Source organism: Micromys minutus, assembly GCF_963924665.1.
Source record: "Micromys minutus genome assembly, chromosome: 29".
Lineage (NCBI taxonomy): Eukaryota > Metazoa > Chordata > Mammalia > Rodentia > Muridae > Micromys > Micromys minutus.
The window spans coordinates 2,695,084-2,765,732 of NC_137964.1; the positions used below are offsets into that span (position 1 = coordinate 2,695,084).

The window sequence follows — 70,649 nt, forward strand, 5'->3', positions numbered from 1 at the left end:
CTCCTGCCTCCACTTCTCAGGTGCTAGGATTGCAGTGATGTGCCACTGTGCCTGGTTTATTAGGTACTGGGGATGGAGCCCAAGGTCTCATGCATGCTTTGTGGGTACTCTGAGCTGAGATCCCAGGCAGAGTGGTACATGAACTGACTTCAGACTACTCCTAAGATGAGGTAATGTCATCCCCTACCTGTTTCCATTGTACTGCAGGAGCTCAACATTCTGGTAAGTGACAGAGGAAATGTCCTGATGGTTCACATCAGCCTTGAGCAGAGATGGACTAGGGGCCCTTTACTCGTAGGCTCAGGATGGACAGGGCCACCCCCGCCAGCCCCAGGCTGCAACAGTTTCTACCCTGCCCATTGTGAAGAATTCTCAAGGTGTCCATGGGTGACAAGTGACACAAGACATCTCACTTCCTATCACCTAGAGGACATTTTCTTCTAATTCACCAAGCTACTAAAAAGCTTGCACCTTCTCCCTGCTAACACTCCAGTTTCTAAGCACTGACACCCCAGGCTCCTGGGGAGAGCTGCTTCCCTGGAGAGCGAGTCCCTGAGGTGACTCCTATAGGCAGGTCTCCAAGACCCCACTGAAGACAGAAAGACATCTGGGTGCAGGGCTCTCAAAACTCAGCCTTCCTGGGCTGGGAATGTAGCCCAGTTGGTAGAGGGCTTGCCTAGCATGCACGAAGCCCTGGATTCCATCCGCAGGTTGGCACAAAACGGTATGCTAAGGCAAATATGAGCATGCTGGTGCATGCCTATAATTCCAACTGAGAAGACAGGGCAGGCGTTTAAGCTCACTTAGGTACACAGTGCACTTGAGACCAGCCTGGACTTCCTTGGCAAGTAAAACACACAGCCTTTTAGGGCCAGAGAGACTCCTTGGTGCGTAAGAACACTTGCTGCTGTTCTAGAAGACTACAGTTGCCGGCTTCCATATCTGGGAGCTTACAAGCTGCCCATTACTCCAGCTCCAGGGGAACCCAACACTCTTGCAGACTTCTCAAGTATGTATGCATGTGCATATACAAACACATTTTTAAAAAGCTTGCAAGGGTCTCTCTAAGCCAGCATCAGGAGCCCTTAGACCTCCAAGAGACAAACCCAGGCCTCAAGAGGCGAAAGTCAGGAGGATTTCTGTGAGTTCAGAGCTAGCCTGGACTACATACTGAGATTCTGTCTTAAAATTAAAGACAGCTGACTAAATGGCTCAGTCAGTAACTGAGTTCAGTTCCTAGAACTGGGGTCAGGGAGAGCATGGTATACATGCTGAGGAGGAGAAACACGGGCAAATAAGCAGTCAGGCTGGTTTGTGTGAGGAGTTCCAACCAGCGAGAGACTGTGTCTTTACCGGGGGAGGGCAGTGCCTGAGGAATGACACCCAAGATTTTCTCTGGCCTCTACACACATCACACCTTTATCAACATGCACTCACCTGCACAAGTGCATGGAAACACGCATATGGGCCTTACATCACATGTCCACCACACAGAAGCCCTATAAGGAGTGTCTACCCCTACACACAGAAACTCAAATTCTTCCAGCCAGACTAGCCTGTCCCTTCGTGTGGGTCTTCCCAGTACATCTCTGCAGCCCACACAAGAGGCCGCTTCTGAGGACAGATAACTTCTCCCTTCTCTAGAGCCAGGATCCTAGAGACCCCACATCAGTCACACCATCCCTCGCTAATGTCTAGCAGAAAGGCTTTGGTTCAAAGGGAAACCCCAACCATACCCTCAAGTATGGAATCCAAAGCCTGAAGCCTGCAGGACTAGGGAGTTAGTTCAGGACCAGCCTGGGCAGAGCACACTGTAGTGCCTCACACCTGTAAGCTCAGCACTCTAGAGGCAGAGGCAGGAGGATTGCTGCAAGTTCAAGGCCAGCTTGCTTTATGTACAGAAGAGAACCAAGAGCCTTTCTCAAAATAAATAAGTTTGTGTGTGTTTGCCATGCGTGAGAATATTTTTATTTTGAGGCAAACTCTTAAGTTATCAAGGCTGGCTTTGAGCTGGAGATCCTGCTGTCTTATTGGTAGACTGGGATGACTGGCGGCCCCATCAGCCTAGCCTGGCTCTGGACCACCCCTCCTGTTGGGACCGCCCCTCCTGTTGGGACCACCCCTCCTGTTGGGGCCACCCCTCCTGTTGGGACCACCCTTCTTGTTGGGACCGCCCTTTCTGTTGGGACCGCCCCTCCTGTTGGGACCGCCCCTCCTGTTGGAACCACCCCTCCTGTTGGAACCACCCCTCCTGTTGGGACCACCCTTCTTGTTGGGACCGCCCTTTCTGTTGGGACCGCCCCTCCTGTTGGAACCACCCCTCCTGTTGGGACCGCCCCTCCTGTTGGGACCGCTCCTCCTGTTGGGGCCACTCCTCCTGTTGGAACCACCCCTCCTGTTGGGACCACCCTTCTTGTTGGGACCGCCCTTTCTGTTGGGACCGCCCCTCCTGTTGGGACCGCCCCTCCTGTTGGGACCACCCCTCCTGTTGGAACAGCCCCTTCTTGTTGGGACCGCCCTTTCTGTTGGGACCGCCCCTCCTGTTGGGACCACCCCTCCTGTTGGAACAGCCCCTTCTTGTTGGGACCGCCCTTTCTGTTGGGACCGCCCCTCCTGTTGGGACCACCCCTCCTGTTGGAACAGCCCCTTCTTGTTGGGACCGCCCTTTCTGTTGGGACCGCCCCTCCTGTTGGGGCCACCCCTCCTGTTGGAACCACCCCTCCTGTTGGGACCACCCTTCTTGTTGGGACCGCCCTTTCTGTTGGGACCGCCCCTCCTGTTGGGACCGCCCCTCCTGTTGGGACCACCCTTCTTGTTGGGACCGCCCTTTCTGTTGGGACCGCCCCTCCTGTTGGGACCGCCCCTCCTGTTGGAACAGCCCCTTCTGCTTCCAAAGCAAAAGGTTTCTAAAGCATATGGTCCATTTGGAACTGAGAGAGGTTTTGGCAGATGGAAAAGAGTTACGAAGAGAGAACCCTGGAAAATGGATGTTTCATAGAAGCCAGAGGATAAAGCACCCCCTGGCCCAAGGTGTGAGTGACCTCATTCATCAAAGAATACAAAGAGAACCCGGCCTGGTGGTGCAGGCGTGCAATTGTAGCTACTTGTGAAGCAGGAGAATCACAAGCCCACAGCCTGCCTTGAGTTAGTTTTAGGTCAGCCTGAGCAGCTTAATGAGACTATATCGGAACAGAAAGAAAGGGCTCAGAGGCAGATCACTTGCTTTCCACCCCCCCAATGAGGAGATGGGATGCTCAGAGGTAGCTCCCCCCAATGAGGCTCAGAGGTAGCCCCTTCTTTCAGCAAGCCTCACAAAACAAAACAAACCCAAATTAAGACTTCAAATAAATACTATTTGTCTTTCATAACAGAAGGGGTGAATTTTTCTCTATACAGCCCAGATTGGTGATGTCATCCGAGACCACCCCTACCCTACCCCCACACCCGTCTTAGTATGTCCCCAGGAGCACTGAGGGAGTAAATCAGCTGACCTCTGCCCTCTTCCTAAAAGCCGCGCGTGTGTCTCTAGCACATGATGCTTCGGTGGGATATGACACCTGTCTGCTGTGTCCAGCAAAGTCGCAGAGGAACTCAGGCCTAGAAAGGCCTCCACAGACTGAGCCATACCGGCTTCTGTCCCTCTTCCTCTCTCTCCAGCAGAACCGCCACTGCAGAGATGCCAGTCACCAACCAAGGCTGGCCTGAGGACTTCGGCTTCCAGCTGGGCGGCTCTGGCCCCTGCTTTGTCATAGCGGTGACTGAAGGAAGCAGCGCGCACGCCGGGGGATTGCGGCCTGGGGATCAGATCCTGGAAGTGGAGGGCCTGGCTGTGGGTGGTCTAAGCCGTGAGCAGCTCGTGTGCTTGGCACGGCGCTGCCCTCGAGTGCCACCCAGTCTGGGTGTGCTCCCTGGCCCCGAGGGGGGCCCCACAGCCTTGACAGCCTGGCTAACTCCGCGATTTGGCCGCAGCCTCCCGCTGGGCCGCGAACTGTTGCGTTTGGCTGGTGGTCCCAGACCAGATGCTGTGCACAGAGAGCGCAGGCGCAAGGCCCAGGAGTTCAACTGCCAGGTAAAGCGTCCCGGAGGAGGAAGGGGCTGGGCACAACCCTGGGACCAGCTTAGCAAAGTTTTTGATGTTCGTTTGTCTGAATGTTTTGTCGTTTGGTTGATTGTTTGGTTTTGGTTTTTCAAGACAGGGTCTCTCTGTGTAGCCCTGTCTGTCCTGGAACTCACTCTGTAGACCAGGCTGACCTCGAACTCAGAGATCTGCCTGCCTCTGCCTCCAAGTGCTGGGCGAGCAAAATTCTTAAGGAAGATTTACAAAGCAAGTTCCTAGCCAGCATGGGCTACATGGTGAGACCCTGCCTCCAAAATAGATGATTCATAGGTGATTGATTCATTGACTGACAGTAAACAGATGATATATAAAGCAATAGATGCTTGACAAATGCTATCTATACAGATAAGTAGATAGACAGCAGGCAGATAAATGGACAGACAACCAGATAATAGGCAGATCAATAGGTAAATAAAAACAGGCAATAAATGATTGATAGACAGGTAGATAGATCAATAGATGAAACATAGGTATATAGATGACAGATGGATAAATAGACAGATTGACACATGATAGGTGGGTAGACAGACAGGCAGACAGACAGACGGGTGCCCCTCATCTGGCCTAGGCTCCAGCAGATCAAAGGATGAACTTGTGTGTGACCAGAGAATTCTCTGGGACCTCTACATCACCTGGATGCTAAGCCTGGAAACTTGGTTTCTACTTCTTGATGAGGATATTTGAATTCCTGAATTTGTCCTCCATAGAAGGGAACCCTGGCCCTGGGTAGGTGGGTGTGTGGGGGAGGAAGACCATTAGAATTTTGGGGAGGTCTCAGAAGCTAAACTAAAAAGGTTTACTATCCAACCACACAAGGTTCTCTATAGTGGTCCAAACAGTCTTCCAAAATGGCTGATGACCATGTAAGATTCCCACCCCCCATCTCAATATGAAACTTCAGAGTTGAAAGGGGCAGTGGGGGAGGGCAGAGGGGGAGATTGCTCTAGAGTCCTTTGGTCTCCACTTGCATGCTGTGACATGCATTTGCCTCTTCTTAACATTAATTGGGGGGCAGAGATCAAGGAGGAGGAGGAAGGGGAAAGGAAGGAAGAAATTGAACAAGTCATGTTTGCTGCCATCCCAGGTGATTTTGATGGGATGAAGCTTGTGCCATCTAACTCCTGAAGAATTAAAAAGCAGCCACTTAGATCCCCCAGTAAGGCAGAGCGGGCATACATGCTTGCCCAGGAAGCAGAACTGGTAAGGATGGACTCAGCCAGGCAGTCAGGGATGCTCTAGTGAAATCTTTTTTTAGCCAAGCTGGGGGAGGGGTATGTGAAGTGGTGGGCTCCAGTTGGGACTTACCAAGCACTCCCCCAAAGTGGGTAGGTTCCAATAAGAGATGACCTCTGTGGACCCCCACTAGTTTATAATAACCAGTCCCCACCCCGAAGGCTCCACCTGTACTGCACCTGCCCCAGTTTTTGCTCAAGTCGCTGATATTTAATAGAAAATCCATTAGCGTCCCGTGATGGAGCCGAGTGCTTGGATGTAGGTTGGGAACTTGTGGGTAATAACTGACACCAGAACCATCCTGTGGCCTGGGCCCCAGGAGGGGGAGCTATTTTTTCCTCTTTCTTACATAAAACATCCTTGCAGATAGCCACACACTCTTTTGAAATGAGGCTGTTGCTGCTGGCTTTGATTCCAAAGCTGCAACCCCTGCAGTGTCGAAAGTGTGTGTGTGGAGGGGGGTGGAGCGGTGGCTGGTGTTACCGACTGTCCTAACTGCTTTGAAGGCAACAGGGTGAGCAGGGGACCTTAGGAAATGCAGTATAAATATGCGAGGAGTACCTGCTGTGTGATGTGTGTCAGGTCCCAAACTTGAAGCTGGACTGCGGTCAGAGAAGCCTCAGGAGCTGATGGGCATATATATACACCGTGACATACCTCCAAGTGTCACTGTGTTAGGACTGAAACACGCAGGGAGTGGTCTCCATATCACCTGCTAATGCTAGCTCATCTTCTCCACTCTCACTCTCTAGAAAGCCCGCTCCAGGCACTGGCGGGACCACCTAGAAAGCAATGGGGACATTTACTATAGCTCAGTGTATAAGAGGCACACACCAAACAATCCTGGCAAGCAGACTAAAGGAGAGAACTGGCTTCACAAGGTTGTCCCCTGACCTCCATGCTTGGGTCATAGCATGCACTCGCATGCACAATAACAGTAAAAGTTTAAAAGACCTATTATTTTTTATGTGCATTGTATATTGGTTGAGTACGTGCACCTTGTTTGTGCAGTATCCCTGGAAGCCAGAAGAGGCCATGGGACTCTTCTGGAGTTGGTGTAGCAGGAGCTGAGGAGCTGTCCAAAATGTGCTCTGGGAACCCAACCCAGGTCCTCTGGAAGGAAAGAACTCTTAGCCATGAAGCTGTCTCTTTAGCACTATGTATTTTTTTCCTTTTAAGAAAGCAGGGGGCTGGAGAGATGGCTCAGTGGCTAAGATCACCGACTGCTCTTCCAGAGGTCCTGAGTTCAAATCCCAGCAACCACATGGTGACTCACAACCATCTGAAATGGGATCTGATGCCCTCTTCTGGTGTGTCTAAGGACAGCTACAGTGTAACCACATACATTAAATAAATCTTTAAAAAGAAAAGAAAAAGAATGCTGGTTGAACCCATAGCAGATCACTGAATGAAAGAACAGGCTGCAGTTAGCTGCAGTGATATGTGCCTGTTAGCCAAGCACTTGGAAAGTGGAGGCAGGAGGATACTAAGTGTGAGTTTGAGACCAGATGGGACTACATAGCATGAACCTGTCGAGAAAAAGCAAGCAAGCTAGCTAGCAAGAAAGAAAGAAGAAAGAAAGAAGAAGGAAGAGAAAATTAACTCAGTCTGGTGGCTCAGACCTGTTATCTCAGCTACTCCAAAGGCTGAGGCAGAAGGATGACAGAGGCAGGAGGATGACAAGTTGAAGGCCTGCCTGGGCTGCAGTGGAGATTCAAGCTCAGCCTGGAGAGCTGAGACCATATTAAAATAAAAAGGGGACACATGAGAGTGGAGAGCCACTGAAGAAAACACCCAGTGGTGTCCTCTGGCTCCTGGTTGCACACACATGCACACAAACATGAACACATGTAAACGCCACACACACTCGGAAGAATGGGGATGTAGCTTAGCCTAGCATGAGGAGACCCTGGATTCCATCCTCAGAACAGGAACAAAAACGTGTGTGTGTGTGTGTGTGTGTGTGTGTGTGTGTGTGTGTGAGAGAGAGAGAGAGAGAGAGAGAGGTAGAGGTAGAGAGAGAGAGCTTTAGGAATATTAACAAGCTACTTTCCAGGAACACTGAGTTCATTTGCACGCCCAGTGTCAATGCCCCCCACAGCCCTCTGAATAGATGTTCCATTATTAACTTTGGCTAGTTATGTGCGTGAAGAGAAAGAACATGCTGATAAAGTTGGGACACAGAGAGTTAAAGTCATGGCAGGGCACACCTTCTAGAGTGCAGCTATGGAGTCAGAGTGCACTCTGTGGGAATCCTTAGCAAACAGTACTGTGCAGCGGAACACCAACATGGCATTATAATAATAGTAAGTAGCAATTAGTGAGTGCCGGGCACGTTTCTAAGCACTTCCAAGTCCTTTGATTTGTTGGCATAGCTGTTCCTGGGCTGGTGAGATGGCTCCGCGGGTAAGGCATTCACTGAGAGCCCTGACGACCTGAGTTCAATCCCTAGAACCCACACGAGAGAAGAGAAGAGACTCCTGCAAATGGTTCTCTGACCTCCACAAATGCAAACATGCAAATGAATGTTTAAAAAAGAGCATCGGCTGTCCCTGGGTACAGATCATGATCTGGTAGCACTTGGGTGAATGTCTCTTCCACAAATGGTTTCCCTATAGGTTCTTTCTCCACCAGCTTTTGGGACCTAAGCTCTTTGGATACAAAAATGCAGATGGTAAAATAGTTAATAGAGACAGATCTCGCTGAGGCAGCGGTGGCGCACGCCTTTAATCCTAGTGCTTGGAAGGCAGAGGCAGATAGATCTCTGACAGTTCAAGGTCAGCCTGGTCTACAAATTGAGTTCCAGGACAGTCAGTACTGTTACACAGAGAAAACCTGTCTCAAACAAACAAACAACAACAACAACAAAAAGAAAAAAAAGTCTCTGCCTCAAGGTCGGGTGGGGAAATGTTTCTGCTGTCAGCCGTCCTGTGGAACTGTAAGCTGAGAACTCCGTGGTTTTACCTGGGACCCTCTCTTTGCAGGTAGATGACATCTTGGGGGATCAGCCAACAGCCAAGGAGCAGCTGTTCGCTGCACTGAAGCAGTTTGCTGCCGAGCAGCGGGTGGACGAGCTGGTGTGGACCCTCACTCTCGTCCTGCCCAGTGAGGCCCAGGGGCCAGTCCTGGACAACCTCAGGTACTTCTGTGATGGCAGGATGGGAAAGCCCAGTGGGACACGGGATCCAGTCTTGAGCTGTGGAACAAAGGCAAGCCTGTCACTGCGGTTGTGTTTGATAGAAGGGACAGCTTAATGCTGGCCTGTGAAGGACCACTTCTTGAGATAAAGCCAAGATGGCAGGAGTCAGTCAGAACACCAAGATCTTCTCAGCTCCATACTGTGATGAGCTTGGTGCACAATATGAATGTCAACTGTGGGTCTTGACACAATCCTACAGACAATGCCTGCTCTCTGCTTCTTGGTACCCCATGCTTTTTTTTTTTTTTAATTTCTTTCTTTTTTTGATAGGGTCTTACATCTTCCAGGCTGGCCTTGAACACAAGATTCTCCTGCTCTAGCCTCCTAATGATACAATTACATGTGTGAACCACACCATCACTGACCTCTTTTTATTTTTAGTGTGTGTGTGTGTGTGTGTGTGTGTGTGTGTGTGTGTGCGCGCGCAGGGTATTAACTGTATAGCTCTGGATGGCCTGGGCCTTGCTATATAACCCACGCTGGTCTCCAAGTCACGAAGATCAACCTGACTCAGCCTCCTGAGTTCTGGAATTAAAGTTATCTGACACCATACCCAGCCATCCCCACCTTATCTTTTTGAGACAAGGTCTGTCACTGAACTTGGAGCTTGGCTGCCCAGGGAGCCCTAGGTTTCCACCTTTCTGCCCCTCCCCCATCACAATAGTGGAGTTACAGAGAGCCACTGCATGTGGCTTTGGTGGTAGTGGGGGGGGGGGGTGCTGTGGGTGGAACAAAGGTCTTTGTGTTTTGCTGGGCAAGCACTCTAACCACTGAGCCATCTTACCTGTCCCTACACTAAGGCTCTTTGATATCAGTTTGATGATGGTGGCGGTGGTGGTGATCATAATTGTGATGATGGTGACAGTGTGCCAAGGACTTCATTAGATCCTTGAAGGACACTATGTCACCAAATTAATTCCATTCAGATAGTTAAGTTGAGGTACTGGGGGGCTCACAGAGCAAATTAATGGCTGCCACAGGCTTTTGGGCCCAGTTAGCTGTGCACTAACACCTCTTTAGCTTTCCCTCCAAGCATATTTGAGGAAATTCCTGTTGGGTCGTGGCTTGGAGAGACTCCAGGTGAGCCAGGAATACCGCCATCCCTGGCCTCGCCATCCCTGGCCTCGCCATCCCTGGCCTCGCCATCCCTGGCCTCCCTCATCGAGGGCCTCCTGTGCACACAGCTCGGATCAGACAACCTCTGGGATTTTTCAGAGTCGGCTTGTGGGTCTTGCTTGGCTTTCTCTCCAGGCTCTTGCCCGAACCCTCCCCCTTTCCGGGCTCAGTCTGCCCCCTCCCCTCGCTGCCATTCACCCCGCGGTCTGCCCCTCCCTCTGGGCCTGGCCAATGTCAGGGACTGGGCTGGCCAACACACCCCCGCCCCCACCAGCCCGGGCTCAGCATCTCGACTCTGCAGCGAAACGCATAGGAGGCCACCGAAAGAGGCCACCATGAGCTGCCTGGGGTGAGTGAGGGGACTGACTCTGGCTGAGGAGAAGAAAAAAGCTTTGGATAGAAAAAAAAAAAGTTATTTCTAGAGCGGAATTTGTCGCGGAGCTGATGCAGGGGGCTGAGGACTTCCTGGGGAGGTGACAGATAGGCAGAGCTCTATTCTGCCCAGTTCCATGAGGGCTGGGCTTGTGGGAGGACGCGGCTGCCCCCAGGGAAGTTGGTGCGTTTGTCTCCAGGCCAGACTCAGCGGGAGAATCGCTCAGATTTCCCGGTTTCACCTCGGTGCTGCGGGGCTTCTGTCTCCGCCCGCTACCTCTCTTGGGACATCGGCGGCGTCTGCCTCTCTGCTTTTGGTCCCCAAGCGCTGGACAGCCCCCTGTCAGCTGAGGATCAGGACGGGAGGAGGCAGTCTAGATTTAGATCCTGGAAAAAGCGGGAACCCCTGGACACTCCCGGATGCCCCCGTGGCCCACTGCTTCCCTGGGGCGCTGCTGGGAGGATGAATGGGAAGCCTGTGTCGCCAGCGGGTGTCAAATGCGACAGGAAAATTGGGGAGGTTGTTGGAGGAGGGGGCGGCGCCCAGCTGGGCTCCCAAGGGAGGGTAACATGGCAGCGGGGACTTCAGGCAACGCCTCCCCACCACTACCATCCCTTGAACGTCTCTGAATTTCCAACACCTCCCTTCCTCCCCGGAGCTGACCAGCTGTCAGCGTCCCCACAGTGTACTTGGGCTCTGGGGATGCCGAGGATTTGGGTGCAGAGTTTCGAAAGGAGAAGTCTTCGAAGGGACAAGAAAGTATCACAGAGGCAGCAAGCTAATTCTGAGATCCGAGTCCAAGTTCAGGGGCAAGCCATTGCTAACCCAGAGTCAGGGCAGGGACTCAGCAGGTGTCAGCTCTAGACCTCAGAAAGTTGGGCCTCAGAGGGGTCCAGAAGTGTGTTCTGGGGGCTGGAAAGTCAGTCACCCCAGAGAGTTCAGGGCCAAGTGTCTGGTCACAGTAGGCAAGAGCAGGGGCATCCTGGCCTGCCAATGAATAGACAAAAGGTGGTAGATGATGATGACGATGACGTGTGTGCGCGCGTGCGTGTGTATGTAAAGCCTTCTTTAGAACCACGCCTGAAATCTCACCTATTTGGGAGGTTTCACAGTTCAAAGCTTGCCTGAATAGTTTATCAAGGCCCTGGCTATAAATAATAAATAAATAATCTCCCCATGACGGTTAGAATCCACTCAGAGCACCGAAGTGTGGCCTGAGATAGGGGTAGAGTTGGGAGTGGCCGCAATGGCCCAGTCAGAAGAGAGAGGGGGAGCTGCAGCCCGAGACTGTGAGGCCTCTCCCACAGTAGCCATGTGGTTATTTAATATGGTCAAATGTTTCATAAATGTAAGTAGGTGATCACACACCAGGAGCCTCAGCACTTGGGAGGCCGAGGCAAGAAGACTGCAAGTTTATGGCCAGTCTGGGTCACATAGTGAGGCCCTGGGTTCGATTCTCAGCACTGCACAAAACCACAGATGGTGGTATATGCCTGTAATCTCAGCATTAGGAAGGTGGAGGTAGAAGGCCCAGAAGTTCAAGGTCATCCTAGGCAACAGCAAATTTAAGTCCAGCCTGGGCTACATGTAACACTGTATGACACACACACACACACACACACACACACACACACACACACAGTTTATCTGGCTTTCCCTTGTCACACTTTAAGTTCTTAATATACATAAACAGGGAGTGGCTATTGTCTGGGACAATGCAGCCCTTGAATTTGTGGCCACAGCGCACAGACGCACCACGCTCTTTTACAAGAGCATTTCCTGTTGCCACTTGGAACCTAATTTGTGTCTGTCCCCCAAGGACTCTCAGTCTGATTAGGTGGTTAAAATGGCTTTCTAATTAGGACAGGACAGGCAGTTTGGAAAGTGTGATGTGTCCATGAGGGAAGAGAAAGTGCAGTGGGGGTTGGGGGAACGTCATTTCGGGGGAGGAAAGGCTGAGGTGGGGTTTGGAAGTCCCAGGTCTTCAGTAACATACAGCCTGAGCAAGTAAACCGATCTTTGCAGACTACCTGAGGAAGAGGGCTGCTTTGTCCTATGTGTTCCCAACAGGGTTCCTGGTGGAAAACCCTGCAGGTGAGCTCACAGGAAGAAGGACTCCTTCTATAAGGTCCACTCCACAACACCATGATGTAGCTCTTGGAGCCAAAAGTAGGGCTGCACACTTTAGTAAGCTCAACACTCAGGCACTGGAGTTGCTAGTTTGAGTCTACCTATGGGGTTCAGGGCCAGCCTGAGCTACATAAGGAGAACTTATTACAACGAAACAAACAAAAACAAGAGATAGTCCTGTGGCAGAGTTCTTTCCTGGGTGTGGTCACACCTGAGTGTGACCCCCTGTACCACCCACAAAAACTTTTTATACAGCATAATAGGACAGGAGAGGCAGCTTAATGGGCAATGTGCTGGCTCTGGAAGCATGAAAGTCTGATTACGGCTCCCCAGCACCCGTGTAACAGCCAGGCTCAGAGTACAGTGACCCTCATGTTGGAGAGATGGAGACGGAATTCCTGGGGTTCACAGGTCATTCTGTCTGGTCTAGTCTGTTCACTCCAGGTTCAGGAAGAGAGCTTGTCTGAGAGAGAATATAAGGTGGACAGAAACTGAAGAAGACATCTGTTGACCTCTAACCTCCACATACATACTCAGGCAAGGGTAACACACACACTCACACACTATATGTATATATATATTATAGTAATATAGTATAAAGTACATATAAAGATTATAATATAATAATTATAGTAATACAATATAGTATATAATTATAATATAATATACATATATATTAGACAGATATACTAGGCATAATGGCACATGCCTTTAATCCCAGTATTTGTCAAGCAGAGGCAGGCAGATCTCTGTGAGTTTAAGGCTAGCCTGATCTACATAATGAATTCCAGGCCAGCCAGAGAGCTACAAGATGAGAACCTTCCTCAAATAAGTAAAATAAAAATAAAAATAGCCAGGAATGATGGGTCTTTTAATCCCAGTACTCGGAAGGCAGATGCAGGTGGCTCTCTGTGATTCTGAGACCAGCATACACCTTGTGTCCAGAAATAAAAATATTTACATATGAGGGCTGAAGCAAGGTCTCAGTGGCTCCAGTGCTTTTGGAGGTTGGTGAGGACCAGACTTCAGATTCCCAGCTCTGTTGGTTGTTAATGGACCATCTGTAAACTTGGCCTTAAAGATGGGGGGGCTCAGAGCAAGCTGGCTAGCAGCACCCACATGCAACACGCATAAGGCACATGTGCACACCTTAAAAAAACCAAAAACCTATGTGTAATACAGCCATGGTGTGTGTGTGTGTGTGTGTGTGTGTGTGTGTGTGTGTGTGTGTGCTGATGATGTGGAAGTGCCCAGAATGTGATCAGGTAGTGTTTCTCTCCCATATGGAGGGTCTCTTTTTCTCCAATATTACTTTGGGGTCCTACCCTTTTCTCTGTGTGGGAGCTACCCTGTGCACAGGGACTCCTTAGAAGCAGGATCCTTGGCCTCTACCCACTAGATGCCAACACCACATCCCTCTCCCAGCTGTCATTTTGTGGTAGCCAAAAAAGACGTCTTGAGATTGTGCCAAATGTGCTCAGGGGGAGAGGTGGGCCCAATGCTGCCTCTGTTTGAGAATGATTGTTCTCGAACCATCTTCGATAATGTTCTTTCACCAAGGCAGGCACGGTAGACAAGTCTACAAATCGCCTGTTCCCTGGCGTCTACCCTGTGCTGTCTTGAGTCACCTGGCCAAATGCCCCCACCACCTCCCCCACCCCATGCAGGGACTTCTCTGTGCCTGAGGCGGCCTGGCCCTGAGGCAGAATGTCCTCATCCAGTGCTTTCCGCCTCTCTGTTGTCAGCACAGGGGACGGTTTCTTGTAGCCTTTGGGTGTGGCTGGTTCTAGGGCACAGATGCCGGCAAGCAAGACCACGGACACCTCTGTCACGATGGGTCAGTCGAGGCTCTGCTGTCAGCCGTTTTGAGGATGAGAATTACACTCCCAGGCAAGGGGAAGAAGGAGGATGGGGAAGGAGGAGGGGAAGGCAAAGGGAGAGGGAAAGAGAATCCAAGGTCAGCCTGGATTAGAGTGAGTTCAAGACCGGCCTGGAGAAAGGCACGGGGTTGAATTTCTTCAGGAGAGCTCTTGAATAGCGTGTAAAACTTTTGTTCAAGCCCAGCACTGAAAAATAAACACACACACACACACACCCTTGCCTCTCCTCACATCCTGCACCTTTTGGGGTTGGGGGCTGGCTCTAGCATCACTCCTCCCTTGGCTACCAAGACCTCAAAACCTCTGGGGAACTTCCATCTCCCCTAGAATCCATAAACCCTGGCATAGCCATCCACTGCTCTGAAGTGCGTTCTGTGGCCCTGGCCGCAGTATTCTAAGGTCTCTCTCCTCTCTAGCTTCCCCCTGGATATGTAGGGAGGGTATTTTCAGCACTGGCCAGCTCCCGAGAAGTTCTGAGCAAGGGCCTTCCCAAGCACTGCAGAAGGGAGTTCTTCAAAAAGGTTTTGGCTGTAGGAGTGTTGCAGCCATTGTAAGGGGACCAGGGCGCTGGGCCAGAGATCCCAGACAAGACTTCTGGACAGGGAATACGGTGGAGAGCCAAAGGAAGGAGCTTGATAGCCTCGAATCACGCGGATCTCCACTCCTCCGGATGCTCCAGCTAATTGAAGGGTCCCCCGGCAGGGAGAGAAGAGGCGGGGTGGGGCGGAGCAACCAAGAATGGGCGGGCATGGGGCCCACGGTGCAGGACTGGCCGGGAGGGGCCGCGCAGGCTCGCCCAGCAAAGGCGCGTGGAATAGCGGGCGCCCTCTCTGCCATCGCGGGCTCCGTCACCCGCTGCCCGGTGCGCACCTGCCTCGCGGATCCAGATGGGGAAGGACCAGGGCTTCTCTCGGCACTTTAGGTAGCTTCCCCATCGCGTTCTGCGCTCCTGGGAACCTCCCGCCCCGCATCCGGCCAGCTTGAGGTGGGGGGGATGGGGGCTGGGATATCAGGAGGGGGTTCCCTGTCCTGGGTGGGCAACCTATTGAAAATGGGCGGAGTCCAGAAACTGGGGACAGTGGGAATAAACTGGTGGGTATGTGGAAGGTGAGGTTTTGTGATGTTGGGTACCCAGGACCCGCTCACAGCCAGAGTCCTGGGATGAAGTGAAAGGCTAGGATTAAAAGTCAACCTTCCTGCATTGGCTCACAGGATAGGACAAGGGACCAAGAACGGGGGTGTCGCATGCCCTGAGTGAGAATCTAGCGCATCGCATCCAGTTTTGAATTTGGAAGGCAGGACCTTACCACTGTCGGGAACTGCAGGTTGCTGCCTCTGAAGCTCCCATTCCTGTCTCTACATTTCCTGGCTGGAGATCAAGGGCTAAGAGAAGAGAGCTGGGCTGGAGTAGGTACACACAGACAAGGGCTGGTCCTAGGAGAGGTTCCAGCAGCAGCAGTGACCCAATGAAAGGCTTAGACTTGTGACTCCTAAGAAGAATCCTTGGAACTCAGGAAAACCTGTTGGGCCTTAGTAAGGGTACAAGAGCCTTGGAGACCTAATGCTGGTCTGTCACAGTCAAAAAAGCAATGATATGTCCCTATAATGAATTCACCCCTCCTGCATCTGACTGTGCCAACTTTAATTAACAGACAGCAGTGCCAGACTGGGGTGGCTGGGCCAGACCGTGACGGAGCCGCAGGGAAGACTCATGCCAGCCAGGAAGGGTGTCTGCCTCATCAGGCAGCCTTGGCCTCTGGCCCAAGTTCCAGGATGCCAAGCAGAGAACTAGCCACCAGACTTTCTACCTCCCCAGTTTGTGACTCAGTCTGGTGCCCACATAGCAAGCAGGACGTTGATTTCTTGCTGTTGGATGTTAAACTGTACTGGGCACCTGACCCCTGTCCAGGTTAGAACTCGCATCTGATGCCTTGCAGAGCCTGGGCCTGAAATGGGGGTATAAGGTAGGCAGTCTCTATCCTTTGCCTGGACGTGAGGCAGGAGGATAAGGAGAGGCCCAAGACCATGCAGGCAGATGGGAGAGTCAGTCTCAGGAGACTCTGGTCACCAGGAGTATCCAATCTGAAGCAGAACTCCCTGGGTTCGGGGCTAGCATGAGCCCTCCTGAAGGACCTACATTCCTTCTGTCTCACAAGGCAGTTCATTCTACCTGGCTGGCTTCATTAACTTTATCCACGGGGCTGGGATAGCTACAGATCCAGTTCAGGGGAGGATGTATTCCAGCTGCATACCAAGCCTTCTCTCGCTCCGACTCCCCACCATGCCCTTTCATTGGCTACTGATATAAAGAACGGGAAAGAGAGCCTTGTGGGCACAGCCAGGAAGTTCTTTCTAGTGTTATGACCCACGAGTTCTGCTCTCAGAAGCCAGTTGTGCCCCCTGGAAAGTTACAGATTTCTCTGTGCCTTAGAATCTTCTGCAGTGGGTTGGAAAGTTCACAGGGGTGTTAACTGAAGCTGTTATGCAGAGATGGAGTTGTATCACACATACACACACATAGACACACACAGACATACATACACACACACAGACACACACACACACACACACACACACACACACACTTTCTTCTTAAGTGCCAGTTTTTGTTTTTTCTATCACTGTGGCCCTATAGCCCGACTTCATATTCTGGCTTTGGAGAGCTCCTAGACTCAGAGGCTTCAAGGACTCATCCCAGGGTGTGGACACTGCATAGAGCTAAGTCTCCTTCCACCACCTGTACAGGCTGACACCTTGGAGAACACCGCAGGATCTCCATAGCTGAGCCCAGTCTCTAGCAGGGACAAGTGAGCAGAGGTTTACTAAACACATACAGGGGACTGGAAACACACGCACACGCTTAAAAATGATAAAAACCACTCCTTTAAAAATATTAAAAGGGAAAAATAAGAATGTCTCAGTCGTAAACTTGGAGATGGTAATTGTCCTCACTTTTGCAATGGAGCGGTTGTGGACAGGGCTGGCAGAGAAAAAAGGGAGGAGAACCGGAAGTATGAGAACTCTCGGAGGGGAGTCAGACACCTCGTGGATGGCTGTTGTAGTTTTCTCTAGCAATCACCTGGAAATGAGAAGGGAGAGAGAAGGGAAGCGTTATCTGGGGCTTGACCAGGTAGATGCAAGAACATAAGAGGACGGAAACAAAGAACGGACAGATAGAAGACAGACAGAAGCCGGAACACCTCTATAGACTGGGTTGGGAGCAGGAAGGCCCTGCAAAGGTTAGGATAACAGGAAACAGTCCATACAGAATCGCAAGGTAGGATAAGCAGGATGCCACGCCCCTGGTGTAGTCTAGGATATTCGATTCTCTCCTTCCACCGTGTGGGTTCCGGGGAATCGAACTCAGTCTTCAGGCTTGACAGCAAGCGTTTCTACCTACTGAGCAATCATGGGACCAGGTGTAGGACAGCTGGGAATGCAAGTCTATTCACTGAAGGGGAGAATGAAAATGTCCCTGGTCACCCCTGGGAATACGCAGAAGATCCACTAGGAGGTGTCTTTGGAATGCAGCCAGGGACCGCGCCTGACTAGGTGGTCGGTCCTCGCCTTGCAGGATCTTCATCCCCAAGAAACACCGGGCGCGCTTCGATGAAGTGGTGTCGCAGGGTCTGCTGGGCAAGCTGTGCCGTGCTCGGAGGGCGCAGGGCGCGCAGCGTTTGCGCCGGAGCCGCAGCGAGGAGCGTCCGGAGCGCCTCTTAGTGTCCACGCGAGCTAGCGCCGCGCCGCGCCGTCCGGATGAGCCGCCCCCTCGGAAGGCAACCTCGCTGCTGGGTGGCCGCACTGGCCCTGGGGGTCCTCGCAGGTACGCGGCTTGCAGGTGACAGCGATGGGGGTGGGGATCTGCTGTTGCCCAAGCTTGGGTCGGAGTCCTGAGCAGTGGATATTTGTGAAGACAAGGACATGAGATATGTCCATCCCTTGAGCCCTAGTCCTCTGTTCTCAGGGTGAGACAGATCCAGTTCCATCTTTCCTCCCACAGGACTGTTCGAGTCTATAAAGGTAACAAGAGTTTCGGCTTCACTCTGCGCGGCCATGGACCTGTCTGGATCGAATCTGTCCTGCCTGGTGAGGGATGGACAGGTTCTCCTGGGTCCCTAAGATTGGGAGTGAGGTGACAAACCCTGATGAAGCCCTCTCTGGTAATGCTATGCATACCTGCCAGTCACAACGTATCCATTGTTAAGAAGCAGAGAGTAAGGGCTCAGGAGATTGCCCTATAGTTAGAGAGACTGTTGAGTAGTCATAAGGGGGCCGAATTTTGGATCCCTAGAACACATAAAATGCCAGGTAGGAGTGACAACCTCTGGTAAGTCTAGCCTTGCAGGAGGAACTGGGACTCCCAGAGCAAGCTGGGTGAACTCCGGGTTTCACTGAGAGACCCTGCCTCAGTGAACGAGGTGGAAGATCGATAGAGGGTGGTCTCAGTCTCTGGCCTCTACATACCAACCACTACACACGTGCACACGGACACACACACACACACGTGAGAATATACATACACACACGCATGCCACATGTACACACATGAAAATGAAAGAAAAACAAGCAGAGTGGTGAGGGCCAGTCCCTAGCTCGCCTTCACTCTACTACGCAATCCAGCCTCCATTCAGCTTCCCGCTCAGGGAGTGTCTCTGCCCACGGTTAAAGTGGGTCTCCCCACATCATTTGACGTGATGAAGACATTTCCCCACATAATTTAGATAGTCCCACGCGGTTGTGCCTGGAGGCCTGTCTCCTAAGTGATTCTAGATTCTGTCCAGTTGACATTAATCATCACAGTGACTTTGGATAATGTCAGAGGGCTCTTGGGCTGCTGTCCCTTCTGACTGTGTGGGTCCTGGCCCGGAGCTCATGAGAGCAGGAGGAGAGACTCTGGCTCCCTAGAGGAGACGCTCAGGGTGTGGGTTGTAGATCAGCTGGTTTGCATGTGAAATGCATGTTTACAACTTGAGTCCTTTCCTGAGCTTCTTTTATTTTTTTAAATATTTTTAGCACTCACAAGGTTGTATAATCATTGCGGTCGTGTTCTTTTTTTTTTTAAGATTTGTTTATTTTATGTATTTGAGAACACTGTCAACTGACTTCAGACACAGCAGAAAGGGAATCAGATACCCTGATGGTTGTGAGCCACAATGTGGTTGCTGGGAGTTGAACTCGGGACCTCTGGAAGAGCAGTCAGTGCTCTAACCACTGAGCCATCTCTCTTTTAAAATTGCACTTACTTATTTTGAGGAGGAAGGATAGGACCACACATGTGCTTTCTGGTGCATGCGAGCGTGCGTGTGTGTGTGTGTGTGTGTGTGTGTGTGTGTAAAGGTAAGAGGACAACTTGCAGGAGTGTGTTCTCTCTTCCACGTCGGGCTCAGGGATCAGACTCGGTCAGACTTGGCAGCAAGCTTTCATACTCACTAAAGCATTTAGATGGCGCTGAGCGTTTGATTCTCACCTGTAAACCTACAGAATGGTTACCTGGCTTGCACGGCGGGGTTCAGTAGGGGAGATTCTCATCCAAGTCCACTACATGGTGGTTGACTGACTACATAGCCCCCCTCTCTCTCCTCCAGGCAGCCCGGCTGAAAATGCTTCCCTCAAGTCAGGTGACCGGATCCTCTTCCTCAACGGATTGGACATGAGGTCAGGAGCCCCTAAGGTGTCTTGTGATCTTGGTGATGAGCCATCCCCCAAGACTTTTGCCTCTTGGCACACTACCAGTGGCCCCACTGCCCTTCTGACCTGTGCCCTATGACCTCTGTGTCTATCCCTCTTCCACTGAAAGCCATTTTCCCCTGTCATACTGGGGAATCAAACACAAGGTATTGTAGTAGGCAAACACAATCTCCGTGCTACATCTTCAGTGTTTTATTTTATTTAAGACAGTGCCTCGCTCTGCCTTGAGTTCATGACAATCCACCTGCCTCCACTGAGTGCTGGGTTGCGGTGTTAGTTATAATGCCTGGCCCCCAGCCCCACCTAAACTTTTTGTTTTGAGACAGGGCCTTGATTAGTCACCCAGGCAACTTGGACTTGCTATGTAGTTCAGACTGGCTTTAAATTCTGCACATCCTCCTGCCTCCGCATCCCGAGTGCTGGGATTATGGTTGTGGGACTCCAATTGAACCCATCCCTGCACTTCACCAGTACCTCTGGTCCATTCTTCCCACCAGAAAATATTACAGCCACATGTTGGTGACGCATAACAGAAAGGACTGATTATGTTTTGCTCTGGAAGGGAGCCCTGCCTAGGGAGACATAGGAATAGCTCCTTCTATGCCCAGGAATGCCAATCCAAGGCAACTGCAGGCAAATCTGCCCAAAGCCTGGGGCTTCTACCTTATAAGATCTTAACTTATATGAAAGTTGGGGTCACAGTGGACTTGCTGGGTGACCATGATGGATGGAGCTCACTTGGCAGGCCCTCCTGGGCCATCTCCTTTGCAGGAACTGCTCCCACGACAAGGTGGTGTCCATGTTGCAGGGCAGTGGCGCTATGCCCACGCTGGTGGTAGAGGAAGGACCGGTCCCTTTCGCCAGTGGTGAGACTGTCAAGCCAGAGTTCCCTGGACTGTTTTGGTCGCTTCCCAGGGACGCCACCAGGGGGTGCGATAGAGCCCAACCCGCAGCGTTCAAAAGCTGTTCAATGCATTATTGCTCGCCCCAGCTCACAAGGCTGCTGACCCCAGCTGTTTGGGAAACTGCAGCTACTTTGGTGACTCCGGGTCACCCGTGCCTTCCCCTGCCCGTGGTCCCTCGCAGATTCAGATTCTTTGGATTCCCCGACCCGGACGTCAGCTCTCACCTCGCTGCAGTGGGTGGCGGACATCCTGCCTTCCAGTATCCGAGTCCAGGGGAGGACCTTCAGTCAGCAGCTGGACCACCTCCTCACTCCTCCCGAGCGCTATGGAGTCTGCCGGGCTCTCGAGAGCTTCTTCCAGCACAGGTGCCCCTGTCTGTGCCCCACCCAAGTTTCAGCTAAAGACCGCAATCCTGTTCTCCCCGTGGAGAGAAGGAAGACAGTAGCTAGTAGAAGGGGGACGCAATTGACGTGCCCTAAAACAAACCTCAACTTTTACATTTATTCCTGTTTGAGACCCAGTCTTCCTATGTAGTACTGGCTGTGCTGGAACTCAGAGAGATCAGCCTGCCTCTGCCTTCTCAGTGCTGAGATTAAAGGCCAGAGCCACCGTGTCCAGCTAAATCTGGACTCTGACACCTTGGGCAAATATACATGTATTTGAACAGCATTGAACAAATTGAGGCAGCAGGGAAAGTTTATGGGATATCAAGAAACCTCAGTGGGTTCTTGGAATCTTAAAAACCAATCAAGTAATCAATCACAGCTACAGTTATCATGACTTGTGGCAATCCTTCCTCCTTTCCATTCATGTAAGTTTGGTTTAAATGATCTCGATACAATATAATTCACACGCTTTACACTTCAGTCATATATTTATTTTTAGCTTAAAATACTGTGTGTGGGGGCATTTTGCCTACACATAAGTGAGCCACATGTATGCAGTGCCCATGTAGGCCACTAAAGAGCGTCACATCCTCTGGAACTAGAGTTTGTGAGCTGCCAGGCAGGTGCTGGGAACTGAACCTGGGTCCTTTGCAGGCGTAGCACAAATGCTCTTAATCACTGAGCCTTCTCTCTGGCCACAGTTCATGCACCGACTTGTACAATTCAGAGGTCTTAGGTTTGAGTATACTTACAAATACATGCAATTATATATATTTGCAAATATATCTTCACCATAGTGAACTTTGTAACTTTATCCCATGTAAAAGGGACACCAACAATAATAACATGTCCCTCCCCTCTATCCCCTGATCTTTCTTTAAAAACACGTTTTTGTTTGTTGCATATGGGAGTATGCATGCCACAGTACCCACAGGAGCCAGTGAGTTTGTCTGCTGAGCCAGCTCACCAGCTTCTACCATCCCCTGATCTTAAACAGGTCACGTACAGCCGTATTCTGTACTTTCTGCATTTACTTGTGTGCGGATGTATCTCATGGGCCTGATTGTGGAGGTCAGAGGTCAAACTTTGAGTGTGGGTTCTTGCCTTCCCACCTTGTTTGAAACAGGGTGTCTGTGTCAGCCTCCCATCGTCCAGGGATGTGGTGGGATTAGAGATTCTTGAACCGTGGTGTCAGGCTTCTATGGGGGTTCTCGGGATCTGAACTCATTTCTTCACACGTCCATGACAAGCATTTGCCCCACTGTGGTACCTCCCCAGCCCAGTACATGTTATGTTTATCTCTGGCTTACAGTCCGGGAAAGGAAAAGGGGTTAAGTAACTTGAGAGAGCTCAATTGGTTGATACGTGGCAAGGCTGGGGTTTGACTATTACATTTTCTGGGTGGTAGTGTAGGATTACCAGAACGCAGAGCCTCAGGAATGTTAGGTACATGTTCTGCCAGTGAGCTAACATCCCCAGCCCAGACTGCGACTTGAATCAGAGCAGACTGTCTCTGGAGAATGCTTTCCCGCCCTCTTTGCTCTGTCTTTCAAGGGTGGGGGTCAGGGTGTGGGCTGAATTCTGGGGGGGGGGTTGGAACCACCACCTCATCCCCACCCCTGAGTGATGCGCTCCCCGCCCCTGTACCCCTCCCTGCAGGAACATCGACACCCTCATCGTGGATGTCTACCCTGTTCTGGACACACCTGCCAAGCAGGTGCTCTGGCAGTTCCTCTACCAGCTGTTGACCTACGAGGAGCAGGAACTGTGTCAGGAGAAGATTGCATGCTTCCTTGGCTACACCGCCATGACAGGTAAGCGGGCCCTGGGAGTGCCTGGCAGATGCCCTGCCTGCCAGGTGAACAAGCAGACACCTGTTCTTGTCTCCCAGAGGCCTGGCAGCCACTCCTGGCCGCTCACATATGCATGCCTACTGTCAGGTGCCTGATAACACATGGGAGCCTGGCTGCGAAGCCAGCCCCCCACCCAGTTCAATTCATCTCTTCTTTCTCAAACACGCTCTCACACAGCCAAGCTGACCTCAAACTCTTGTGTAGCTCAGTCTGGCCTTAACTCCTGATTCCTACCTCCATCTCCCAAGTGCGGGGATTATGGGTGTGTCCCACCACCGCCTGATTTTCTTTTTCCATTGATGGGGATGGAGTCCAGGGCCTTGCTCATACTAAGCAAGTGCACACCCACTGAGCTATAGCTCCCTCCTTGATTGGAGAATTCACAGCCAGGTAGGTATAGTGGCTCAGACCTGTGACTTGGCTCAGCACTTGGGGAGGCCGAGTCAGGAAGACTGTAAGTTTGGGGCCAGCCCTAGACTCACTGTGTAGCCCATGAGACTGTGTCTCTGGATGGAAACAAGGAGCTGCAGATGGCTTGATAGAGAAAGCATTTGTTGAGCAAGCGGGAAGTCTAGAGTCCAGATTCCCGGTACCCATGTAAGCGCCAAGTGAGTGAGGCAGCCCACCCATCATACAGGTGGATGGGAACAGAGGACCCGAGGCATGTAGTTATTGCTACTCAGTTTTAAGCTCTGGGCGCACCGTGCTACCAGCCCTGCCCAGGTTCCCTCCGATCTGCAGATGAAGCGCGTGTGCACACGAACACACACACACATACACACATACACACACATACACACACACACAGGCTTATTTTTCTTTTTTCTGTTTCTTTTTCTTTTTTTAATACAAGAGCACAAATCTACTTTTATTTCTTTACTCTCCATTAGTTTAAATCCGGGATGGGTACAGCATCACACGGATTCTGTGTCCAATGGCCTTTGCAGGAAGGTTGCTTCGGAATTTGGCACGAACCATACCACTGTTTCCATGGGCCCGAGTTACTTTTCCCCAGATCACTCTGGTTTTGTTTGCCTCCAGGAGTCACTGTATTGTGTTTTGCTTTGTACACATAAGCACATCTCCTGCCTAAGTAGAACTCGGTTTCATCTCGGTATAAACGCCTTCAATTTTAAGAAGAGCCGTGTGCTCTCTTTGGTTCCGGAGACCTCGCTTGTAGCTTTGCACCACAGCCTTCCGGACATACTTGCAATCTTTAGAAGTCCTGTTCCCAGCAGGCCTCCACAGGCGCCAAGATGGCGGAAAGAGCACAGGCTTATTTTTCAACCTGCCTTATTGGCTCAATTGCTGGGCTCCTCTAACCAGCTCAGCAACCTAAATCTGCCCCCAGCTTTAGTTGCTTAGTTACCTTCTTGTTCAGCAACCCAAACCTGCCCTCTGCTTAGTTTCCACTCTAATCTCCATCTGGGGAAGTGGCCTATGGTCGCTCTGCCCGAGATCTCATACAGCTGGTCATCTTTTCTCCCTCTGAAGCGTGGCGGCGCAATCTCCCTTCCTCTTCCTGCGTCTCTTAACCTGCCTTAGGGGACTCCAAAGTCCTGCCTCTTTTCTTCTGCCCAGCAATTGGCTCATGGCATCTTTATTGATCAATCAAGAACCAATTGGGGAAAAGGTTCATCAGAACTACCCACTACTGGGACCCCCCCCCCCCAAGCAAACTGATTAGCTAGATTAACAAACTGGATGACAAACTCTAGGTTCAAGTGAGAGACCCTGCCTTAACATATAAGGTGGAGAGTGACTGAAGATCAATCTCTGACCCCCACATGCGTGCACATGTGTGTGGAGACACACACATGCAAATATTCATAATACACACATGTACAAACAACTTTTAATTCATCCGTCCTATTCCCTGTTTACAAATTAACCAGTAATGTCACCTGGGTCATGGACCCATGGTCAGATCATCCTGGCTGGTAGGCTCCAGTGCACAAGCAAACATGTGAGAGTCTGCTGGGCCACATGCAAACTCCTTTGTCCACTGCCCCCTACCCTGTTGGAGTATGTCCCTTGTGTGCCTAAAAACCCCTGCACTTGGGTTTGGAGAGAAGACTAATAGTTTAAGTACTTGCTGTGCAAGTGTGAGGACCGACCCAAGTTCGAGTCCCCAGAACCCATGTAAGTATTGATGAGCACTGTGTCCTACCGGCTACAGACCCTGCAGCTGATCTGGCAGCCTCTGCAGATCTTCATGCTTTTAACGTACCTACTCCCTACAGCTCGCAGGCTGAGGTGGGATGAAGACTTTTAGCCTGAAGCTCAAGGTCCCCAAGAGGGTAGGATGTGCCCAGAACCTTTTCAGTTTGCCCTGAGTTCTTCTGGGTGTCAGTCAGCAGCACAGAATAAGCACAGGGTGTGGCGATCCTCGAAGCGTGGTATCCTACAAAAAGCTATGTTGGGACAGATCGGCCTCCACTATGTTTCCGTCCTTCAGCTGATTTTCTTGCACCGGGTACATGGTTTCTGCTTGAGCACCACCCTAAAGGGATGGGAATGCACTGCAATTCAGTGGTGGAGATCCTGCCTAGAATCCCCAGTGAGGGGCTGGGGTGTGGCTCAGTGTTAGAGCCCCTGCCTAGAATCCCCCAGTGAGGGGCTGGGGCATGCGTGGCTCAGGGGGAGAGTAATTGACAAGCATGCACAAACTACTGGGTTTTTATCTTCAGTGCTACCTAGGAAAAACTGTAGTGTTATCCAGGAAGACCCCATGGCTCAGAGGCAACATTTGGTGGTGATGAGTTTTTCCCTCTCTTCCCTTGCTTGTGAAGGCTGACAGGACAAGGGCCTTGTGACAATTCTTGCCTGTCCCACCACAGAACCTGAATCCTCACTGGACCTGGAGCCAGAGTCCACACCAGAGCCCACACCGGAGCCACAACCACGTAGTTCCCTGAGGGCCTCTTCCATGTGCCGTCGCAGCCTGCGCTCCCAGGGCCTGGAGGCCAGCCTCAGCTGTGGTAATGCCTCACACATGGAAAGGCTGGAACTGCTGTCCCCTCCTGTAAATGGTCTTAGTGAAACAATGAGTGTATTAGCCAGGGTTCTCTAGAGGGACAGAGGCTATGGACTGAATGTCAGCTCCAAAGAGGATGTATTAGATTGGCTTCCATAAGGGTTGCACAGTCCCAACAGTGGCCATCGGCATGCTGGAGAGGCTGGACATCCAGTAGCTCAGCCCTTGAGCTAGAGGTATCTGTAGTCCCACCTTAGTGCTGAAGGCCTGGAGGATTCCAAAGAGCTGCTGACCCCGTCTACTTTGGGAGCCTGAGGAATCTGGGTTCTGATGGCTATGGCAGCAGCAGCAGCAGCAGCAGCAGCAGCAGCAATAAAGCAGATCCACTTGCCAGCAAGGAGGGAAGGCAGGCAGGCAAAGCACTGTTTTTCCATCATTTCCTTATATCTGAGCTGCAGCAGGAAGGTCTTGCCCACCCTGGAGTAGATGAGTCTCCCCTTCTCAGTTACTCCTTCCTGGCAGTGTGTTCACAGACCTAGCTAGAAACGTGACTCAGCTGATTCCAGATCCAGCCGTGCTGACAACCAAGACTAATCATCACATTGGGGAGATCAGAAGTTAGCAAGGCTGAGTGGAGGCTGTGCAGGCCTTGACTGAGCCACGGAGCTCAGATATAATGAGATTTCCATGGCACCTTCCTGGCAGGTCCTGGTGACTGCCCTGAGATGCCCTTACCTCTGATCCCAGGCGAGCGTCAGGCTGGCGATGGCACATCCCTCCCGGAAACTCCAAACCCCAAAATGGTGAGGCCTTTCTTTCTGCCTTCCAGATGTCAGTGATCGTGGATGTGGGTGGCCGGTGCACGGAGACCCCTGACCTAAGTTTCCCAGATACAATTTCAGGCTGGGGCAAACTGTCCGTTTGTGGTCTCTAAGGTCCTATTGAGACCACAGGGGAGCAATAGAAGGCTGGACTCTTCTCCGTTGCCCCCTAGATGTCAGCGGTCTACGCAGAGCTTGAGTCTCGACTGAACAGCAGCTTCAAAGGGAAGATCGGGACTGCGTCCAAATCCCGGGCCTCTCCACCAGTCCCCAGCCTGGTAGGCACATCAGGTATGGCCTCAGCCAACCTCTGGTCCTGAGGGGGATACTAACTTCTGCTCTTCTAGCTGCCTGTCCGTGTGTCATCCCTACTCCCAGCCATACCCCGAAAAGGTGTGCAGCTGAGTCACAGGGAAGCCCCGAGACCTCCATGCGTATACAGTAGGTCATCAAGGTTGGCTCGACCTGGCCCCTCTTTTGTCCTTTGTGGTCTTCACTCCAGCTGGTGATCTGGAAAAGCAGAGTGTCCCCCAAACTAGTCCTCAAGTTAGAACGTGGCTCTTGGATACGCTATAAAGTGAACATTGCTTTGTGAATGGTATAAGTAGGAAGACTGTGTCTCTGCAGTCTAAGCAAGACCAGCCGTGCCTGTAACACAGTCCTGTCCCCTCCTCGGCTACTCAGGGAGCTGAGGCAGGAGGACCATAGTTCTAAGCCGGTTGGGCTACAGAATGAGTTCAGGGCTAGTCTGGGTAACTTCTCAAGATCCCAACTGGCACACATGAGGCCCTGGGTTCTACCCCCGGCGCCAGGTAAAATGGGTGTGGTGGGACATGCCTGTGATCTAGCATTCAGGACATGGAAGCCGGAGGATTAGAAGTTCAAAGTTATCTTCAACCTCCTAGGGAGTTCACGGCCAGCCTGGGCTACATGAGACTGTTTCAAAAAAAAAAAAACTTTTTAAGTGGGAAAGAAGGGGGTCTGGAGTTACAGATATAACTAAATGGTACTTGTCTGGAATGTGCAAGGCTTTGGTTTCCACTGCTGGGGGGGGGGACGGGAAGCATGGGGGTGGGGGTGGGGAGTGGAGAGCAGGACCAACTGATGGGACACACTGGTCCTCCTGAGCACCTGAATCCTGGTGGGCAGGGCTGGATTCTCACGACCCTTTCCTAAAGCCTACGGGAGGATCCCTCATGGGTCTTGATGTGACCTTTGAGGTATGATCTCAGATGAGCTAAGGTATGGCATGAAATGCAACCAAGAGATACTTTTGTTTCACCCGCTGTGGTCTCTCAGGAAAGAGCCTGGGAGGCAATAGCACAGAGACCGAAAGACTTAGGACAGACAGCCCGACCCACTGTTCCACGCCCTGCTGGGCGGTAGCTGACAGACTTCCTCTCCTTCCATCTACAACCAAGGGCCCAGGACCCTGTCTGGAGTCTCATGGCCCGGTGACCGGCTCCTGCCTTCCCCCTGCTATGATCCGCTGTGCTCTGGGGGTCTGGCCTCTCCCAGCAGCTCCGAGTCCCATCCCTACGCCAGCTTGGACAGCAGCAGAGCGCCCTCCCCACAGCCAGGCCTTGGATCCATCCATCCTGACAGCCCCCCAAGCCCAGACCCCATCCGGCCGCCCAGTCGCAGGAAGCTCTTCGCCTTCTCACGCCCCGTGCGGAGCCGAGACACGGATCGCTTCCTGGATGTGCTGAGCGAGCAGCTGGGCCCCCGGGTCACCATTGTGGATGACTTCCTGACACCGGAGAATGACTATGAGGAGGTGGGCATGCGAGTGGGCATAGATAGGAGTGGAGGGCTATAGAGCTGCGGGGTCCCCCAGAAAGCCTGCGGGAGGCCTGTTTCACTGCAGACTGCCTCAAACTGCTTCACAACCTGTGTCAGTCTGTGCTGGTCTGTGACAGGAACATTCCACGTGCATTTCACGTCTGGAGCCATCCCAAGTTAATCTCTGTTTACACTTATCCTACCCTTGCCCGAGGCTATCGTACATATTTTATCTCCGGTTACCCCATTCTTCATCCTAGGATACCCAGCTCACAGCCATGGGCCAAACAATCACTTCTGTACCTTTACCTGAGGTATCCCGTCTTTTCCCTAAGGCTACCCCCATATACGTACTGTGTCTCAGGCCAGCCCAATCTTTGTCCCCGTGCACCTCGGGCTACCTCTCTGACAACCTCAGGCTAAGGTACGGAACTGCCATCCGGGCCCCTGGCTTCTCTTGCTTCCCCGGTTTCACGGACTTGCCCCCAGCGCCAGACGGCTGGGTTCCAGCCTCACTTCCCACTTGCTCTCCCCTGGGCAGATGAGCTTCCATGATGACCAGGGCAGCTTTGTGACCAACGAGAGGAGCAGCGCTAGCGAGTGTGTCAGCAGCAGCGAGGAGGGCAGTTCTCTGACCTACTCCTCCATCTCAGACCACATCCCCCCACCCCCGCTCAGCCCCCCGCCACCACCGCCTCTGCCTTTCCACGACCCCAAACCCAGCTCCCGCACCTCCGATGGTCCCCGAGGCACCTCTCAGTCACTGACCAAACCCCTCGCCCAGATCAGCCATCCAGTCCCACCCCCACCCCCACCCCCTCTACCTCCACCGGTGCCCTGTGCACCCCCCATGCTATCCCGAGGTGCGGGACACCGCCGCAGCGAGACCAGCCACATGAGTGTCAAGCGCTTGCGTTGGGAACAGGTGGAGAACTCAGAAGGCACCATCTGGGGTCAGGTAGGTGACCTGGGGACCGGTGACTCTCAACTGAGTGAATGGTCTAGACAGTGACATAGAAGGCAAGATCCATCTTCCTGACCTCGGGTTCTTCCTCCTCCTTTTCTCCTCCTCTTCTTTAGTTTTTTTTAAAAAATTACATTTATTAAATTAGGGGGCAATGGATGAAAAGAGTGGGGGCATATGGCCCATGGAGGTGCGGCAAGGCCTGGGAGCAAGGGAGATCCCTCTGGGGGGCCCATGTTGAGAATCCCTTCCCCCTGAGGGACCAGCCACATGATGGTATAGTGCAGAATAGAGTTTATTTAGGTCATGGGAGAGTTAAGAGGATGGTAGAGGGAGAGAGAGAGGGAGGAAGGGACAGAGAGAGAGAGAGAGAGAGAGAGAGAGAGAGAGAGAGAGAGAGAGAGGAATAGAGGCGGGGGAAGGCAAGGTGAAGAGGAGGGGTAAGGGGGGAGAGCAAGGCTGCAAGAGCGCAAGAAGCAAGAGAGAGAGGAGGGGGCAAGCAGCCCCCTTTATAGTGTCAGGTCACTGGGGCAGAGCATACCTGGCTACTGCCAGGTAATTGAGGGGTGGGGTTTACAGAATCCCAACATTCCCCCGTTTTGGTTTAATTAAAAAAGAAAAATTAGAGGTGATGGTGGACCAGGAATAGGGTCGTTGTGATCTCTTGATAGCTTCACACTTGTTTGGGGCGATGTTTCTAGAGAGTCCAGAAAAGTGGGGGTAGGGATGTTTGTCCAGTCTTAGAGTTGGCTGTTTCCTTGTTGTCCAGGGTCTGTGGAACCATCTGAGGATAGGTCAGAAGGAACAGGTCCAGTAAAAGCGTCTGTGTCTTCGAGAGAAGGCTGAAGCATCTGTAGGTTGCTTCTCTGGACTGTTCTAGATGTAATAAGCGCCTGGACTTGACAAGATGCTGAAACACACATATGTATACATTGTAGGTAGAGATTAAGTACATTTGGAAGAAAGAAAAATTTTGCAGGAGCTGTCCTGGTGCTGCCATTCCTCCCCTTTTCTTATTGTAAAGAGGAGAAAAGGGGGAGGGGGAGGCCGATGGTGAAAGGGCAATAGGGGTGGAGAGAGTCTCATTGGCTACTTCCTGCTGTCTTGGGGCGTCGTTGGGGGTGCAGATGGCTTTCACCATTGGGGTTCACTCGGCAAATGTTCACATCAGGCTCCTCTGTGGAAAGTGGCTGGTAATCCTGTAACAGGAACTAATTAATAGTTTAGTTAGAAAGTTTCTGTGTCTATCATTGAAGTAGACAGAAGATTGATAAGGTTTGGAGCAAATTTTTACAGGATATGTCCCAGTTGTCTTAAAACAGTTTGCCATGCCATGAAGAGGGATAGAGGGAAGGTGTGGAGTCATGGCAACTGACAAAGAGTGAGGTAAGGTTGTTAGGCAACATCACTGGGGAGGCTGTAAGTGGCAAATGTGAGTTTGTTCTAGGGGGTACACATAACCAGCAGTCTTTAAAATGGCCGGGTTGGGTGACATTAATTGAGACTTTTTATTCTGAATGTTGATAGTACTTACTGGGGACCCTGGTTGGTTTTTACAGTAAAGTTTACCAACAACTTCTGTCTCCCACCTGGGATCTCATGGACCTTGTATGTGGAAAAAGAGCTGTAGGTGTCTCGAGAATCACCTTAAAAGGGTCCTGGTAGGGTCTAGTAATTGGATGACAACAGGAGAATGATGTTTAGCAACAGACTCGAGGGTCTACCTGAGAAGCTGGTAAAGGAAACATGTTTGTGTTAGTTAGTTGACTGACTAGAAGAAGCAGAGGGGTTGCTAGCGAGCTTGGGTTCAGGCAAATGGGGGGAGCAAAGGAAATAGAGGCTCCCAACTTAGCTGGAAGATCTCTTTCCCAATAAGGGGACAGGACATGTTGGCACTACCAAAAAGGAGTGACTGAGAAGTACACCCCTAAAAATGTAAGTGGTAGGGTCTGGTGAGGAAGAAAAGGTTGTTCTCCTACCGGACAACAGGAAAATGGGAGAGAGACGTGGGTCCCCAAAACTCCATCAGGACCGAGTAAGTGGCCCCAGTGTCCAAGAGGAAGGAAATGGGCTGCTCACATACCATAATAGCTACCCGTGGCTCCCTGTTCATGATGACAGTGGTCAGGTCAAGGGAGCCTGGGCCTCTTCAGTTGTCCATAGCCAAGCCTAGAAGGCTGGAGGGTTATTTGGGCATGATGTCCCTCTGTCCTGAGTGACACAGGGCAATCGACTGCCCAATGTTCCTCTCGATGGCATCTGGGACATGGCCCCGTTGGCTTGCAGGGGCTAGGGCAAGCTTTTGCCCAGTGACCTTGCTGACCACATCTATAGCAGGGGGCTTGTGGTTCCTTGGCCCTAGGAGAGACCAGGAGTCTGTAACAGTAGCTAGGGCTGGTTGGACAGCCTTAGCCAGCAAATGGTATTTGTTTGTGAGCCTTTCATCTCTCCCATGGTACACTTTAAAGGCCAGCGTCTAGACTTCTGCCTATGGAGTTAGGGGTCCCCTCTCTAGCTTTTAAGCTAGTCTCTTATGTCAGGAAAAAGAAATAGGTCATTAGCAGTTGTTTACCTTCCAGATTTTCAGGATCTAAGTTAGTGTACTGTAACAGGGCCTTTGTGAGGCGCTCTAGAAATTGGGATGGGTTTTCCTGTTTGTCCTAAAAAACCTCTTGCAGCTTTTCAAAATTTACCAGCTTTAAGCACAGTGGGGTGTTCTGGAAATACCACCCTGCCCTCCTGCAAAACCCATTGCTTTTGAGCTGGACTATTTCTCTTAGATTTTTTTTTTTTAACTTGTGACAATCCTCCTGCCTCAACACCCTCCAAAGTGCTGGGATTGTAGGAATGAGCTGCTATACCAAGTTCAACTGCTCCTTTAAATATGACAGGGGTGGTGGTGGTAAGCTAGCTCATGCCCATAATTCCAGCACTTAGGAGGCTGAGGCAAGAGGATTACTGTGAGTTCAACTTTGAGGCTAGCCTGGGCTATATAGAGAGATTCTACTTTAAAAAGAAAGGCCCATGCCTCTCCTCAGAGGCTGGGACTAGGGGTGTAATTCAGCAGTACAGAGCTGGCTTCTGATGCTCTAGGCCCTGGATCCCACTCCCAGCACATATATCAAGCATCATACTGCATATCTGTGATCCCAACACTTGGGAGGTAAAGGCAGGAGGGTCAGGAGTCCAAGGCCATTCCTGTCTATACAGTGAGTTTGAGGCCACTGCATGTCTCAAAGAGAAGGGAACCTTCTTATCTTGGGTTCCTGGAGACCATATTCCTACCATCTGAGATAAGTCCACAAGCTTGCTCTCCAGGGCCATCTCCCTGGTCACCAAGGCTGAACACACCTGGCTATCCTTCCTGCCAGGTATCCTTGCCCAGCAGCCTCATTCTGAGACTATTTCTCAATTTGCCTCTCTTCCTTCAGCAACTGCCCCAACCTCTTCCCCAGTCCAAGCGCCTCATGGCCATTGAAGGTGGTCATCGCCTGCACGAAGCACCCCAGCCCCTAGTCTATCCCAGCTCTAGCTTCCCTGGAATTAGCTCATCCTGCCTAAGGCAGTTCTGGGCTGAGACCATTTCCCGCAGAGAACTTCAAGCTGGCTGTGGTGGTGCACACCAGTCACCCAGCAGTCAGCAGGCAGAGGAAAGCGGATCATGAGTTCAAGGCCTGCCTGGGTTGCCTAGCAAGTCCTTATCTGAAAATGGGGGTAGAAGGGTGCTGGGGGATTGCTCAGTGGATAGTGCCTGTCATGCAAGGGTCAGGACCTGAGTTTGGACCCCAGCACTCTGTGAAATGGACATGCTAGTGTACATCTGTATCCTAGGTGACAGACCCCTGAAGCTCACTGGCCAACTAACTTAACCAATTGGTAGAGCTCTAGGTTTAATGAAGTGATAATCTCAAAATTATAGAGCAGATGGACATAAAGAGATAGCTCAGTAGATACGACAATTTACTGGTCAAACATGAGGACCTGAGTTCAAATCCACCGCACATGCATACACACACACACACACACACACACACACACACACACACACACACACAAAAGGAGACCTCTTGGATGTCACTATCGTCTTTCTTCTTTATAGAGTTCCAAGAATGGCTGCCTTACTGACCAGAAGGGGAGTCAGTTTCTTAGCTTGTAACTTGGATCGTGCAACATTTCTTTTTTTTTTTTTTAAATTATGTGTGTATGTGTGTATGACTGCAGGTGCCCTCGGAGGCCAGTAAGGGCATCAGATACCCGGGAGCTGGAATTACCAGCAGTTGTGAACTGTCGGATGTGGATGCTGGGAACCACACTCAGGTGCTCTACAAGAGCAGCAAGTGTTCTTAACTGCTGAGCTATTGCCCCAGCCCTGGTTTATAAAGTTTCTTCCTTCCCCCCTTTCTATTTTTGTTTTTTGAGACAAGGTCTTACTGTGTGCCAGGCTGGCCTGGAACTCACAGGGACCTCTGCCTCCTGAGTTCTGGGATTAAAGGGGTGTGCACACATCCAACTTCTATCTAGCGCTTCCTGCCTGCACCCTCCTCTGGCTCTTGCCTTCCTCTTGGACCTCCTGGGACCCATCTCTTTGGGGGTCCTCAGGATGGATCTCAGAGGACAGAGGCAGGCTAGTTGACTGGGCTCACGACCCACTGCTTGCAGCTTGGGGAAGACTCTGACTATGACAAGCTGAGTGACATGGTGAAATACCTGGACCTGGAGCTCCACTTCGGCACCCAAAAACCTCCAAGTGAGTGGCCAAGCCATGCAGCCTGCTTCCCGTTCCCAGAGCATACACTCTCCAAACTTTCAAGCCCTTTGCGTGCATAATGAATTCCTTAGCCATCCTGCAAGCTAGATCTCAGAACCAGTTTTACTTCTTAATGAGGAAGCCCAGAAAGGCTAGGTAGCTTGCACCAAGGATGAGCATCCTTTTCAGTCTCCCTCCTCCCTCGTCCTTTCTAGGTGTTTCCTTGTAGTGGTTGAGTATGACTCCAAGTAGTTAGTAGTCTGTTATTGTAAGCAGCACAAACTCAGGGAGTGGTTGGTTTTCAGTGTTCAGCCTGAGGGATGCAGGCAGGGGAGAGGGCCTGTGAGGAGACCCCGTGTGGGGTCAGACAAATGCTGAATGCCTTAGGCTGGACCTGCGAGTCCACAACTGAAAGTCTGAGGAATGAAGGGGAGTTTGAATGCCTGGAGCTGATGTAGTTAAGGTGATGCATGCCAAGAGGAAAAGTTCCTTGACCACTAGTTGTGGCCACATCTCTCCCTTGGCCCTGACACAGCAGCCCTAGTCTAGCCTCTCATTCCCTATTAAACTGTACAGTTTTTGATTCCAGAACCAGTGCCCGGCCCTGAGCCCTTCAGGAAGAAGGAAGTGGTGGAGATCTTGTCCCACAAGAAGGCCTACAATACCTGTGAGAAGCTTTAGGGGCCCGGCCCTCAGGGCCACAAAAGCTGAGACCGGCAAAGGGGTGGGGAGATCGAAATTAAGACTTGGGGACTGGGACCCGTTCTGCTGTTAAAAGAAGGCCGACTCTCAGGGTAGCAGGATCCCCAATCTGTACTCAAGTGTACTTCTAGGCACCCCTTATTGGCCACGCCCACCATAATGGGTTTCTTGGTCCTGGCCCTGCCTCCAGTCACATCAACTTCATCCCTTAGTTCCACGCCCCGCCCACAGGCCTCACCCACCTACCAGGTATCTGTTTTGGGGGGGATCTCGCCCCTCTCCTGTCCATCTCTAAGACCCCAAGTCTTTAGCCACGCCCTTCTCGCTAGGTACTTCTCTCCGGCCCCTCTTTACTATGCTCCTCCCAGTTGTCTCGTCGAATCAAGTCCCCACTCTTCCCTGAGGCCCCGCCCTAATTTGGGCTCCGCCCTCTCCAGGTTCTCACCCTGTCTCACCCTAGTGCCCCTCCCGCAGCCATCCTCCTAGCGCACCTTAAGCTGACCCCTGGCGAGCTGCGGCAAGTGCTCATGAGCATGGAGCCCCGGCGCCTGGAGCCTGCTCATCTGGCGCAGCTGCTGCTCTTCGCTCCGGACGCCGATGAGGAACAGCGATATCAGGCTTTCCGCGAGGCTCCGGGTCGCCTCAGTGAGCCGGACCAGTTCGTCCTGCAGGTGCTGCACCACGGCTAGGGCGCCTTCGCCTGGGCTCCCTCTTTAGTCAGAAGTTGGCTTCTGTCCCAGGACCCTTGAAGACTACCCCTGGCTTCCGAGTCCCAGTTTAACTCCTTTGATGGCCTGTTCTCACTTGAGGTCAAGGCAGACCAGACTGTCCCCAGGATCATGCTAATTTTTCTTAAGGGTACTCTGCTCATCTCTCAGAGGACTCACTCCCCAGGCTGGGTAGAAAGAAGGTCCCGGCTGGGGATGGATGAATCCTGGCTCCTGACTTTCCTGCAGATGCTGTCGGTTCCTGAATACAAGACCCGCCTGCGCAGCCTACACTTCCAGGCTACCTTGCAGGAGAAGACAGAGGAGATAAGAGGCAGCCTTGAGTGCCTGCGACAGGCGTCTCGGGAGCTCAAAAACAGCCGGAAACTCGCCAAGATCCTGGAGGTCAAGCCATTTCCCATCCCTGTTTGTTTAATCTGATCTTTTTGTCTCCTGGGGCTCCCAGCCATGAGATAAAAATCTACACATGGGGATGGGGCAGATGAGCATCTGGACCGGATCCCCCTACTTTTCTTCCCACAGTTTGTGTTGGCCATGGGGAACTATCTCAACGATGGGCAGCCCAAGACCAACAAGACCACTGGCTTCAAGATCAACTTCCTGACAGAGGTGAGCTCACCTGCTTTAGCTACCAGACTTGGAGGCGGAGTCCAGTTGTGGCAGCTGAGCCAAGTGTGGTAGCATAGACCTGTAATCCCATCAATTAGAAGGTCTAGGCAAGAGGATCAGGCATTCTAGGCTAGCACAGGCTAAATAAAACCCTGGCTCTTCTAACGGGAGAAGAAAACAGCACATCACAAAGTTCTTCCCCTGGGTAGGGGAGGAGCCGGCTGCGCATAGGCTCAGATGTGTCTTACCAAAGGGTGAAAGTGCACAAGGGCGCTCCTCCAGTCCAGCTCCAGGATCTAGAAAAGGAGAGCGGGGAGAGAATTTGGAAAGAGTATCACAGGCTAAGAATTCTGGGAATACAGAAAAACCTGGAGTCATGTGACCCGAAGTCTGATGGGGAACTTTGGGAAGCATATGTGCCGGGCATCCTTTGCAGCTAAACTCCACCAAGACAGTGGATGGGAAGTCCACCTTCCTGCACATCCTTGCCAAATCGCTAAGCCAGCACTTCCCTGAGCTCCTAGGCTTTGCCCAGGACCTGCCCACTGTGCCCCTGGCTGCCAAAGGTAGGCTGGGTGCATGGGCGAGGGAGGCAGATGCCCTGAGCTGGGGTGCAGCCTCCACAAGCCTTTGCTTCTTTCCTTACATGCAGTAAACCAGCGAGCCCTGACTGGTGACTTGGCTGACCTCCATGACACCGTCAGTGAGATTCAGGTGGCCTGCCAGAGCATGGCTCCGTCCAGTGAGGATAGGTTTGCTGTGGTCATGGCTGTATCCTCTAATCAGCCTGTTGCAGCCCAAGCCTGGACTCTGGGAGGGTTGGGTAAAGCTGACTATAGCTCTAGTGGCCCGTTTGGCTCCTTGCAGACACTCTGGGCAGAAGCTGTTATGTGCCCAGGGATCCTGGGAGAGATTTCATCCTACATTATTTAGAACCCAGGACCTTATGCAAAGCAAGAGCTGAGGATGGACTTCTTCTCCGTGTCTTTGAGACTGGGGATTGAACTATACAGGAACACAGGCATTAGCATATGTTCTGAGCCATGCTGCAGCCCACCACTGGAGGATTTCAGGATAGCATCCAAGCCTTGTCCTCAGCCCCTGCGGGATCCTAGGCAAGAGCTTCACCACTGAGCTATACATTTTTCTCACTAGGCAATTCTAGGCAGACACTGAACTACACTCCCAGGCCCTCACTGGGGATTCAAGGCTTTATCACTGAAAACTGAGGTCAGGAAAATGAACATGCTAGGTAAGAATTCTGCCAATGAGGTATATACCAAGTTCCTCCCCTCTCTAAGTTGCCCAGGCTGGCCTCAAACTCACCATATAGCCCAGGCTGGCCTTCAAAAGACAGTTCTCTGGCCTCATCCCCCCAAGTGTCTGGGATGATAGGTCTCTGCCAACAGGCCTACCCATAGTTCCCAAAGTCAATGACATGCTGTCAACTATCTGTCCATAAGAATGGTGGAGCCTGGATTTAAATCACAAGACATAGGAGAAGCCTGACCAGGCAGGCTCTGTGAGCTAAAAGCAAATGGGAAGATTGAATCTCAAGCCTTCCACATGCTAAATTGCTCTCCACTGAACTAACACCTTGAATCAGGGTCACTGAGGTTTTTCCTCAGGAGTTACTTACAATGTGCTAGAAACTGTCTTAAATCTTGGAGGTCCGTGGAAGGAACAAGCTTACCCTTGGAGGACAGAAACAATGAACATTCAAACTGTTTTAGTTAATAACAAAAAGGGGGTAATTAGGAAAAAAAATGACCCAAGCAGTTCTGGGCACACACCTTTAATCACAGCTGTTGGGATGCAGAGGCAGGTAGATCTCTTAAGTTTAAGGCCAGCCTGGTCTACAGAGTGAGTTCCAGGATAGTCAGGGCTATTACACAGAGAAACTCTGTCTCAAAAATAACAAAACAAAAAAAAAAAAAAGAAGAAGAAAAAAGAAAAAAGAAAGAAAAGAAAAGAAAAAAGAGATGGAGGAAGGAAGGAAAAGAAAATGGAGAAAGGAAAAGAGAAAAAGCCTGCTGTGGTGTTGCATACAGGTAACATACTCAGAGGTAGAGGCAGGAGGATCAGGAGTTCAAAGTCATGCTCAGCTTTTTAGCTAGTTACAAGCCAGCCTGGGTTACAAGAAACCAAAGTGTCAGACAGGGTCAGTCCAAATGAATGGTCTGAGAAGTGGGCAGTGAGCCCCACATACTGGCACAGACGGGGAATCCCAGCACACAGTATGCTGAGGTAAGAGGGTCCAGAGTTAAAGGCCAACCTGGGCTACATGATAAGATCCTGTCTAAAAACGAAACAAACCAAAAAACAACAACAAAACAAACAACAGACAAGGATCAAGAGACTACTCAGCAGAATCCAAAGAGGACAGCATCCCCTTGTGGAGAGACGGAGGGAAGTCTGAGGCTTATTCAGAATGTACATTAATTATGCATGAAGTTAAGGACTGGTGGCCTGAAACCTGTGACAGAGGTGGGAAAGGGGCTGCAGAGATGTGGCAGGGGTGGGGAGGCTGGGGTTGGGAAGGTGGAGGGAGAGGGGTTGGTGTGAGGGGTTTAGTTCTCTGCCTGCAGAAAGGAAGATCCTTCAGAGCAGAAAAGGGATGGAGTAGCTAGGGCTATCTAGGTTCACAGTCCAGCCAAGGAGGGTAAAGCACCCAGGGGTCGTTTCCTTGACCAAGGTCCTGTAGTCCTTTCTGGAAACAGCGCAGCCAGCTCTGCGAACATTGGACGGACTGCAGAGGGAGGCCATGGAAGAGCTAGGGAAGGCGCTGGCCTTCTTCGGAGAGGACTCCAAGGCCACTACCTCAGAGGCCTTCTTTGGCATCTTTTCAGAATTCATGAGCAAATTTGAGGTGAGCTGGGGTGGAGGCTGGAGAGGCCCCAGAAGGGATGTGGAACTTGGAAAGGATGCTGGTGGGTGGCACATCTCCTGTCTCTGGTGGGATGTAGCCACCAACTTCAGCACCAGCCATGTGGGTGCGAGGAGGGGGCAGAAAGGGGTGTCAGCAATGCTGGGCCCACTGACCACTCCTCCCTATCTCCAGAGAGCTCTCAGTGACCTGCAGGCAGGGGATGGCCCACGCAGCTCAGGGATGGTTTCACCTCTGGCCTGGTGACAGCTGCCACCAAGCGTCGTCTGCAGTCTGAGCACAGAGACCAATGCTGGAGGCTGCACCCCAGAGGAACGTCACAGGGTCCAGGGTACTTGATCATGCATCATGGCTGCAGGAAGGGATTGGGTATGGTGGGGGCTGCAGCCATGTGTCTCCAGCTACCTCAGCTGCTGAGTTCCGCCTGGCCCTCTTTTGCCCATTCTTCTTAGTCTCCTAGAAGGCTTCCCTGGCTTCCAGTGGCCACTTCCCCCTCCCCCCAGAAGGCCTCTCTGACTTCTGGTGGTCACCCACCCCTCCACCTCGATGCCCACAATGGTGAATAAAACACTACTGCGTGTCAGGGAATGTCCCACCTGAGCGTGAGCTGCAAAGTGGATGCTGGCTTGCTGCGGTGTCTGTGGCTCCGTGGGAGCATGAGACGGGAGAGAGGACAGATCCCAATACTGAGAGGGACTGGAGGAGGAAGAGATCTTATCACGCCACTGAATCTAGGTTTAATTTTCTTTTATGATTTTATTTTTTGAGTGACAGGGTCTCATGTCGCTCAGGCTGGCCTCAAGCTCATTATGTCAAAGATAGTCTTGAACTTCTGATCCTCCTGCCTCTACCTCCCAAGTGTAGGGATTATAGTCATGGGCCACCATGCTTCGTGTCCTCTTCCTCCTTTTGCTCCTCCTTGGCCCCGCCCCCCGGAAGGTTTCACTATATAACAGACTAGCCTCTAGCTTACTGCTATGCTTCTGCCTAGGCCTCCCCAGTGCTGGCATTATGGTACTAAGGGAATGAACCAAGGGCCTTAAGCATACTAGCTAGACAAGCGCTCTGCCACTGAGCCACACCGCCAGACTCTTGCATACTTTTTGACATGTCTTAGTTGTCAAGGGTGACCTTGAACTCTGTAGCCCAGGTAGGCCTTGAACTTTTAAGTCTTCTACCTTAGCCTTCACAATAACTGGAATGGCAGAACTGCACTTCTAGGCTCAGCCAAAACGGAGAGATGTTGGTTTCTAATTTGTGTGGAGGTGGCATGAGAGGGGTGTATAGAGAGCATGTGGTCAGAGGACAACTTACGGAGTTGGGTGTCTCCTTCCACCACATGGGTCCTGAATCTTGAACTCAGGTCATCGGGCTTGGCAGCAAGCACCCTTACCCACTGAGACATCATGGTGGCCTGACAATTGAGATTTTAATCATACCAGCTCAGATCCTACTTATAGTTGGTCAGATTCTAGGTGGAGGTGTTGGGAGTAGAAAGGGAATCCTGAAGGCTAGGAGGGGAAGGACATGGAAGGGCTGGTGACACCAGTTCAGTGGGCACTAGGTAAGTGCTCCACTACCATGTTACACCTCCAGCCCTTGGTTTTTTTTTTTTTTTTTTTTTTTTTTTTGAGCCAGTGTCTCCTGTAGCTTAGGCTGGCCCTAAGCTCTGAATCCTCTTGCCTCTACCCCCAACTGCTGGGATTATAGCCATGTACCACAAAGCCCAGTTTGACTTTTATTTTATTTTATATCATCATTTTATAGTGACAGGATCCCTGTATCTCAGGCTAGCCTCAAATTTGTGGCAGTCCTCCTGCCTCAGCCTGAGCAGGAGCTAGTCTTCATTTGACTTCCCCCAGGAATCCTATGAATGGGCTTTCATTTTGTTTCTTGGATTCTTTTTTCTTCTTGTATCTTGGATTTTAAAAAGAATTAGTTTTATGTGTATGTGTTCGTCCATGGGTGGGTTTGTCCACATGTGTTTGGTGTCTTTGGAAGCCAGGAGAGAGAGTCAAATGCCCTGGAAAGGGAGTGTTGGGTGGCTGTAAGCTAAATGCTCCTAACCACTGAGCCATCTCTCTATACCCTCAGATGTTTTTTCTCCCACAAAAAACAAATAGCCATTGTTGTGGATGAACAGGACTTGGAGCCCTTGTTTTATGTCTTGTCTTTTCATTTCTTTGCTCTCTTTTAGATAGTCTTATGTAGACCAGGACACTCTCAGACTCTGTGTACATGGCCTTGAACTGATCCTCCTGCCTCCACCTCCTCTGTGCTGGGATTACAGGCATGCACCACCACAACGGATTTACACAGTGCTGGGGGTGGGACCCAGGGCTTCAATATGCTAGACAAGCACTCTACCCACTGAACACATCCCCAGCCCACACGTGGTATTTCAGAGTCCTCCACAGTCCTGGTCTTCCCTAGTACCTTCCTCATGTCCATCCATCCCATAAAAACATTGAAACCAAGATGTATGTGTCAAGAAGGAACCTGCTACACCACAGCAAAAAGTCAACTTGTACACAGTACCTGGCATGTGTGTTTCAGGAAAAGAGTGTCATACAACTCCTGCTAGGAGGTGCTAGAGAGGGACTGATTCAGAACAATGATTCACTGGCTACTCTTCCGGAGGACCACAATTCAATTCCCAGCGCTCATATGGAGGCTCACGGTTGGTCGTTATCTCCAATTTAAGGCAATCTGATGCCCTCTTCTGGCCTCCACAGGCACTGCACACATGTGGTGCACAGACATACATAGAGGTAAAACACCATACACGTGTTAAAAAAAAAAAAGTTTTTTTTTTTTTTTTTAAAGAAACAATCCTTGTTGGGGAGCTGGGGAAATGGTTTGGCTTAGAGCACTTGGGTTTTCAATCTCACCATCATATGGTGGCTTGCTAACTGCAGGTTGTTTGTTTGTTTGTTTGTTTGTTTTGATTGTTTGGAGGTATGGGGGGAGTCTTCTGATGCCATTTTCTGACTTCCACAGGTACCAAGAATGCACATACATTTGCAGGTAAAACATTCATACCCATAAAATTAAATAAATAAACCTAAATTTTAAAAGATTTGATTTATATGTAGGTCAGGAGAGATGGCTCAGTGGGTAAAGGTGTTTGCCACTAAACTTGTCCATGTAAGTTTGAGCTCCAGTATATACATGGGGCAAAAAGAAAGAACAAATTGTCCTCTGACCTCCTCACGTGTATGCACAGGCATATACACACAAATAAATAAAGTATAATACATTTTTTAAAATCTCTGGAGCTGGAATTAGAAATTACAGTTTATGCCAGGAATGGTGGTGCCTTTAATCCCAGCACTCAGAAAGCAGAGGTAGACAGATCTCTGAGTGTGAGGCCAGCCTGGTCTACAGAGTGAGTTCCAGGACAGACAGACAGAGCTACACAGAGAAACTGTGTCTCGAAAGGAGGAGGAGGAGAAGGTGGACAAGAAAGAAGTCACAGTTTATTCAGAAGGTGGAAACAGGGACAGAAATTTCAAGGCCCACCTGAGTAATTTATTGAGACTTTTTCCTTGAAATAAATGCTAATCAGGAGGAGAAAGCAGCTAGAGATGTAGTTAGCAGCAGCGTATCTAACTAGAGAGCATGGGGCCCTAATGCTCCCTGCAAAAATTTTATTTTGTAAATAAAATAAAATCTCTGTGAGATCACAGATTACAGTCTCCACCAGGCAAGATCCCCCGGCCCAGGTAGCATTTATCTGAGTTGGAAGCACAGGCCCCTGGTCCTAGGATCCAGCCACGTGACAAGCCCAGCACCAGCTTGGCTCGGCTTCTTACCATGCCTGTGTCTGTTATCAGCTACAGCAGTGCTGTGTGACAAACTGACTTTAACCTTGTTTCCCCTACATTACTGAGGACTGAGCCTGGGGAGTTGGACATGAGAGGCAGGTGCTCTGCCGCTGAGCTATGCCCACCCACCAGCCCCCAGCCCCTGTCTAAGGCATTCTATTTGGGGAAAAATGCTTACATACATACATACATACATTTATTTATTTGGCATTGTCCGCTATGGAGGCATGTGGTGGTACAGGGAAACTTGAGGAAATCAGTTCTCCTATTTCACCATGTGTATTCTGGGGGGCGGAGCTGTCACCATGGATACTTGGCAAACACTCTAGTTCTGGACCTTATTGGTGGATTCTAGGCAAGTGCTCTACACTGACCTGTATCCCCAGTCTCTTTCAAACTTTAAACTTGGAGACTGAGTCTTGCTACTCGTTACTCAGGCTGGCTTTGAATTCATTCATTTGCAGCCCATGCAGGCCCAGAGCCTTGGATCATCCTACCCCAGCCTCCAGGTAGCTGGGATGAAAGACCTTAACTCAAAATGGCTTAAAATGACAGCCACTTAGTGCTCAAGGCTTGGGTGACCTGGGCCTTGCTGATCTGAGCCAGGCTCGGTGGACACCCTCATAGCTCTGCAGTCGGTGTGAGCCAGGTAAGTGGTTTGGCCAATTTTACGGGGTTCTTCCCCACACCTGGATCTTTGACAGGGAAAGTAGTGACAACCTCAGGTGGTGGCTCATCCTGTGGCCAAGAGCTGGGATCATTTTCACAAGTGAATAGTCCAAGGGAACATATAATCGAGAGCACAGAAAGTCAAGGCTGGGGATATAGCTCAGATGGTAGAGTGCTTGCCTAGCAGGCTCGAAGCCCTGGGTTCAATTCCCTGCACTGCATAGATGGGGTGTGGTGGTGCATGCCTGTAATCCCAGCACTGAGGAGGTGGAGGCAGGAGGATCAGGTCAAGGTCACTGGGGTCAAACTGAGCCACATTTCACCTTGTCTCAATCAATAAATCAATACATACAAGTTTCTGGAGGTTGGTGCAGACCCGACACTCCAGCGCTTTGGTCAGCCATTGTCAATGTCGGTGACAAGAGCAGTCAGACTGGAGAGAAAGAAAGACGAAATGCTTCTTTTATTTTATATTGTGAGGCAGGGTAGCCCAGCCAGGCAAGCAGATGCTGCAACAGCCACACTGCATGGGGTGTGAACTAGGGATGTGGTGGAGGCAGGAGTCTTAAAGTCGTTCTTGGCTACATGATGAGTTTGAGGCTAGCCTTGGCTACATATGAGACCTTGTCTCAACACAACAGGGCCAGTGATGTGACTCAGTGGGTAAAGGCACTTGTTGCTAAGTCTGAGGATCTGAGGATCTGAGTTTGAGCACACACACACACACACACACACACACACACACACACACACACCCATGTGGGCACACACACAAATAAATAAACTAATTATTGAAAGATGTTAACTGCAACAATGACAAAATTCTGTATGGTCCCAATTCTGCCTGTACCCAGCGTTGCTCCAGAATGTCACCAGGTGACTTCCAGATGGCAAGTCTCTCTTATCTGGTTGTCTCTCTTGCTTATACTCCAGTGGGCAGAGGTGAGCTGCGCCTGCCTAGCAGTCATTCACCCTTCTGTCAGAAAAAGCCCCCGTACTCTTTAGAATATTTATTATCCCTCCCCATCCCAGGCCGTAGAGTTGAGCAGGTACGGAAGTCACATCTGGCTGGGTGGCTCAGGGACAGTTCACGACTCAAGTCCAGACAGTTTAAAAGGGGAAGCTTCCTTTTCTCTGGATGTGGTTTATGTACAAAGGGTGGGAACCTGCAGCATCTGGCTGAAAGATAAGAGAAGCTTACTGTGTGTATCTCTGCCCCTGGATCCAACCAGACCTGAAGAACACATCTGGATTTAACAGTTTCAAAGCCACCACATTTCTCTTCTACCACCAAGTGTCAATTTCTTGACCTAGGCTGGCTCCAGACAGACCCTCCGTGTTTCTAACACGCTCTCTTCATCAATGTATCTGCCAATCCTTTTGACAGGTGCCACATACAATGCTCGGTAGAGACACCTTATAGATCAGTATCTCTGAATTTCAATGTCCTATATCTTCTGAAGTTTCTGCCCCAGAACCAGTGTGCAATGCTGTGTGTGAGCCAGTATGTGTCCCCTGCCCAGTTCCTCCCTCAAATGATGAAGTGTGGCTGCAGTTATGTAAGCTCCAGGAATGAACTTACTCCTCAACAATAACTGTCACATCGCTTAGCCCTGTGTGGCTTTCCCCATAGTGACACCAGGTGACGTTTACTAAGTAGCACGCTTCATGTGTTTACAGATTTCATTTCGGTTTCTTTTCACAACCCTCTGAGGTGGATTTTGTGATCTCCTTTTTACAAATAAAAGTCTGAAACTCATGGAAATTGATGGAATTTTCTGGGTCCAAAACACTTGTCTGTGGAAATCCATAGCTCATTCTCTTGAATGGAAATGTCTTTATCTTCAAAATATTATTTTATTTATTTTCATATTTAACTTATTATTAATACTATGTATTACTATTAACAATGTAATATGCATTATATTAACTTAATGTTTATTTATTGGAGGAGGCTGTCTTAGTTTACTTTCTTTCACTATGATAAAGACCATGATGAAAAGGAACTTGAGTAGAAAAGGGATTATCGGACTTACACATCTGATCACTATCATTGAGGGAGGTCAGGCCAGGAACACAGGGAAGGCAGGAAGGGAAGCAGAAAGCAGGGAGAATGGTTCCTTACAGGTTTGCTCAGCTACCTTTCTTATGCAAGTCACCAACTTGAGAACTACTTCTGCTTCTGCTTTAATGGAGTCTCTAAGGGCCTCGTCTCTACATTCGCAACCCAGTGAATAGTGGTGGAGGTTAGGGGTCTCAATATCTGAATCTGAGGGGAACACAAGTCTTATTAACTAGTGGGAGAATTTTCTCCTGTGTCGGGATATACAATGTCTACCCTCTCCTCTAAGGTCCCAATGGCAAACTAAAGTATGATTCATCCAAGTTCTCTGTGTTTACTGGGCTTACTTGTAGTGCATAGATGAGGGCTTACTAGCAGGAGTATGGGGAACCCCAAAGAAGTCACACTGAGAAGTCTTCACCCAGCATGAATTATGGCTTCCATAGGGATGCCCCTCAGCCTATATTCTAGCCCCTCCAGAGAGCCCCTCCCAAGGCTGCCGTGCAATTATGAAAACCTGAATAGGATTGCCTGGGAGAGCGGCTGGACACAGTGAGGGCTTACGGTCCTCTCTCTCTCCTCTGAGGGAGTGCCATCAGTTAGCAAGGGCAGCTCCTCACAAGCAGCACGGCTGACCTCCCGAAGGGATATACCTTGTTTGGCTGAGGGGAGGGTGGCTACCATGGAGATGATGGATAATCCTAGCCTCAGCAAGCCTTCAAAGCCTCTAGGTAAGCCTATGCTTCACAGAGACCAGATTCTACTAGGCAGGGTCCCTACACACACACACAGAGCACACCATCCACACATACATATACACACACATACAGCAATACACACATGTATACACACACACACAGAGCACACCATACACACATACATATACACACACATACAGCAATACACACATGTATACACACACACAGAGCATACCATCCACACATACATATACACACACATACAGCAATACACACATGTATACACACACACACACACACACTCTTCTACAACTTTTTAAGCACCTGCCCTATCTCCGTGACTCCCCCTCCTATATTTTTAAAGGTCATTTACATTTATTTATTTATTTATTTATTTGTGTGTGTCTGTGACCAACCACGTAGCACATGTGTGGCTGTCAGAGGGCAACATGTAGGAATAGGCTCTCTCCTTTCACCATGAGGGTCCAGAGAAGTGAATTCAGGTCATCAAGGGTGGGAGCAAGCACCTCTACCCTCTGAGACATCTTGCTTACCCCTCCTCCCTTAAAAATATTTTATGTAAGTATGCACATATACATGTATCCGTGTGTGTGTGGGGTACATATGAAGGACACCTTGCAGGAGTCAGAATTCCCACCTCTTCGTAGGTAGGCCTTTGGGATCGAACTCCACCTGCTGAGCCATCCTGCTGATTCTTTACCTGTACCCTGCACCTGCCTTCCCAGGCTCTGGGGCTCTTGGCCCATCACCATCCCCTGGCTCTTTCTGCCACGTCTCTCAGTTGTCTCTAAGAGCAGCTCTAGACCCCAGTGGCTGATGGCCTGCCCCCTCTCTCAGAGCCAGACTTTCCTGAGCTGCCATCTCCACCTGTTACCCCTGCTCGCCAGGGCCTGTCTGAGACCGGTCTCTCTGCTGCCAGTTCCCCAGGCCTGCTGCTTTCCCAGATAGGAATCCACGAGAACCTGTTCTCCTTATCTATCTTGACCTTTACGCCGGCCAGCTGTTTACCCTCCTTTGGTAAACCGGCACATGCCCAAGGTTCAGCTGCCAGGTGTCTACCCGGTGCAGATCTCGTCATCGGTTTGCTTCCTGCCTGTCACAGCTGTTCCCGGTCTCTCCATACAGCAGGCGATCAGCTATAGCCTAGTCAACCAAGCCAAAGGAGCAGGAGAGCAAGGGCTACCAAGCTGCTCAATGGAACAACCAGGGGCCGGCCGTGCAGCTGGACTGGTAGTGTTTACCTAGCATCCACGGGACGCCATGCCCAGACCACATGAGCCCCGTGTGGGGAGCATGCCTATAATCCCAACACTCAAGGCATACGAAGTTTGTTGCTGGCCTGGGTGACAGGAGAACCTGTCTCAGTTTTTTCTTCTTCTTGTCAAAGAAGGAGGATGAGGAGGTAGCCCAGTGTGCCTAGGAGGCAGAGGCAGGTGAATCTCTATGAGTTGAAGGCCAGCCACGGGTATACAATGAGATCCTGTCTCAAAAACAAAACAACAGAAAGGAAGGAAAGGGAAAGAGGAGGAAAGTGTAGCCAGAGGAAAGCTTTGCAAACCTGTCCAACTTGTATCAGCTGCAGAATGCCTTCTTCTTGGCCTCTGTGGGGCACTGCATACATTAGTATACTTAAACACATCGAGGCAAACATTCATTCATGTAAAATAACAATAAATCTTAAATGGAAAATGCAACACCCAGCCCTGGAACCACGGCTCACTAAAGAAACCCAACAGCTGCGCTTAAAAAGCCAGGGAAGGGGAATTTGCACCAATCACAGCAAACCTGATATGCAGATGTGGGCTAAAATTTGCACCAAGCACAGCACTGCCTCCTTAGCTCTACCAGCACTTGCTTTGGTAGGCTACTAGGGGAGCACCTCAGGCCTCAGCTGGAAGGTTCATCTAGAGGTCACAGAAACTAGTGATAAAAAGAGGTCCAGTTCCTTTTGAAACAGTTTTTACTGAGCCTGCACCATCAGGCACAGGAACAATTAACAGCCATGCTGGGCCAGCGAGATGGCTCAGTGGAGTAAGGGTACTTGTTGCCGAGTGTAATGAGTCAAGGCCCACATCATGGGAGGTGACAATAAAAGGATAAATTGCAAATTGTCTTTCACCCTTCATTTGTGTAGCATGGTAAATCAATCTCTCTCTCTCTCTCTCTCTCTCTCTCTCTCTCTCTCTCTCTCTCACACACACACACACACATGTCCAATAACCATGTCCCCACTCCCACCCCAACCCTCTGAGATAGGGTTTTGATATGTAGCCCTGGCTGTACTAGAACTCAGTCTATAAACAAGCTGGCCTCGAACTCAGGAATCCACTTGCCTCTGCCTTCTGAGTGCAGGGATTAAAGACATGTACTACCACGGCCCAGCATTATGTAGCTCTCTTAAGCTATCGGCGGACTTCTGGCAGCCTGTCTGTCTGTCTGTCTGTCTGACAGTTCTTTTGCTCAGGCAGCCAGGGCTGCACATGAAGTCCTAAGAGTTGCTTACTCAGGACTCAAATTGCCCCAACCCCAACATCTTTGCTTATTTACAGGAAAAATAACCAGGAGTACTGGCAATAACTTAAAAATGCAGTCGTTAACATTAATAGTAAGACTGGGGAGCTGGTTAATCCAGGGCTGGGGACTGAACTCTAGACATCATGTATGTATAGTAAGTGTGCTTTATTAACTGAGCCATCTCCAAGAACTTTTTTGACTTTGGCTATCTCTTCAGCCCCAGCTCCCCAATTTAAATCTTCCAGTTTCCTCTTAAGTTTCAAACAAGAAACACTGTAAATCCAGAAAGATTGCTGCCGTAAGTCTCCAGCGCCCACATAAATGCTAGGCTGGTTGTTGAAGCTTGGGAGGAAGAGACAGGGGATCCCCTAAGCTGTCCTGCCTGACTAGCCACATCAGCAAGCTCCGGGTTTAAAGTATCAATGCCTTGCTCCAATATATAGTGTAAAGTGATCTAGAAGGCCCTAGAAATATCTGGCCTCACAGCCTACACATGTGCACACACTTATGAACACACATATAAAAACAAAAAGAAAGAAGAGGAAGGGGGTAAGAAAAAGAAGTGGTGGGGTTGCTCAGAGGCTTAAAGGTCACCAAGCCTGGCAATTTGAGCCCACTCCCAAAAACCCACAAGATGGAAGAAGAGAACTCTGCCTGCTTAGATGTGCCCACACAAGTCCACAAATAAATGTACTTAAAAATTTTTGATTTTATTATTTCAGTTGTGTGTGTACACATGAAGGTGCCCTCAGAGGTCAGAGGTGTTAGCTAGAGCTGGAGTTACAGGATGTTGTGAGTCTGCCGTTGTGGGTGCTGGGACTCAAAATCAGGTCTACTGGAAGAACAGCAATTGCTCTTATCCACTGGGCCAATTCTCCATCCCTAACACAAAATTTTTAATGTAAATTTTAAATAAAAATGAATAGATTTTGACAGATTTCTTATGATTTATTTTTATTATTTAAAATGTATGTGTTAGTTTGTGTGTGGGTATGTGCATGAGTGTAGCTGTCCTCAAAAACCAAAGGCACTGAATCCCCTGGAGCTGGCGTTAAAGGTGATGTAAGCTGCCCGACGTAGGTGCTGGGCATCGAACTTCGGTCCTCTACAAGAGAAGCTCGCGTTCTTAATCACAGAGATTTAAACCTTACTTACTCCCCTCACAATGCCTCTAAGAGAGATAGATATCCTTGCTGTCTTAGTAGAGACTGGAATAAACAGGACAATACTCACAATGGAGTGTCATTTCAAAAACTTATAGAAGGAAATCGCTGGCACCTGGGCGGAAACCCTGGAGACGGAAATTGCTGAGGACTCTGGGTCCTCAGTTGGCAGCCCACGCGGGATGAAGGGTCCGGTTGCTCAAGGCCGCGGGGCCTTTAAGGGGCGTGGCAGGGGCGTGGCCCCAGCGGTCGCCCGCTCTCCCAGGCTGCCCCGCGCGCGCGACGGCAGTTCGGCCACGTCCCTGGCCACGTCGCGCCCGCTCCCGCCATCTTTCGCCGCTTCCTCTCTCAGTGGCTGTCGCCGCGTCCTGAGTCGCTGCCGAGCTCCGGTGCTGCCTTGCCGCGCCGACCGCCACCGCCATGAACATCTTCCGGCTGACTGGGGACCTGTCCCACCTGGCGGCCATCGTCATCCTACTACTGAAGATCTGGAAGACGCGCTCCTGTGCTGGTGAGCGGCCGCCGGGGCGAGGCGCGCGGGGCAGGAGCGCGCGCATTCGGCCCATTCGACCGACCCATTCGGCTCTCGGTCGTTCGGAGGCTTGTGCGGGGCTTGCGATGGCCAGACACACCCACCCCGGCCTGTCCGGCGGACTACGAAACCTCTCCGCTTGTGCACACGGGCTGGGGTGTCCGTCGCAGCTCTGGGCCCCCCGTTCTGCGCTTGGTCCGCTCGCGAACTTGATCCGTCTGGGCTCAGAGAGCGCTAGCGTAACTGCCCCGGAGTCCTGCTGCATCTGAAAAGTTTAGCATGGGATCTGTGGGGTTCTAGAGGCGTGTCCCTCTCCTTGGACTTTTGGGGGGCGCCTCTGAGTCCCCAGGAATCAATGGGAGACTTGCTCGAGGAGGATGGATAGGACCGCGGGCTGGCAGGGCCTGACGTGGCAGTCAGGCCACCCGCGAAGGTGGGGCTGGCTGGAGGAAGAGGGTATCCTGCTATTCATCCTCTTCTCTTCAAGGACTGGAGCAGGGGATGGGGAGGCAGGGTGGTCTCAGGTCAGGCCCGTGGTTACAATTGAAGGGGTTACACTCTAGTCTTGGGGTTCAGGATCTCACGCGTCTTAAAAAGAGACGTGGATCTTTTAAGTGAGTTACCTGGCATAGTTTTTATGCTACTCTGAGAAGCAAGCTAGTTTTTCATTCTTGAGTGTGGCCGTTTAATAACTGGTTATCTTAAACTGCGAGCGCTGGGTACCACTGAGATCTCAGTTCTCATCTAGTGCCCTGGCTCCACGTCACCAGTGAGTTGGCGCTGTACCTCCCTCGAACTACGTGCGTATTTCATTCGAGTATTGCAGAGAGGCAGTAGAATGAACTTTCCTCCCATAATAGCAGTGGATTTTTGCATTTTGTTAAATATTAGGAATCTTACAAGTTTTAGATAAGTTCTTGGTGAGTGTGATGGTGCTTGCCTGTAACCCCAGCACTTAAGAGGTGGAAGTCTGAGGTTCAGGAATTCAAAGTCTGCATGGGCTACATGCTGGCCCTGTCTCCAAAAACACTCCCTCCCCTCAAAAAGACCTATTAATTGGTTGATTAGATAATTAAATACATTCTTAAAATGCTGTCTTTGAACTTAATGCTATGCCCCCCCCAATAAAATAACTTTGTAAAGTCAAATTTATTTTTCAGAGACAGCAGAAAGTAGGAGTCCTAAAGGACCTGGGTATTGGAGGCGCCACCTATCTAGTTTATTAATAAACACCTCGTCTAAAGTAATGCCACCCCTTTGACTCTGCTCTCTGAAGGTGTCATCTCTCCTGGCACATAGTTGAGATCCAGGAAGTAAGCACAACCCCAAAAGACCTTTGAACAATCAAAGTGGATGATACAAAGTCCTTGTACTGAAACCAGGGTATCTGACTTGGGGGTGAACTGAGAGACTCCATTGCTTGATTCATAATGACAGTAAATGAATTGCTACAGTTGCAATTATTAATTGTGTGATAAGTGTCAGCTTAGTGTTTTATATGGCTCATCTCAGGCAGTCCTTAGAATAACCAAGTCTATGGAGGGTTCAATGAAGCCAAGATTCAGACATAAGCAGTGATGAATTTTGGATTTCCAGTTACCTTTTGCTTTGGCCTGAGCAGTTTTGGTTTGCACGTTTGATGCCAGTGGTTCTGGCACCTTTGTTGCTGCAGTTGGATGTCACTTTTTCTAAATCTGAGTCTCTTTGTCTTCTTTCTTATGTTCTTCTGCCAAGTGAAAATATATTTTGTTTTTAATTGTGTGAGTGCTGGTTCCTGTGGAGTCCAGAAGAAGACATCATATTCCCCTGGATCTGGAGTTACAGGCAGTTAGGAGCTGCTAAAGTGCTGAGAACTGAGCTCAGGTCCTTTGCTGTTGTACCTCTTCTTAATGGCTGAACTCTCTCCAGCCCCAAGAAACAAAAGGGTTTTTTTAATTGTTAATTTTTTGCATGCCTATGTGAGTTTACTACAAGTGTGCAGAAACCCTTGGAGACCAGGAGTGTCAGATCCTCTGGAACTGAAGTTACAGGCAGTTATAAGCCACCATGTTGCTGGAAAGTGAACCCAGATAGTCTGCAAGAGCAGTGAGTGTTTGCTCTTAACTGCCAAGCTGTTTCTCTAGCCCCACAAAAGTCGAATTCTTAAGGGAACTTTGAGTAACCAGGAAAAAGGAAGCAGGTTGCTATTTAATATTCATCGTTTTCATGGGAGATTACAGAATTGAGGAAAACACAGTGTTTGAGCCAAAATGAGAAGGTAAATGGTGGTTCAGTTTTTGATCCCAGGTATTCCCTCGGACATTAGTGAGCGTTCTCACTCTTGGACTCAATATCCTCTTTATTCTGCTCTATACACTTTTCTTACCTTTCAAAAATGAAAATCACCAAGATCATAAACTTTGAATTAAATGACTTGTTTCAGATGTTCTGTTGTTCCATGCTAAGTTTAAAGGTTGTTTAGAGGCTTTTGAAAGAGGAAGAACTTGATCAGAGTTTCTCAAATATCCGGAACCTGAGCTGTGTCTGTCCAGGTGGTGGTTTTCAGTTTGAAAATCGGGGCTCATTTTAGGGTTTCAACACCAGCATTGAACCTAAACCACACGGTGTTTTTACCTAAGGGCGAGATGAAGCAGGTAATAAGGAAGCTGGACATGACATTTTTGAGTATTCAGTGTTGTCTCAAACCTGGAATCCTCCTGTGCCAGCCTCCCAAGAGCTAGGAATTCAGGTATGCCTCTCTAGGGCAGACTTTAAGGACCTGTTTTATAGTTGGGGCAGTGAGCTGATGTGCTTGAATATAAATTCTATGGTTGTGTCTGTTGTCACTGTAGAGGAAACTTCAATGAGAATGTCTTGTGTTCCTGAACTGCTAGGCACCTTGATGGTCAGGCTATCTCTTTTAGGGTATCACTTTTTTGTCCTAATCCCTTATCTATAGTACCTTGGAAGAAGAAGCCATAATGTTTACTTATTTATGGTGCTGGAGTTTGAACCCAGGGTCTCACTGAAGTCAAGCAAATACTCTTACCAGTTGAGCTCAACCCATATTCCAAAGCTGCGTTTTTAGGTAAAATGCTTTCTGTCTAACTTTTCCTAAGGGCTGATAGTCACTGTCAGTGTACCTGAGTCCAAATGACTATTGAGTCCTGGAATGAGTGAGCTCCAGCCTCCTCCTTTATTTCCTTTTCCTCCTAGCTATTATATAGGCTGTAAACCTTTCAACCTGTCAAACTTGAGGGTAGCACATGTCTCTGTCTGTTACAGAACTGAATAATTTTTATATTTGAAGCAAATAGAATTTTTTTTTTTTTTTTTTTTTTTTGCTGGTATTGGGGATTGAACCTAGGACCTCATGACCTTGTGCATACTGGCCAAGCTCTTCCATAGCTCTCTCCCAGTGGTAACACTATTTTTGTTGTTGTCTTCCTCTGATTCTTCGAGGGCTAGCTAATCTCTTACTAATCATTGTCATGCACTGCTTGACCACCCACTGTGTGCCCAACACTGAGAGCACTCAGCCAGCTGCAGATGGCAGCAGCCAAGTTTGTGCTCTCAAAGCTGCAATGGCAGAAGCCTTGGTTCCATCCCTGCATGTTATAAAGTGAGTGGCAGTGCGTGCTGTAATCAATCCCTGCATTCTCTAAGTAGACATAGGAGGACTGGACGTTCAGAGCCATCTGTGGAAGAATCTGAAGACTAAAAAAGAAACTGCAGTTGGGAGGATGCTTGTCTAGCATGGGTTTGGCCTGGGTTTGAGCCTTTGTGTTGCACAAAGAAAGATACAGGTCAGGTGAGGGAGTAAATCATGTGTGAAGAGAGACAGACATGGCTGCCAAGCTATGAGGACAGTGACTTCTGTGAATGTGAAGTGGAAGGAGGAACTCAAAGACACCTGACATACCAACAAGAAGTTTAAAGATTGCTAAAGAAAAGAGTGCTCATGTAGCCAAAGATAACCTTGAGCTTCTTACCCTCCTGTTTCCACGGGGAGTGCTGAGATCACAGGTGTATGCTGTCGTGCCCAGTTTATGGAGTGCTGGGCACCTAGTCACTGAGCCACATCTCCAGCCACAAAGCACTGTCTGTAGAGAAGAGACATTTGGGTAGAATTTGTGACAAAAACTATAAACAGGCTGGAGAGATGGCTTCAAGGTGAAGCTTACTTGCTTCTGTTTAGAAGATCAGAGTTCAGTTCTTAGCACCCACGTTGGGATGCTCAAACCACTAACAACTCCAGCATCATGCCCTCTTCACTCTTCATGTACACACTCGTGCACGGCAGATTCACAAATCAAATCTAGAAAATATAAAGTCTACAAAAATAAGTATAAAATCTAGGTGGGAAATTATAAATAATTCAAATGGTCAATGGTCTCAAATTTTTTCTTTATGTCTACACTGGAACAGAATAGAACAAGAAAATATGTGTTCATAACAGGGAAAGGTGATTCCATGAATTCAGATAACAGGTTACTTTAAAGGGTAAGGATGTATGTGGGTACATATACAAATGCAATGGAAAGGACATTTAAGTGGCTGGAGAGGCTCAGCAGTTAAGATCATCTGCGAACTCAGGCTCGCTTCCCAGCACCTACGTGGGGACTAACAATGATCTGTAGCTGCAGTTCCAGGGACCCTGACTTCTTCTGGCTTTCAGAAGCACCAGGCACACATATGTGGTGCACATCCATGTGGCCAGACACTCATACACATAAAACAGTCTTTTTAAAAGGAGGGGCCTTAAAGCAGCTCACACAGCTACACTTAAAGAGACCAGGTCTAGAGAGCTAGCTGTCATTGAGAACTTAATGCATCTCTAGAGGACTAGGGTTTGGGTCTGATGCCTTCTTCTTGTCTCTGAGGGCACTGCACTCATCTGCCCTTAACCCATAGACAAAGACATGCATAATTAAAGTAATAAACCTTTTTATAAAAAAGACATTGAACTCTTTCTGTGTATTTTAGCACATTTGAAAATTTTTAAGAATGATTAGCATGTTTTTTTAAATAAGAAAACAAACAGCAAAATATTATTTAGTAAGACTGTCATTTCTCAAGTATTCACAATAGCATGTGTACTATAAAGCACTCTCTTCGTCTTTTCAGCATTCCCAACAAGTTAGTGTAGTCTGCCTGTGTGACAAATGCAGAAAATAGAATTAGGGTGGTATATAATAGGACTAGCCTTACCCTGCACCCCAACAGAGCTTGAACCTAGACCCTCTGGTTCCCAAACCACCCCCCTTCCTACTGAGAATTTAACCCAGAGTCTTGGACATGCTAGATAAACACTCCACAGTGAGCTTCATCCTCTACCTTTAATGAGGTTTTGAAACAAGATACTGACAGGCTTTGAACTCTGATCTTCCTGCCTCAGCTTTATGATTACAGATAGGCTGGGATTGCAGACTTGTTCTGCCATGCCTGGCTGTGAGTTTGTTCTTAAGTAGTGAGTTGTGGAGCCCAGGGAAAGGTCAGGAATGTCCAAACTGGGTGTGGTGGTGCACACCTGTGATCCCAACACTAGAAGAGGTGGAGGCAGGAGGATGAAAAGTTCAAGAACAGTTTTGACTCCATAGCAGATTCAAGGTCAGCCTGGGCTATTTGTCCCCACCAAAAGATTTTTTTAAACTAGAATATCTAGATGCTTTGAGAGAATCTTAGGAGTATGGTCTTTCCAGGTGGCCTGACCCACAGTACTTGGTGGTATCCCTGATGTTATTAGAATCTCCTTTGTTTGGATAAGGCGTCGGTTGTATAAAGCAGTAGGAATGTCAGAAACCCAGCTTTGAACCTTAGCTATAATTTAAAGTCCTGTGGACTCAAGTACAGAGATGTGTGCTTTCATAAACCTTATGAGCTTTTGGGGAAAGACAAGTATAAGCCATATTCACTTGACAAGTTTTGCTCTTGATTGTAGCTGTCAGATGCATTTGGTACCAGGATGTCACTGAAGTGCTCACAGTGAGTGTGCCCTGTTAGTGCTTGTTTCATGATTGCCCTGGAACTTTTTGGTCCACAATCAGGTTGGTATTGCTTATGATTGTAGCTCACAGGCAATACCAACCTGATAGGTAGACAGACAAAACGACTGATGCCCAGCACTGCAGATCCATCAATAGACAGATAAGGTAGAAGCTATTCCATTGCACCCCTACCCCGCCCCCCATCTTTAGCTTGAGATTGCTTCCTTCTGTGAAGATGGAACCTTTTCAGTGGTAAAGGGAAAAGCTGCTACTTGCTAGTCAAGCTCCAGAGAATGGTTGCTGCATCTTCTAAGCATCCCAGAGTCCCAGATTCTAGTTACTGTGTGGATTCCCATCACACATACTGCCTGTCTTCTCCTTTGTCTAGTGCTCACTCAGGGAGACTCTGAGTCTCCAGCCGGTAGTAAATTAGGGGCTAGGGCCAAGACCAGAGCACGTTATCTATTTACAGTCCTAGAGACACAGTAGGATTCAGATTCTCTGAAAGTTTCATCCAGAATAGCATACTATGAGACTGCCTATGACATGAAGATAAAATGATTCTAGATCCTTCTATGCGTTGGATGTAGTGGGCAGCACGGGAAATACTAAATGGAACAAGTCACAACTTCAACAAGAGATTCTGTGTCTAGTTGAGTTTTGCAGAGGACCTTAGGTGTCCTTGCCTTCTACTTTGTTTGAGACTGTTCTTCACTGCATAAGTCAGGCTGTCTAGTCCATGAGCTCCCAGGGATTCTCCTGTCTCCATCCCTGCCCCACTCCTATCTCAGTGGAAGTGTGATCACAAATGCCTGCTACTGTGCCCTGCTTCACACAGGTTCTGGGGATCCTCTCACTTGCACGACAAGTGTTTCATCTGATGAGCCAGCTCCATAGTGTGTCTTATAAAATCTGTGGAAAAGCTAGGGCAGCAGCTGGCAGGGTGTCTCCATCTCCCAGCAGAGGTGATGGTTGTCTAGTTGGGCCTCAGAGGACAGGGATGAGCTACCACCCTGGCTTTTAGTGTAGGAATGCTGAAGGTGATATGGATGTGTCTGGTGCCAAAGCCCCACTGGAATAAACTGCCTGTCTATATTCTGTCTTATTGAAAATATTGGAAAGGGGCTGGAGAGATGGCTCATCAGTTAAGAGCACTGACTGCTCTTCCAGAGGTCCTGAGTTCAATTCCCAGCAACTATGTGGTGGTTCACCGCCATCTATAATGGGATCCGATGCCCTCTTCTGGTGTGTCTGAGGACAGCTACAGTGTACTCACATAAACAAATTAGTTAACTAATTAAAAAAAAATACTGGAAAGAACTTATATAGCAGATGAACTAGAAAATTCTCAAGGCTCCACCAAACATCCTGTAGGACATGTCTGCTGCTCCTGTCTTTCTTCTTTCTGTTCTCACTCCAGGGATTAGTGTCTGCTTCACTGTCTCCTCTGAACATTAGCCTCTGATAGAGAAAAGTTCCCATTTCCAAGCAAAGCAGTCAGCAAATTGGCTACCTGGCTCTGCCCTAGGCCCTTGTGTGGAAAGCAGGTTAATTTTTCTCCTTTCTAGTCAGGTGTGTTTATGAAGGACCTTGTTCCTCATACTGAGACAGTGCTCATATCCAGACTTGTGGTCTGTACACTGTAAAGGAACTGGGGGTGTCAGAGAAACATGCACTTGATTTTCCGCTGTGCCCATGCCCAGCCTGTAATGTGCTCCACATTGAGATGGTCAGACCGATACCAGTCAGCTCCCATTTGTCATAAATTGCTCAGTCTACAACATCTCCACACAACCATGTGGGCAGATGTAGGTGTCTGAAAGGTCAGCTGTACACTGTGTTCTGTTCTCCCCCATGTGAGCAGTGGCTGCCCAACTCTGCAGGTGGAAACATGGTGTCAGTGTGTATCAGTTTTTATTTTGTATTATTTTGAGACACAGTCTTCCTGTGTAGCTCAGGCAGGCCTAGAACTCAGTCTTCCTGCTTCTCAAGTGCTGGCATTTCAGGCACATGCTAGAACAGCCGCCTCAGGTGTTAAGTGTATGCTGGGCATGTGAGGTGGTAAGGAAGGTAAAGAGGGTAGGGGCTGGAGAGCAAGCAGTGAGCTGATGGAGCTCAGGCCTTGTGGGTGCATGTCTTGGTGTATTGGCCATAGTTTAATGAAGCCGCTTTCCTTGGGTTGTCCACCGTAGCAGGACAAGCTAAGAGAGCCTAAAAGGAGTGTTGTAAGAAAGAAAATGAACTTCCCTCTGGCCTAATCAGTTGTTCCCAGAGTCTTTCCTGTCTGCTGGCTACCCGGGGTGATCCCATGACCTCAGAAGCCAAAGGTCTTTCCAGGTTGTCCTAACTCTTGCCTTTTGTTTCTTCAGGTATTTCTGGGAAAAGCCAGCTCCTGTTTGCACTGGTCTTCACAACTCGTTACCTGGATCTTTTTACTTCATTCATTTCATTATATAATACATCTATGAAGGTATGGTATGATATCAGTTCCAATTATCCACCGTGTGCACACTTAAAGGAAATATTAGCTTTTTTTTTTTCTATTTAAAATCTCTCAAGAATAACAGCTAGGTATACTGTCCTTGCATTTTTTTTTTTTTATTTCAGTATGTGTATAAGTGAATGCAAGCTTGAACATGCTGCGGTGCCCGTGTGGAGGCCAGAGGAGACTTTTGGGAATAAATTCTCTTCTTTCTCCTAACTCAGATTGTCAGGCTGAGGTCAAGGGCTTTTACCTGCTCAGCCATCTTGCTGGTGTTTGTCTGTGTATGTGTCTTTCTATAGAGGTTTGAACTTCTTCGTATGTGTGCAATACACCTTTCTCAAGTGATTGTGTGCAGTGTGTTTTTCTGTAGAGATCACTGGGCATACTCCACTCTGTGTCTCTGTGTGTGTGTGTTTTAAGTTTTTATCAGCGTGTATTCATTATAACTAAAGACATTTTGACACCTGTACATACGTATTTCAGTCACAGTCATCCCCATTGTATGACTTCTTGTCCCTGTTCTGCTAATGCCCTTCCTTTTCCCAACCTTCCTCCTTCCCTCTGCTCTTGTGTCTTTTTCCTTTATGTATTTATTTTATAGTGCTGGAAATTGACTCAGGGCCTTGTTCTGCAAGCACTTTATAACATTGTTCTAAGAACTTTGAGGCTCCCTCTACCTAACACTTTGTGTTTGAAAGTGTCTTGATAAGTATAGGTTAAAGTGGGCATGCAGTATTTGGGTTTATAATCTTTGCTGAAACCGAACAAAAATTTGAGGGCCAGTGAGGTGGCTCAGTGGGTAAGGGGACTTGCTACCAAGCCTGACAACTTGAGTTCACTCCTGGGGACTCACTTGGTGGAAGTAGAGAACCAGGTCCCATAAACTGTCCCCAAGCTACCCCCCCTCACATACACACACAAAGTAAATAAAGTTTAAAAATTTAAGGGAAAAAAAAGCAAGTTTGAGTCACCTGTAATCATTCTGTTCTGGACTCTAGTAATCAGGAAATAATTAGCTGCCTTAAAACTAGCTAGGTTGGACTGGGGAAACAGCTGAGTCTGTAAAATGTGTCTTCTATATGCCTGAGGGTCTCAGTTTGATCCCCAGCACCCATATAAGTTGGGCATGGTGGCGCCATCTTGTAGTCTCTACTCTAGGGAGGTAGAGACTTGAGGATCCCGAGGACTCAGTGTCCTGCTGGCCTAACCTGATTACAGAGCCCTGGGTCTCAAAGCACCTTAGCTGAAGAGATGGCATGGCAGTTAGGAGCACACACTGCTCTTCAGAGAACATGAACTGAGTTCCCTGCACCCAAATTTGGAGGCTCACAACAGTCTGTAGCAGCAGCTCCAGGGGCTCTGGCTTTTTTGTGGCTTCTTTCAGGCATTCCTACATACTCATATATTTATACAGGCATACACTTAAATAAGTCATAAACAAGCAAACACCCTAGATTGACTTGTGTCACACACACACACACACACACACACACACACACACACACACACAGGAGCACAAATAAGCCTGGATGAATGCATATATACAGAATGACTAGGTTTCTGCTTGCTGACTGAGTGAGGTACTGGAGATGGGGAATCAGAATTTTCTCTTTTCCAACTGAGGCCCAGCTGTAGGCAGGCAGGACCCTAGAAAACTCCCAGCTGTAATAAACCTGGACTGGTATAGTTCAGAAATGTCTTGGTGTGGGTGCACATAATGTGTGTGCTTTGTTTATTATATGTGCATAGAATTAAAAGCAACAATTTTAATACTGTGCTGACTATAAATATAAATGTATAACAAGAGTCTGGGAACTGTTTAGTGTCATGGTGGGTTTTTAAAGCATTTGAGGGCTTGGTGATTACCCTCATTTTCCCATTAAGTCATTTGTCCTCAATGTTTTCCTAATTAAGTTTCTCAAGTTCTGTCTCCTAGGGAGGAGTAGCTAGACAGTGTAGTCCTTATCTTAGCCATCTGTATTCATGATTGAAATCTGCTGCTCGATTCTTAGGCCTGAGTGTTTGCAGTTTACAAATTGATATAATTTCATAATATCAGGCTTTTCCTTAGGGCTGGGTGACCTTTTAAAGATGAAAGAACACAGAACTTGATTGTGAGTCCTTGAACAGCTCTGTTGCTGTATACACAAAATTGCTGTCTTGGAGGCAAAAAAATCTTCCACAAACTAGCTTTCAAGAGCACTTGCTGCTCTTACAGAAGATTGGAATTCAGTACCAGCACCCACAGCAGCCTTGATTCCAGCCCCAGGGCTTCTGACACCATTTTCTGGCCTTTGCAGGTATACAAGCATTTGTATAGACATATACATATACACATACATATATATACATATACATCAAAAAATAAAATTTGGAGCTGGAGAGATGCCTCATCAGTTAAAATGTTAAAGTTCATATTTAAACATTTTTTAAGATTTATGTGTATGTGTGTTTTGCCTGAGTTTATGTAAGTATATCACATGTGTGCCTAGAGTCTAAGGTCAAAGAGGGTATTGGATCCCGTGGGACTGAAGTTACAGATAGTGGTGAGCTGCCTTGTGGGTGCTGGAATTGAACGTTGATTCTCTAAAAGAGTTCCCTTAACCAGCTCTAACCAGCTCCTATTCCTGTGCTGCTCTTGTAGTGGACGGAGTTCAGTCCTCAGCCCCCACGTCAAGTCCTCTGTAACTCCACTTCCAGGGACTCTAATACCTCCAGGTCTGCAGGTGCTCTGACCCACAGTCAGACAGACACATAATAACTAAAGAGAACATCTTTTTAAAAATAATATTAAGGAGAGATGGCTCGGTGGAGTATATCATTTGTTGCCCTTGCAGAGGACCTGACACCTGTAACTTTAGTTCCAGGGACATCAATCCCTTCTGCCCTTGGAGGGCACCAGATAGGTATGTGGTGTGTGTGTGTGTGTGTGTGTGTGTGTGTGTGTGTGTGTGTGTGTGTGTGTGTATGCAGGCAAAACACTCACAAAATATAAAAATCTTAAAAGATGGGTTGGAGAGATGGCTCAGTGGTTAAGAGCACTGGCTGCTCTTCCAGAGGTCTTGAGTTCAAATCCCAGCAACCACATGGTGGCTCACAACCATCTGTAATGAGATCTGATACCTTCTGGTGTGTCTGAAGACAGCAACAGTGTGCTTATATATAATAAATAAATAAATCTTTAAAAAAATCTTAAAAGATAAATAAATAGCCTTCAAATAAATAAACAAAAATAACTCTTGTTTTTTCTTCATTACAACACCAGACTGAATTTTATAGCAACAATCCAAATATTTATTGTTTAAGTAACAATGTTCACTTATTTTGTTTATGTCTTAGTGTACATCTGTGAGTGCACACAGGACACTGATCAAGAATGGTTCAGGACATCGCTAAGGACTCCAGTTGCTGGGCCTTTACTCACTGAGCCGTCTTTCTGGCCATAAACAAAGCAATGCAGTTTGAGTAAAAGCCACAGAGGCAGAATTTAGCATGGGTTATGGTGCTTATCTTTACAGAACAGCTAGCTGAGGAGTCTTGGACGAAAGTCCTCTGTCCAGAAGAACACTGAACTTTGAATTCATTCTCTCTCCTCTAAAGCTGCTGTGTCATAGCTCAAGGGAAGGTTAGAAGCCTGTTTCTTTGAAAGTTTCTTAGAGTTTAAAGATGTATGCTTAACATTTTATCCAGCCAACCTGCTCCTAGGTATAAATGCAAGGAAAATGAAACTTGTATTCATATAAAGGTAACACATGTTCATAGCAGCTGCTCACCATCTACCAACAGGAGATAGGACACCTCTCTTTTAACTGATCAAACATGTGACATGCCTGTACATTAGTCCTCTGCTCAGCATAAAGGAGAGAATGGGCCAAAGGTTAGGCTCAGTGGATATGAATGCTTGTTCATCAATCGTGAAGCCTGGAGTTCAAATCCCAACACCCACATTTGGCAGCTTACAACAGGTTGTAACACTAGTTTCACAGGATCTGCTGCCCTCTTCTGGTCTCCATGGGTACATGTGCACATGCATAAATAAAAGGGAAAATGACTAACATATGTAGTGACATGTTCCACTTAACTCACATGGCACTCTAGAAAAGGCAAAACTAAGGGGCTGGAGGCTTGAGGGGGGCTTAACTACAGAGGCAGCAGGTAGGATTTGGGATGATAGAACTGCCTATGTTCTAAGAGACTTCAGAGTATACACCAGCCAAAAGTGAATGGGGGGGAGGAAGAGCGCAAGTGTATGTGTGTGTGCGCGCGCGCGTGCATCTGTGTGTTTAAAGTTCACTATGTAGGTGAATGTAAGTGATAGCAATAGTGTTTTGGAACAATTGAACTGTACTCCTAACCCAGTTTCTCTCCTTTGTCTAGCTTATCTACATTGCCTGCTCCTATGCCACAGTGTACCTGATCTACATGAAATTTAAGGCCACCTATGATGGAAATCATGATACCTTCCGAGTGGAGTTTCTCGTGGTTCCTGTAGGAGGCCTCTCCTTTCTAGTCAATCATGACTTCTCTCCTCTTGAGGTTGGTTAAGGATTATTTAGTGGTCATGTTTGGTTCCCTGCATAAAAAAAGACCTATTGATATAAGTGGATTCTTGTTGGCTTGTTTTTGTTTTGGTTTTGCTGTTCTACAGACTTCTGGTACAGCATCCACTGTTGTAAATAGAGTGGTAGATCAGAATTAAACCACCCAGGTACTTGGGTGTCTGCTGAAGTGTACTGCTGGATGTGTCTCCAGATTAAGCCTGCTGTTGTGGTACATGCCTGTCATCTCAACACTTGGGAAGTAGAGGCCAAAGGATCAGAGGTTCAAGGTTACTCTCAGCTATATAGTGAGTTTGAGGCCAATGTGTGCTACTGAGATATTGTCTTAGTAAAAAAAGTGGGGGCGAGCAGGCTTGGGAGATACCTGTTAGTAAAGTGTTGAGCATCTGAGTTCTCTCTCCAGAGCCCACATGAAAATAGATGTGCAGGGGTGCATTTCATCCAAGTTGGGAAGGCAGAGGTGGTGGGGTCACTGGGGCTCACTGGAAAGCTTGTGGCTAATGAGAGACCCTGTTTAAAAAAAAAAAACAAAACAGGATGACACCTGAAATTATTCTCCAGCATGAGCACATGCACACATTCATAAACACCACACACATACACCATGCGATAAGCCTGTTAGTTGGAAAGAAGTTGAGTATAGCTAGCTTACCAAGCCCAGCACATTGAGCCTATTGTTTCCCAGTGGTGCAGGCGATCACTGTGGGTGACTGGGCTCTGAACTCATCGCTTGCTGCCAGTATCACTGCATCCCACTAGCCCAAACGGGAAAATTTAAGTCTGCTTTCTAGTGAGTGCGTTGATTTCATATTGTCAGGAAATCGAAGAATTTTAAGGCAGAGCCATCTCGTGAAAAATACAGTCACCTGGTGGAGAATCAGCAGGAAGTAGAATGGGCTGGGGACTTTGGATCTGAATCTGGACAAGCCCACTCAAGAACATCTTCCATGTGGATTCATGGTAGACAAGATGATGACCGTTCCCAGCTTACCCAGCTCATCCATGCTTACATGGTGTTTTCATTCTGTGTTACATGTGGTGACTGGTTGCTCCCCAACTGAAGCCAGCCTTCTGTTTTTTAGATCTTATGGACCTTCTCCATCTACCTGGAGTCCGTGGCCATCCTTCCACAGCTCTTTATGATCAGCAAGACCGGCGAGGCTGAGACCATCACCACCCACTACCTCTTCTTCCTGGGCCTCTACCGTGCTCTGTACCTAGTCAACTGGATCTGGCGCTTCTACTTCGAGGGTTTCTTTGATCTCATTGCTGTTGTGGCTGGTGTCGTCCAGACCATCCTCTACTGTGACTTCTTCTACTTGTACATTACAAAAGGTATGTCAGCTCCAGCCTGCACTTCATAGTTGCAGATTCTGTCAAGGGCCTGCTTGTCCCACGTCCTTCTTGGTGCTCTGTTAAATCACAGAGCGCTTTGCTTCAGTGTAGCTTTGATGCAGTCAGAATTCTGCTCAGGCTGGTAGCTTAGTTGGTAGTGTGCTTCTCCAGCGTGCTCCATAAGCTAGGTCTAGTCCTCAGCACTACAGAAAATCAGGTATGGTGATCCCAGCACTGGGAGGTGGAGACAGAAAATCAGGGTCATTCTTAGGTTCATTTCTACTTTGAGGCTACAGTCCTCTCTGCATGTGCCCCTTTCTCCAACCAAAATAACAAAAAAAAAAAAAAAAAAAACCAAAACCCACAAGGTTCAGTCAGAACTAAAATTTCTGACAGACATCAAAGATCTTGCCCCTCAGTTGCAGTAAGTGCCTCAGTGACCAGTTAGAGGCATCTATACTCACAGATACGTGGGGAACTGCATGTGAGTCTGGAGCCTCCCTCCCTTCATGTCAGGAAATAGAAGTGACACAGGTTTCTGACCTTACCTTTACTTCCCAGGCTCTGTTGGTGTTCAGGGTTTCTAGTTGCTGCCATGAAAATCTAGTAGTTAGCTCACCATCCTTATATATGTGTATTTTTACATTTATATAAATATAGGACATACAGATTTCTAGCTGTCTTAAGAAAACTATTTGTGGTTCTTGCTCAGGAAAAAAAAAGATGCATATTTATAACGATGTAGGCAGACTCCTGCACAGCTGAGAGCTCAGGTCCAGCCTTGGACCCTTGCCACACAACCAGGGACCTATATCTTAGGTTTGTTCTTCTTGACGCAGTCTCATTGTGTCACACAGGCTAGTCTAAGTCTTGTACCGTTGCTGCTCAGCCTCCTGAGTGCCAGTGTACTGTCTTCCATGCTTTAATGTCTGAAATGTCAAGTTTCCCTTCCATAGCTGTAGGTGTACTAGGGAGCATCATGACTATAGTTTTGATTGGACAGGTTGGCACATATTCGTGGAATCACAGTATTCAGGATTCAGCTGATGTTCAAGGATCTTTAATTTGAAGCCAGCCTGGGTTACACAGCAAGACTGTCTCAAAAATAAACAAGCAAGAACAGGGTTGGTGCCATGGCTCAGTGACTAAGTGGGCAGTGTTTGCTGAGCAAGCGTGAGGACCTGAGTGGGAGCCCTCATAGACAGCCACCACAGAGGTGCACACCTGTGACGGGAGGGTGCCTGTGGCAAGAGAGCCTGCCTCACACAAGGTGGAAGATGAGGACCAGCATCCTAGACTGTCCTTACTTGCACACACAAGCTGAGACACATGCATGCAACTCCCATGCTCTTCCACCACCTACCCACCCCCCACCCCACCTACACACACACAACAACAAAAAGAGCGGCTATGAATTCAGTTGGTGTCTCAGTTAGGCCTTTATTGATGTGAGCAGACTCCATGACCAGGGCAACTCTCACAAGGACAACGTTTAATTGGGGCTGCTTACAGGTTCAGAGGTTCAGTCCATCATCATCAAGGCAGGAGCAGCTGAGAGTTCCACGTCTTCATTTGAAGGCCTCTAAGGGAAGACTGGCTTCTAGGCAGCTAGGATAACTTAAAGCCCACACCCACAGGACACACCTACTCCAACAAGGACACACTTCCCTTTAGTGCCACTGCTTAGGCCAAGCATTCACAAAACCAAGAGTTGTGCTTTGCTTGGCCTTGTTTTTGTTTGTCTTCTTCACTTTTCAGTTTTGTTTTTTGTTTGTTTGGGTTTTTTTGTTTTGGTTTGGTTTTGGTTTTGGTGGGGGTGGTTTAAGACAGGTTTCTCTGTGTAGCTCTAGTTGTTCAGGAACTTATTCTATAAACCAGGCTGGCCTCAAACTCAGAGATCGTCCAGCCTCTTCCAGAGTGCGCCACCGACTGCCTGGCTGTGCGCTTCTTTGTTGTTATGCCCTTGTACTTGGGCAAGCATATAAGCCAGGGGCCAGAGAGGAGACTGAGCTTGTGCACACGGTAACCTGTTGTTCTTTCTGTCAAATGCTAGTACTCAAGGGAAAGAAGCTCAGCCTGCCAGCGTAAGTGCCAAAGACCATCAGCAGCCTCTGCCCTTCAGGGTGCTCGGACAGGGTCTCACCATGGCGAAGGCTCAGGATGCTCAGTGCGGAGAAGCGGAGAAGGCTTCTTCTGTGGCAGCCGCTCACTGGTGGCTCTTCGAGGATGCAGAGGGAAGAGACCAGGAGGCTCTGTCTACTGCATCCTGCCTTATCTTTTTTATTACTATGTACAAAGATTTTTTTACACAAAGAAACTTAATGCTGTGTTAATAAATTCAGTATGTAGATGAATTGGGGCAGTTTCCAAAAGCGACAATTTTGTGCAGAATAAGTACAAGCCTTTTTTTATTTTTGAAAATTTGTTGAGATGGTCGATTCTTTGTGTGTACAATGGGATTATACTCCTTGACACGTGGTAGATTATCCACACCTGTCAAATTTCCATGCTATTTATTTTATTTCATTTTTTTGCCAAAAGATGAGTTGTGTTTGTTTGAAATCTAAGATACTGTGTTCCATTTGGTGTTTCTGTCCAAAAGAGTCCTCATTGTCCTGACCCCTTCCCAGACGTCACACTACATGTCAGGTCCAGGAGGACGACTGGAAAGTCCTTCAGGTTTCATTACCAAAACTTCAAGGTTCCCAGCAGAAACTGTCAGCTGATGCTCACCAAATGCTCACCCTGCAACCCTGCTGAGGTGTGGCAGCTTGGGGTTATCTGAGGGTGCTGAGAGCCCACCACACCCAGAGGTTCTGAGCCTCCTGCCCTCGGACTGTGGAGAGGATTCGGGGTGATGGCTGTTTTGGACAGAGGACTCTGCTCCTCTGAGGAATGGAACACAAATAGTTACCTGTCCCTGCCAGTCACAAATCTAAAGGATCACTACAACCATGGCAGACTCAAATGTTTTCTTCATAGCACTTTTGGTGATAAAATGATTGACAATCTTTTTAATTGGCAACACCAGTTATCATCCCTTACATTCTTTTTAGTATTTTTTTTTTAAACTGGGCTCTTGCATGACCTATATTGTGTTAACATCTTAAATAAACATTTTATTAAACAGTGTATGGTCTTTTCTATGAATTAGGCTTTGAATATTCAGTGTTAAGGTACAGCAAAAGCGTTCTAGGGCTGCACATATTTAAGAGTCACTTACAAGGCTGGAGAGATGGCGTAGTGGTTCAGCACTTGCTGTCCTTTGAGTTCAGTCCCCAGTACCCATTCGGTGGCTCACAACCACCTATGACTCCAGTTCCAGGGACTTCAACACCCTTTTCTGGTCTCTAAGGACATAAACATGTATGTATACATCCTTATACACACAAAAATAATCTGGACAATGTTCTGTGACTATGGGAACACTAGGGTTTTTCATCATATCATGACTTTTTATATGATACACCATAAATATTAGAAGTGTCGAATACTTGTAATGTGCTGTCTGCAAAAACGGAGTATTTTTGCTCCCTGCAATTAAAGTGGTTTGTGGAGGAGAGAGCTAGGAGGGTTGTGTTTTTATTTACCCTGGGGTCTCTATATTCAAAGTTGGCAGTAGAACTGTAGGCTTGCCTCTTCCCGCCCATTTGACTTTGCTCCTGTGCCTTGTGCTTTTGTCTTACACATGAGTGTCTTTCTCCCAGCATCTTAGTCTAGTTTCTTAGACCTGCTTTCTTCAAATAATTCTGAATGGGGGCTAAGTGGGAAGTCAACCCTGTCTGCCCACATTTGGTGTGTGTATGTAGAGCGTTGGAGAGCTCACCCTGGGGTTTCACATGTAAAGGAGACACTGGCTGGGGTTGGGCACACTTCACAGAATGGATCTGAAGCCTTGGGTTCCCAGCACCTTGAGTTCTCAGCTACCCAAGTAGGATAAAGTTAGCTGTGGTACTGCCTACCATCTACCAGACATCTTGAGGCTTGGCTGTGTGTGGCATACTTTTGAAGCATGGTTTCGTAGTTAACATTGATTCCTGAATATAGTTTGTCAAGTAACTTTTTCACATTGAGGTTTATGGAGGTTTTGTTGAAATGGGCTCTTGATATACATAGACCAGGCTGACTTTGAACTCGGAGACCTGCCTGCCTCTGCCCTTTAAGTCCTAGGATTAAAAATGCACCACCATACCCAGCCCAATGTGAAACTTGGGGGTTTTCTGACAGTTTTTGATGTAAAATAATACATTTTGGACTCAGGCTGGTGTGGAGTCTTGCAACTCAAGGCATGGGATTTACTATGAATTTCAGTTCTGTGGAGAAACTGCAACTGCAAGGCTTTAGAAGTTTAACTGAGCTCTTGGGCCAGCAAGATGGGGCTCAGCGGGTTACGGTGCTTGCAGTCAAACCTGATTACCTGAGTTCAGTCTCTGGAAACTACCACATAGAAGCATTTTCCTCTGGCTTCCACACATGTGCCAAAGCGTGTGCATGCTCCTCCACCCCACAAAAACATTTAAAAAGACCTCCTCTTAGTGAAGCTTCTGATGTATTCTGACCAGTATTCTTAAGAAATGACCTGCACGATCTTTCACTCTCTAGGGAGAGCTACCCTGAAAGCTTCCAGGAAATTGGTATCGATAGGAGCCTCTCTGACCCAGAGGACACTGGCTAGTTAGGATAGAAATTTCAGAGTCCTTGTTAGAAATATGTGGGCTGGAGTGATGGCTCAGCGGCTGTGTGGGTCTCTGCAGAGGCCGGAGGCTTCAGACTTTGGAGCTAGAGTTACAGAGCATTGCAAGTTGACTGATGTGGTGGGTGTTGGGAATTGAACTCAGATCCTCTTCAAGATCGGCAGCATTCTCAGTTGCTGGGTCATCTCTCCATCCCCAAATAAAGTTTTCAAAAGGAATAGATGTCTAGAAATTGACTTTCGGCTTTGGTGAACAATGGGTAATTATGAACTCCACGTGGGGTTTGGTTTGGTTTTTCCACCCTCTAGTGGTCAATTTTGGAATTCCTGTGTAGCTGCAAATCATCCTTTGCTGTCCTTATAAAGGTTAGTGTGTTTTTTTTTCTTCTTCTTCTTCTTCTTCTTCTTCTTCTTCTTCTTCTTCCTCTTCCTCTTCCTCTTCCTCTTCCTCTTCCTCCTCCTCCTCCTCCTCCTCCTCTTCTTCTTCTTCCTCTTCTTCCTCTTCCTCCTCTTCTTCCTCTTCTTCTTCCTCTTCCTCTTCTTCTTCCTCTTCCTCTTCTTCTTCCTCTTCCTCTTCCTCTTCCTCTTCCTCCTCTTCTTCTTCCTCTTCCTCCTCCTCCTCTTCCTCTTCTTCCTCCTCTTCCTCCTCTTCCTCTTCTTCCTCCTCTTCCTCCTCCTCCTCCTCCTCCTTCTTCTTCTTCTGTTTTGAAACAGGCTCTTTGTAGCTTTGTAGATGGTCTGGAACTCCCTGTGTAGACCAAATGAAAGCTTCTATCTAAGAATGTGGGGCTGGGGTTAATGAGAACAAGAACAGGCTTCTCTGTGTAGCCCTGGCTGTCCTGGAACTCACTGTAGACCAGGCTGGCCTTGAACTCAGAGAGATCCATCTGCCTCTGCCTCCCCAGGGCTAGGATTAACTACATGTGCCACCACACTGGTTAAGAACCTGAATTTGAATCCCTAGCTCCCACCTATGGATGTGCACCTGTAACTCGCACTGAGAGGATTCATTGGGAAGCTTGCTCCCA

At 48.9% G+C, this 70,649-nt stretch overlaps 2 protein-coding genes and 1 pseudogene across 4 annotated transcripts; 2 read left to right on the top strand and 1 right to left on the bottom strand.

Annotated features, from left to right (window-relative positions):
* Positions 1-3,676: 3,676 nt before the first annotated feature.
* Positions 3,677-39,343, top strand: GRID2IP (Grid2 interacting protein; the record flags this gene model as incomplete). 2 transcript variants are annotated; one of them, XM_080940567.1, is made up of 22 exons in its annotated part: positions 3,677-4,069; positions 8,335-8,489; positions 17,623-17,871; positions 18,049-18,134; positions 19,634-19,703; positions 20,508-20,602; positions 20,823-21,006; positions 22,687-22,841; positions 25,721-25,861; positions 26,563-26,660; positions 26,852-26,969; positions 28,100-28,455; positions 29,002-29,418; positions 34,084-34,171; positions 34,761-34,838; positions 35,348-35,544; positions 35,830-35,985; positions 36,124-36,210; positions 36,647-36,776; positions 36,863-36,981; positions 38,915-39,079; positions 39,272-39,343. In XM_080940567.1, the coding sequence occupies 22 exons, from the start codon at positions 3,677-3,679 to the stop codon at positions 39,341-39,343; spliced, it is 3,609 nt and encodes a 1,202-aa protein (XP_080796693.1). The 2 variants fall into 2 exon arrangements, with proteins under 2 accessions (XP_080796693.1, XP_080796694.1); XM_080940568.1 differs by lacking the exons at positions 3,677-4,069; positions 8,335-8,489 and adding an exon at positions 14,936-14,970.
* On the bottom strand, positions 23,772-24,085 carry LOC308438997 (large ribosomal subunit protein eL33-like; annotated as a pseudogene). The gene has a single exon. The product of its transcript is annotated as a large ribosomal subunit protein eL33-like (transcript).
* An 11,015-nt stretch (positions 39,344-50,358) lies between the features above and the next one.
* Positions 50,359-67,156, top strand: KDELR2 (KDEL endoplasmic reticulum protein retention receptor 2). Its single transcript, XM_080941298.1, has 5 exons — positions 50,359-50,562; positions 58,919-59,019; positions 63,412-63,570; positions 64,676-64,928; positions 66,982-67,156. The coding sequence occupies exons 1-5, from the start codon at positions 50,472-50,474 to the stop codon at positions 67,014-67,016; spliced, it is 639 nt and encodes a 212-aa protein (XP_080797424.1). The 5' UTR covers positions 50,359-50,471; the 3' UTR covers positions 67,017-67,156.
* Positions 67,157-70,649: the final 3,493 nt, after the last annotated feature.

What these genes read in the sequence shown, in the direction of transcription:
- KDELR2 (XM_080941298.1), top strand. Translation starts at nt 50,472, where the DNA reads ATGAACATCTTCCGGCTGACTGGGGACCTGTCCCACCTGGCGGCCATC. An exon ending in ATGACTTCTCTCCTCTTGAG is followed by an intron (nt 63,571 to 64,675) that starts GTTGGTTAAGGA and finishes TCTGTTTTTTAG; the next exon opens with ATCTTATGGACCTTCTCCAT. An exon ending in CTACTTGTACATTACAAAAG is followed by an intron (nt 64,929 to 66,981) that starts GTATGTCAGCTC and finishes GTCAAATGCTAG; the next exon opens with TACTCAAGGGAAAGAAGCTC.